Source organism: Aquarana catesbeiana, linkage group LG08 (assembly GCF_042186555.1).
Source record: "Aquarana catesbeiana isolate 2022-GZ linkage group LG08, ASM4218655v1, whole genome shotgun sequence".
NCBI lineage: Eukaryota > Metazoa > Chordata > Amphibia > Anura > Ranidae > Aquarana > Aquarana catesbeiana.
In genome coordinates this window covers 287,361,869-287,423,739 of record NC_133331.1, presented here as the reverse complement: position 1 = coordinate 287,423,739, position 61,871 = coordinate 287,361,869, and the positions used below count along the sequence as shown (strand labels likewise).

Here is a 61,871-nt window from a genome sequence, read left to right as displayed (position 1 = left end):
CTCGTGGAGTTTCAATGATCATGAGAACGATGAGGACTCAGTCCAGAACTACACGGGACAATCCTGTCAATGTTCTGAGACCATAGGCACTAAGAAAACAGTTGGTAACACACTACACCGTGAAGGACTGAAATCCTGCAGCGTCCGCAAGGCCCCCCTGCTCAAGAAAGATCATGTACAGGACCGTCTTAAGGTTGCTACATCTTAATGATTCAGAGGAGAACTGGATGAAAGTGTTGTGGTCTGATAAGACCAAAATCGAGCTCTTTGGCTTCAACTCCACTCGCCGTGTTTGGAGGAGGAGGAATGCTGCCTATGACCCCAAGAACACCATCCCTACCATCAAACATGGGAGGTGGAAATATTATGCTTTGGGGGTGTTTTTTTTGCTAAGGGGGCAGGACAACTTCACCGCATCAAAGGGACGATGAACGGCTCCATGCCCAGTCTCCAGAGCTTAATCTTATAGAAAATATGTGGAGGGAGCTGAAGGTTTGCGTTACCAAACATCAGCCTTGAAACCTTAAAGACTTGGACAGGATCTGCAAAGAGGAGTGGGACAAAATCCCTCCTGAGATGTGTGCAAACCTGGTGGCCAAATACAAGAAACGTCTGACCTCTGTGATCGCCAACAAGGGTTTGCCACCAAGTACTAAGTCATGTTTTGCGAAGGGGTCAAATACTTATTTCACTTATTAAAATGCAAATCAGTTTATAACTTTTATTTTTTCTGGATTTTTTTTTTTATTATTCTGTCTCTCACTGTTAAAATAACCCTACCATTAAAATTATAGACTGCTCATTTCTTTGTCAGTGGGCAAACTTACAAAATCAGCAGGGGATCAAATACTTTTTTCCCCTCACTCTATCTGGTCTCCCACAGTAAATGCAAATTGTAAATATAAACTGCTCAATACCTTTTCTCATCAGCAGTTAGAGCATTCTTGTGACTTCTATCAGTGTCCAGCCGAGCACTGGTTAAAAGCTTGTAGGAGGAGTTTTCATTCTCCTCTGACTGTCCTATGAGACTGCATGACCCCTGACCCTCTGGATACTGCTGATTGGCCCTGTGCTGATCACATGCACCGCCCCCCCCCCCCCCATAGAGAAAACTCTCTAGCCATACACACCACACTGAGCACATGCAGAGTGCCTCCTAGGGCTCTGTACTGTCAGGTGATGGATTGGGGACAGTAAAAGAAGGGGAGGATCAGACAGGATCAAACAGCCTTTTTACATGGGATTGTTCCACAGTGAGAATAACAAGCAATCATTACTGGATATACAGACTGATTTTACTGTTGTGAGCTTAGTAACACTTTATTTATATTTAAATGAATAAATAAAATGATGATAAATTAATACATTTAACTAACTGTAAATATGCTTAATATATTTAAATTAAACACATTTAAATATATTTAATGAATATATATTATTTAAAATTAATACATTTATAAGGATAATAATGAATTAATACATTTAAAGTTAAAGATTTTTTTTATATTCAAATTTAATTATTTTTAGATATGTTTAATTCATACATTTAAATTAATGAATGAATATATATATCTATATATATATAGATATAATTATTGGTTTTTTTTGTTTATTTAATTTTTTTGTGATTTTTTTTTTTTTTTAACCTAAACAGAAACGTTGAGTTCAGTTGGCAAAATGACCACAAGATGGTAGCAGTGAGCTCTATTTCACTGTCCATACTCTGTGGTTCCAAGCCATTCCTTCTAACATAGACGGCAGTCTGTGAAACGCAAACAGGAAGCGCTTTGCAACGCAGAAGACGTAACTCGCTGGGTAACACAGGAACTGGATGCTGCTGGGCATTGTGGGCCGTGTAGTTGGCGGATAATTCTCCTCTGGTCGTTTGAGAACCAAATAGACTCCACTTCCCAGAATCCCTTTTCAGCTTTAGGACCAGGGAGTAGTAGATGATCCCAGAGAGCTGCTGCAGATGGAGGCAGAAGAAGGGGGCTGAAGCTGGGAAGGAGAACGTAAACCTCGTGTGTTGATTTATTATCGCTCCGAGGAGGAGGGGGAGATGGCGGCGATGATCTGATTGGCGGAAACAGAAAGGTAATCTCCGTTATTTAACGTATGTGTGAGAAGACGGAATTCTGGCGAATTTGTTGTCATTCCTTGGTGCTGCATTCCGTATTCATCCAGTCACTTCCCCCTCAGATGTAACATATCCTAATTGTTAGGTGATGTTTTTTTTTCTTTTTTTATTTCTCCTCTATACAGTGCTGTGAGATCAGAGAATAATAAATATAAAAAAAAAAGAGATTTCTTTGTACAGCGTCCCAGTGATTGAACCAAGAATGAAGAAGGGCAGAAGTCACAAGAGGGACAGGATCTTACAACTTACCCTGGAGATCATCTACCTGCTGACTGGAGAGGTGAGGAGGATTCTGGGAGGTCACGTGACATCACTCTTATCTCTATTAACCACTTCAGCCACGGAAGATTTTACCCGCTTCCTGACCAGAGCACTTTTTACAAGTTGGCACTGCGGCGCTTTAACTGACAATTGCGCGGTCCTGCGACATTGCACCCAAACAAAATTTACGTCCTTTTTTTCCCACAAATAGAGCTTTCTTTTGGTGGTATTTGATCACCTCTGCAGTTTTTATTTTTTGCGCTATAAACAAAAAAAAGCGACAATTTTGAAGAAAAAACTATATTTTTTACTTTTTGCTATACTAAATATCCCCAAAAATGTTTCTAAAAAACAAATTTCTTCATCAGTTTAGGCCAATATGTATTCTACATGTTTTTGGTAAAAAAAATCACAATAAGCGTATATTGATTGCTTTGCGCAAAAGTTATAGCATCTACAAACTATGGCAAACTATGACGATTTATGGCATTTTTATAATTTTTTTTTTACTAGTAATGAAGGTGATCTACAATTTTTTTATTGGGACTGCGACATTATGGCGGACAGATCGAACACTTTTGACACTTTTTTTTGGGACCATTGACAATTATACAGCAATCAGTGCTATAAAAATGCATTGATTACTGTGTAAATGTCACTGGAAGTGAAGGGGTTAACACTAGGGGACGATCAAGGGGTTAACTGTGTGTTCTAACTGTGTGGGGATGGGAGTGACAAGGAGAGGAGACATATCGTTTTCATACTTAGTAGGAACAAACGATATGGCTCCTCTCCTCAGACAGCACAGGGATTTGTGTTTACACACACAAATCCCCGTGCTGGCGCTTGTGCATGCGATTGCGCATGGCCAGCAGCGATAGTCCCCGCCGGCCACGCGCATCAGGTCCTCTGCCCTGCAGCGGGCGCACACGCACTCTGGTGGCCGAAAAAGGGTTGGACGTACCCGTAAGGGGTTTCGCCAAGGAGAGCCATTCTGCCGCAGTATATCTGCGTGAGACGGTCGGGAACCGGTTAATAAAACACAGAGCTGACCGGAGAGGTGAGGAGGATTTTGGGTGGTCACATGACATCACTCTTATCTCTATTATTAAAACACAGACCTGGCAAAGGATTGTAAGAAAGAAACATTCTTACTGTAATTCTTTGTAAAGTGCACCATTTTTCTACTTAGGATTATGGGCCTATGAAGAAGCCCAATGACCATGTGGAATCCACCAACTGTTTGAGTATATCAGGAGGATGGAGCAGGACTCACAGCCCAATTACAGATCCCCTACCTCTCACCCTTACACCTGGGAGAAACCACAGCAAAAAGATTCTAGAAGTCACCCAGAAGATCATTGAGCTGCTGACAGGAGAGGTGAGCGGTGCCGGGAATTCTGGGACATTATCCAGTAACAGACAAGGTATGTGTCTGGATGGTGACTGTATCTTTGTGTGTGTCAGGTTCCTATAAGGTGTCAGGATGTCACTGTCTATTTCTCCATGGAGGAGTGGGAGTATTTAGAAGGACACAAGGATCTCTACAAGGACGTCATGATGGAGGAGCAACCACCCCTCACATCACCGAGTAAGGATAGTTTTCTTTTTTCGTTTTTCCTTATGGGGAGGGAGATGAGATTTGTTGACTTTTTAACGCGATCACTTTATTTTTAGGTGATCTTCACAATGAGGTCGCTGAAGAAGTTCATCTTACGATTGTTAAGGAAGAAAATCTCTCATCTATGGAACACCTGTCTAGCTCCTACATCTCCCCACCTATGGACTCTCCATCATATGTATTTACTGTTATTAAGAAGGAGCCCCCCTCAACTGAAGAAGATCTCCACCAACCTGATGTCTTCATACCCAGCCCTCATACCCAACATTCATCTACTCCTACTAAGGAGATCCCCCTCTCGGCTGACAAACATCCCCCATGCTTGGACAGCTGTCAGATCCAGAAGGTTTCTACTGGCATTGAAGAACCTTCCTCTGGATCTGGTCAATGCATAGCCGAGAATGCCCCTTCCACCAAAGCTCCCAATGACGATAAACCCTACGGTTGCTGTGGTTGTGGAAAGAGCTTTGAGACCAATGCCGAGCTCATCAAACACCGTAAAATCCACACTGGGCAGAAGCCGTATTCCTGCTCGGAGTGCGGCAAATGTTTTTTGTACAACTCGCAGCTCATCACCCACCAGCGCATTCACACAGGTGAGCGTCCGTTCCCCTGCTCCGTGTGTGGGAAGTCCTTCATCAAGAACGCCCACCTGGTCACCCACCAAAGATCTCACACGGGCGAGAGGCCTTTTAGCTGCCCCGAGTGCAGGAAATGCTTTGTCACCAACGCCGTCCTGCGGGCTCACCTGAGGGTCCACAGTGGAGACAAGCCCTTCTACTGCTCTGAGTGCGGGAAGTGTTTCGTCTCAAAGTCCCGCCTCACCAAACACCGGAAGTACCATAGCCGGGTGAAGCCGTTCTCCTGCTCCGAATGCGGGAAGGCCTTCTTGAAAAACTCTGACCTCACTCGGCACCTCAGGATCCACACGGGGGAAAGGCCTTACTGTTGCTCTGATTGCGGGAAACGTTTCATCCAGAGGTCGAACCTCCTCTTGCATCAGCGGACTCACACGGGGCAGAGGCCTTATTCCTGCGAACAGTGCGGGAGAGGTTTCCACTGTAAGACCTCCCTAGTCAAACACCAGAGCAATCACACTGAGAAACAACTCTCTTCACCCAACACGTCCCTTTCCTCCGGAGGGCCAGTGCCTGCAATGAGAAAAGAATAATGTTGTATGGGGGGTTTATTTGGGAAACTATTGGTCCTGATTTATCAGGTTGCACTTAAGGAATGCTCAAATGGCATACAGTAGGGTAACATAAGAGGCCTCATACCATAATAGGAAGCTGCACCCTGCTGTTCTATAAGGATAAACACAACTTTATTGTTCCACCACTGTTGAGGACACTCTATCCTGCTGATGCATCTGACGCATTTCGCTTAATCATATAGCATGAGAGGCCTCTTTAGAATACCCTAATTGTGTTTGAAGGTTCCTTAAACCGACCGCAATACATATATACAGTATCTCACAAAAGTGAGTACACCCCTCAAATTTTTGTAAATATTTTATTCTATCTTTTCATGTGACAACACTGAAGAAATTACACTTTGCTACAATGTAAAGTAGTGAGTGTACAGTTTGTATAACGGTGTAAATTTGCTGTCCCCTCAAAATAACTCAACACACAGCCATTAATGTCTAAACCACTGGCAACAAAAGTGAGTACACCCCTAAGTGAAAATGTCCAAATTGGGCCCAAAGTGTCAATATTTTGTGTGGCCATCATTATATTCCAGCACTGCCTTAACCCTCTTGGGCATGGAGTTCACCAGAGCTTCACAGGTTGCCACTGGAGTTCTCTTCCACTCCTCCATGATGACATCACGGAGCTGGTGGATGTTAGAGACCTTGTGCTCCTCCACCTTCCATTTGAGAATGCCCCACAGATGCTCAATAGGGTTTAGGTCTGGAGACATGCTTGGCCAGTCCATCACCTTTACCCTCAGCTTCTTTAGCAAGGCAGTGGTCATCTTGGAGGTGTGTTTAGGGTGATTATCATGTTGGAATACTGCCCTGCGGCCCAGCCTCTGAAGGGAGGGGATCATGCTCTGCTTCATTATGTCACAGTACATGTTGGTATTCATGGTTCCCTCATTGAACTGTAGCTCCCCAGTGCCGACAACACTAATGCAGCCCCAGACCATGACACTCCCACCACCATGCTTGACTGTAGGCAAGACACACTTGTCTTTGTACTCCTCACTTGGTTGCTACCACACACGCTTGACACCATCTGAACCAAATAAGTTTATCTTGGTCTCATCAGTCCACAGGACATGGTTCCAGTAATCCATGTCCTTAGTCTGCTTGTCTTCAGCAAACTATTTGTGGACTTTCTTGTGCATCATCTTTAGAAGAGGCTTCTATCTGGGACGACAGCCATGCAGACTGATGCAGTGTGCGGCGTATGGTCTGAGCACTGACAGGCTGACCCCCCACCCCTTTCGAATTCTGCAGCAATGCTGGCAGCACTCATACGTCTATTTCCCAAAGTCAACCTCTGGATATGACGCTGAGCACGTGCACTCAACTTCTTTGGTGGACCATGGCGAGGCCTGTTCTGAGTGGAACCTGTCCTGTTATACCGCTGTATGGTCTTGGCCACCGTGCTGCAGCTCAGTTTCAGGGTCTTGGCAATCTTCTTATAGCCTAGGCCATCTTTATGTAGAGCAACAATTCTTTTTTTCAGATCCTCAGAGAGTTCTTTGCCATGAGGTGCCATGTTGAACTTCCAGTGACCGGTATGAGAGAGCGATAACACCAAATTTAACACACCTGCTCACTATTCACACCTGAGATCTTGTAACACTAACGAGTCACATGACACCGGGGGAGGGAAAATGGCTAGTTGGGCCCAATTTGGACATTTTCACTTAGGGGTGTACTCACTTTTGTTGCCAGTGGTTTAGACATTAATGGCTGTGTGTTGAGTTATTTTGAGGGGACAGCAAATTTACACTGTTATACAAGCTGTACACTCACTACTTTACATTGTAGCAAAGTGTCATTTCTTCAGTGTTGTCACATGAAAAGATAGATTAAAATATTTACAAAAATGTGAGGGGTGTACTCACTTTTGTGAGATACTGTATGTTGAGGTTTGCAAGTGGCTTACCGGTATTATGGCTGAAGCTATCATCCATAACCCCGATATCGTTTTTTTTTTCAGCCAGCAGCTAACTTTTTCTTGAAAACGATCCAAATGGCTCATGAGCTGCTAGAACACTTTCAGAAGTAGCAGGAGGGGACCGTCCCCCCCTCCCGCTGCTCGCTGTTGTTTCTCGTGCTTAGCCATTCTGCCCGAGAAACGATCGAATGGTGCGGCCGTCTGGTCACAGAGGCGAACAGAGATCAGATCTTTGATTGCCTCTATGGCCTTGGAGGACCAGAGCAACGTCATGATGTCACTTCCGGTTCAGGGTGGAAGTAAACAATTTTTTGAAAATATAAATCAAAAGATCGGAATATTTTTTTTTTTTTGATCTTTTGCTTTTAAGGCTCCATTCACACTTGTGCGACTCTAAAGTCGGGCAACTTTTGGAGTGCAACTTGGATGTGATTTGCTGTCCCTCTGCAAACTTGGACCCACTGTTGCATAAAAAACATTTAGGTATGACTTTCATGCAACTTTTGAAGGTTTACATTGAAGTCTATGGCCCTCAAGTTGCATGAAAGTCGAACCAAAGTAGTGCGTGAAAATATGGGTTTGCGATGTCCAAAGTCGCATGACAAGTCGCACAAGGGTGTCAAGCAATTTGAGGGCCATAGGCTTCAATTTTAACCCTTAAAAGTTGCATGAAAGTCATACCTGAATGTTATACATGCAACAGTGGGTCCGACTTTGCAGAGGACAAGTCACATCCAAGACTCACCCATCCAAAGTCGCACTCCAAACTCACTCGACTTTGGAGTCGCACAAGTGTGAATGGAGCCTAAAGGTAAAAGGAGAGATTTGGGGTCTTTTTGACCTCAGATCTCTCCATAAACGACCTGTCATTCTTATTTCTACTACAAGGGATGTTTATATTCCTTGTCATAGGAATAAAAGTGAGCAAAACGCACGCCTGTCCCTCCTGCGCATGAGCAAATGCATATGTAAACGGTGATCGCACCACACATGTGAGGTATCGCTGCAATCGTTAGAGCGAGAATGATAATTCTAGCACCAGACCTTCTCTGTAACTCTAAACTGGTAACCTGTAAAGGCCTTTAAATCGTCCCCTATGGAGATTTCTAAGTAGCATAGCTTGTCGCAATTCCACGAGTGTGCGCAATTTTAAAGCATGACATGTTAGGTATCTATTTACTGGGCGTAACATCATCTTTTATATCTTACCAAAATATTGCAGTATATATTGTTTTTTTTTTTTTTAATTCATTAAAATATATTTTTTCCCAAAAAATTGTTTTTGAAAAATTGCTGCACAAAAAAAAAATTATATATATATAAAATGTTTGGGGGTTATAAGTTAAAAGCGATTGATAAATCAGGGCCAATAAATGGGATTTTATCAGCTTGATTGAACATGTTGCACTTAAGGAATGCTGAAATTACATATGGTAACAGGAGAGGCCTCGCACCATAATAGGAAGCCGCACCCTGTTGTTCCGTTAGGATAAATACAACATTATTGTTCCTGCACTGTTAAGGACACGTCACCCAGCTCCACTGACGCATTTCGCTTAATCATATAGCATGAGAGGCCACTTCAGCATACCCTAAGTGTGTTTGAAGGCTCCCTAAAAGCTATTGATGAATCAGGGTCAATAAATGGGATTTTTTTTTTAGCTTGATTAATCAAGCTGCACATATGGAATGCTCAAATTACATGTGGAAACATGAGAGACCTCATACCATAATAGGAAGCCGCACCCTGTTGTTCCATTAGGATAAACACAACTTTATTGTTCCACCACTGTTAAGGACACTCCACTCTGCTGATGTACTGACGCATTTCACATAATCATGTAGCATGAGAAGCCTCTTTAGAATACCCTAAGTGTGCTTGAAGGTTCCTTAAAAACTATTGATGAATCAGGGCCAATAAATAGGATTTTATCAGCTTACACTTGGCCTTATACCATTATAGGAAGCTGCACCCTGCTGTTCTGTAAGGATAAACACAACTTTATTGTTCCACCACTGTTAAGGACACTCCACTCTGCTGATGCCACTGACGCATTTTGCCTAATCATATAGCATGAGAGGCTTCTTTAGCATACCCTAAGTGTGTTTGAGGGTTCCTTTAAATGCTTTTGATGAACCATGGCCATTGAAAGGGATTTTATCAGCTTGTAGTAGATATGTTATATACTGTATATTAATGTGTTCAACTTTTATAAATCTTTTTTATTCTGTTACATTTTTTACTCAATATACACAATTATTAAGTGTCGCCCCCTACCACCCCCCCCCCCCCCCTGTACCATAAGGATTTACACAACATTATTGTTCCAGCACTGTTGAGGCCATTCCACACAGTTCTAACTAACGCATTTCGCTAAATCATATAGCATGAAAGGCCATATTTACCCATTACTTTTTCATACATATGCTGATCATTGTACAGTGAGCATGCCTAGACTGAACAGAGAGCAGAATTCCACTGAAAGCTTTGGAAGGTTCAAAACCGCCCCACTACGGACTTACATGGAGTCAGAGGTGCAGTACTTTCTCTAGCTGGTTTCACCCAAAACCACCCACAAAAAGAACCACGTTTCTGCTGTTTTTTTTTTAAATTGAACAAACTTTATTGTTTAATCACAAGGCCACACTGTAGCACATTGCCATCCACTAGACCTGATCCTTCTCTGCCGACGTGTTTCGCCCTGACAGGGGCTTAGTCGCCTTCATCTGGCTTTGTGATCTCGTATTACTAGCAATGATGTTTGTTCAAAAAAATGTAAAAAAAATAAACAGAAGTGTGGCCTTTTTTTCTTGTTAAATATTTTTCTTAGGATAAAGAAGCCATGTACAGTCACAATTACATACAGGTTAGCAAAATATCTGCACTTACACTCTTAGAACAAACATTTTTTCCATTTAAGATTAACATGTCTAAAAGCTTTGGTACGTGGGACAAATCTCCTTGTGGATTATTGAAAAAGAGCAACCCCTAAATCTCAAGGGTAGGGTGCGTCCAAAAGCTTCAAGGCGTAACAATTAGAGTGTAGCCTAATATGAAAGTTGAATATCTTTTGAATAGAGCAGTAGTCTTCAAACTGACCTGGGGCCAAATGCGGCCCTTTGATGGGCTTTATCTGGCCCTTGAGGCACTATTCCTCTCACTGACACCAATGATGAGGAACTATTCCACTGACACCAATGACAGCGCACTGTTCCTTCATTGACACCAATGATGGGGCACTATTCCTCCCACTGACACCAATGATGGGGCACTATTCCTTTATTAATACCTGTATCAAGGCACTATTCCTCCCACTGATACCAATGACAGTGCACTGTTCTTTCATGACACCAATGACGAGGCACTATTCCTTCATTGACACTAATGATGGGGCACTGTTCCTTCATTGATACCAATGATGGGGCACTATTCCTCCCACTGACACCAATGACAGCGCACTGTTCTTTCATGACACCAATGATGGGGCACTATTCCTCCTACTGACACCAATGACGGGGCACTGTTCCTTCATTGATACCAATGACGGGGCACTATTCCTTCATTGACACCAATAATAGGGCACTATTCCTCCCACTGACACCAATGACAGTGCACTGTTCTTTCATGACACCAATGACGAGGCACTATTCCTTCATTGACACTAATGATGGGGCACTGTTCCTTCATTGATACCAATGATGGGGCACTATTCCTCCCACTGACACCAATGACAGCGCACTGTTCTTTCATGACACCAATGATGGGGCACTATTCCTCCTACTGACACCAATGACGGGGCACTGTTCCTTCATTGATACCAATGACGGGGCACTATTCCTTCATTGACACCAATAATAGGGCACTATTCCTCCCACTGACACCAATGACAGCGCACTGTTCTTTCATGACACCAATGATGGGGCACTATTCCTCCTACTGACACCAATGACGGGGCACTGTTCCTTCATTGATACCAATGACAGGGCACTAGTCCTTCATTGACACCAATAATGGGGCACTATTCCTCCCACTGACACCAATGACAGCGCACTGTTCTTTCATGGAACCAATGACGGGGGGCCACATTCCTCCTACTGACACAAATGATGGGGCACTGTTCCTTCATTGACACCAATGATGAGGAACTGTTCTTCCCACAGACACCAATGACAGGGCACTGTTCCCTCACTGACACCAATGATGGGGCACTATTCCTCCTACTGACACCAATGATGGGGCACTATTCCTCCCACTGACACCAATGATGGGCACTGTTCCTTTATTGAAACCAATGATGGGGCACTGTTCCTTTCACTGACAACAATGATGGGGCACCATTCCTCCCTTTGACTCCAGTGATGGGGCACAATTCCTCCCACTGATACCAAAGATGGGTTACTATTCCTCTCTGTAATAACAATGATGGGGCATTGTTTAATCCCACTGATGCCGGTACATTTTCTACTCCCACTGGCCACAGTCGGGCCCCCCTAATCTCTGAAGGACAGTAAACTGGCCCTTTGCTTAGAAAGTTTGGAGACTATGGAATAGAGAATGGAATAGGAAGGAAGAAAAGGAGAGAGGAGGGTTGAGGTCTCCCAAAGTCTCATCAGCACACATCCAAATGATACTGGTGCTAGGCTAGTCCACCATAACAAGCCTTATTCACGGTCCTAGCAACATTTGGTCCAAGTTTCGAGGGAGAAAATTGTCAACCCCAGGCTGCCAAAATCTGTGGGCATTTGGGTATTCGGTCCAGTAGGGTGGCTTCTATGTAGATGTGGAGCATGGCTTGTGTTCCTCTCTGCTTCACCTCCCTAAGGCACAGAGTAGGGGTCCTCCAAGCTTTGGCAATGGTTTGTTTAGAGGGAGTTGTGATAGATAAAAGAAGTTTGAAGAAGCGTGACTTTTTTTTATTCTTTTGCTTGGATTTGAATAGCTCAAGAGAGGAACAGACCCAAAAGAAGTGTTTGTCCGCAGCTAGTGGAGGAGCCATAAGACCACCTTGAGAGGAAGACTTTTAGATGTGTTTATTGTGGCTTATTCCGTCATTGACTTTATCACGGCTGCTGGTCAACAAGAGTGCCTGATGTGTACCCGTAGCGGGGCCGGGACAAGGGTCGGGCAGAAGGGGCAGCTGCCCTGAGAGCAGCATGTTTTGTAGGGATGGACATCCTTTTTTTCAGCCTTATTAACCAGAAAAAAATATGGAGCAGCAAAGAGGTAAAACCTGTGAACCTGATGGAATTATGGCAGAGCTTTCCATCTAGCTTAACCTGCCTATTCTTTTTTACATCATTGGGTACAGCTATGGACAGTTTACATTTATGTGTATTAGATGAAGATGTCTCCAAAACATACAAACAAACTGGCTTTATTTTGAAAGTAATTTATATTAAAGCTGAAATGTAATGTACAAATATAATACCACCCCCCCCCCCCCCCCAATAACATTTTCAATCAAATCATTTTGTTTCCCAGAAATATCCCTTCACTGGGTCTGGTCTTTGTTCAGGGTTTGGTGGGAAGGACGGACAGGCTTCTGTAAAGGTCACAGCATTATATAATGGAACACATTCCTGACATCCCTTTAGATGTGCGTGCTCCTCCCTGCTGCCCATTGGGTGCTGCAGACTTTAGTCGTTGGTTGCTTGAGCATGAAGGTCTAAAGGGATGCCAGGGATGTGTTCTTTTCTATAAAGCTTGGGAGCAAAATGACTGATGGCAGAGATGCTTTGCCTGTTTTTATATTATATAAAAGAACACATTTCCAACATCCCTTTAGATGTGTATGCTCCTCCCTGCTGGCCACTGGGTGCTGCAGACCTTAAAGTGGTGTTCCACCCAAAAAAACTAAATAAATGCATGAATGTGCCTAAAAAAAAAAAAAAATTTGGAAATTTTTTTTTTACTCACCTCTAAATGGCTGTTGCTAGGGGGTCCCTTGTAGTCTGCCTCCTTCAGTGCCTGGGCTGGTGACATCACTTCCCCTTGGCGCAGGAAGGGCTCAGCTCTGCTCCCTCCCTCTTGTCAATCATCTGGGATACATTACAGGTCCCAGATGACTAAGCGGCCAATCACGGCGCGCGGCGCCGCTCGCGCATGAGCAGTGGGTGCCCAGGTGTGAAGCCACAGCCGGGTGCCCACAGTTGCAATCCCGGCGCCCCCGAACGGAGGGGGAGACGAGTGGGTCTTCTATCCCCCGCAGCACTGGACCCTGGGACAGGTAAGTATCAGATTATTAAAATTCAGCAGCTGCAGTATTTGTAGCTGCTGACTTTTAATTTGTTTTTTTAAATGGGAACTCTTCTTTAAAGTGATTGTAAAGGTTTGTTTTTTTGTTTTTTTTAAAATAACAAAGGTGTTATACTTACCTCCTCTGCACAAGGGTTTTGCACAGAGCAGCCCTGGCTCCTCCTCCTCCTCAAGTGCCCCCCCACAGAGAGCCGCATTCCATGGGGGCACTCGTGCGGGTATACTCCCGAGTCCTACTGCTGCGTCCATTGACACAGACAGCAGGACTTGGCCCCGCCCCCCCAGCTTCTGCATCACTGGATTTGATTGACAGCAATGGGAGCCAATGGCTCCCGCTGCTCTCAATCTGTCCAGTGAGGACCCGAGACAGCGGCTGGAGCTGCTGGGCTCATTCTCGTCACTGGGAAGGTTGGGTTCAGGTAAGTAAAAGGGGGGCTCTGGGGGGCAGCTGCAGCACAGAAGGTTTTTCACCCCTTTGACAATGTGCTTCTCAGTTTCTAGAGTTTCTAGAGAATGCGCTTCTAAAGGGATGCAGGGGATGTACTCCTTCCTAAAATGCTCAGGAAAAAAACAAATGATGACAGAGAAAACCAATAGCAGTAAGATTATTATTATTACTATTCATATTTATTTTTATTATTATGATTCTCATCATCATAGTTATTAGTAGTATTGTTAGTTTTATTATTATTATTAGTATTATTATTATTATTATTATTAATAATAATAAGTACAGTATAAGTAGTAGCAATAATATTTTTTTGTTTCATTAATATCAATAATATTTTTGTTATTAATAAAATTAACAACAATATTAATACTACTACAAATAATAATATATCATCTATATATTATGATATCATAGCTCCCAACTGTCCCAGATTTGGAACAAAGTCCCTCTGTCCTCCTTATTTGTCCCTCATTTTGGTCTGATCTATAGAGTTATATATATATAATGCACTTTTTATCTTTCAAAAAGTGTTTCCCAGCGCTAAACCTTTCATCCAATTTCTAAATGGCTGCATTTGTGAATTTTAAAAGCCAATATAAAGGAAAAGTAGTGGTAAAAAAAGTGGGTTTAACTAATTTAACTTTTTTTTTTTTGTTATGTAGCACCCTCTACCTAATGGTAGGTGCTAGTGTTATATTTGTCTATTACAGGGGGGCTTCAGAGCAGGTAAATTTGGCCAGGCCTGTGCTTTAGGTTGGGCCTGGTTGTTGTGATCTGGGGACTGGGAGTGATCAGTGTAGTGGGGGGTGTGGCCACCTACACCCTGGTTCAGAGATGCCTCCCCTGCTTTCAGAGGTATTGTTCTGGAAGGGAGGCTGGACTTGAGACCTGAGTGGCCAATCATTCATTTGGACTGGCAGGGGCAGGCCTCTCATATAAGCTGGGGTCACATGCTTCCAGGAGAGTTCTGGAATTGGGATTGCAGAAAGACAGCATGGAGTAACGGGTGCCGTTCTGGGCTTCCCCACTGCGGGGACACGCCGTGTGCGGAGGAGGGATGGAGGAGTCATCAATAGAAAAGACAAAGATGAGGATCTTCACCTATATGGAGACATCGGGTTGCTGTGACCGGGGAACACAGGACTTGGATGCAGAGAGGATCAAGCTGAGGAAGTGGCAGTAAAGTGGAGGAGTTACAGCAGAATTCTGCGACCGGGGACACAGAACTGTTCTCAAGGAGAAGGTTAGTGGAACACCAGAAGAGACTTGAATCAGTACAGTGTAGAATGCTGAAGCTGAAGAACACAGCATTAGTAATTCCTGACTGAAGGAAAGCAATAGTCCGTTCACGGTCATGTGTCAGGTCATCGTGTGGGGATCCCAAGTCATTTCCGGCCTGGTTAGCATGATGACTGTGCTTTCCAAGGACTATGTGGGTGTCTAATTCCCTGGAACTTTAGGAAGAAGCATGTATAGTTTCCGGCCTTTGGATTCTCAGGAATAATCCCTTTAAGTCTATCTTTGAAGAGTTATTCAGAGTGGCTCTTTACTGTCAAATGGAAGGGAGAAAGGGACATTAGTATATCATTGCACTAAGGATTTGCATGAGAAGCAAGAAAGGAGTGTAATTAGTGTTCTTACAAAGCCAGGGGTACTGAACAACTATTCACTATTGCAATTTGTCAAAGGGCATCTCATACAATCCTTTTCCCCATCCAAGTTCAATTATTGTTAATAAAGCTAGTAGAAAACTTCAACATTGACTGTTTAATGTCTTCTACATAGTGATGGGAGGTCGGAAGAAGGGCGATTGGTGGATTGCTATAACCAACTCAGCAGCCCTCATGAGGGTACCGCTACAATTAAATTCACCTTTAAGGGGATGTGGCAAGGTGTGTGTCCTATACATACTTTTACTAATAGGTTGTCCCTCGTTCCCATCTCAAAAAGTTGGGAGGTATGTGATATATATATATATATATATATATATATATATATATATATATATATATATATATATTGTTGTTGCTATCATTATTATTGCACCTGCATTTAGAAAAACTACCACTAGATGGCAGCACTCCTTTACAGCATGAATCATCGTAGAACTACAAACACTACAAAGTTGCATTTTTTAGACTGACCACACGAGGGCGGACATAGAGATCAAAGCTTGTCCGGAAGTGCGACTCTCCTTTTGGAACGCAAATACCGGAAGCCCTTTGGAACGCACAGAGCAGATGTCACCTATCAGAGCCCTCACAGGGGGGTGGGGGGGGGGGCTCAGCAATGCACTGTGGGTGTTGTAATCTTTTCAATACCCTTCCCTGGGCTAAACTTCCACTTCCCAGCATGCAGCTGGACCTGTGAGGGTAATAATGGCTAGGCAGTAGTAGATGATGCCAGAGAGGACTGATGTTAGGATGGAAGAAACAAATGTAGAGAAATGTCATCTGTAGTCTAGGGGTAGGAGGGGAGCTCATCTCACCAGCAGGGTATGTATTCCATCATATATCTATTATATTCTGTGTAGTATGTTTAGTATTTTATTACATTGCTATATATTTATTAAATAGATTGTCTATATAAGAGCGTCTTCCTGCGCGTCTGTAGATGTCAGCAATTTCCAGGGACAATCTGTTGCTGGCTGGGTCTGTCCTAGATCATACCAAATTATAATTTAGGCGATCAAAAGGTATATGGGTTTAATTATGAATTCGGGATAAAAATCCTCCCAGCATATAAACCCTTCTCCCTACCCCCCCTCCTTCATTTCTTTCCACCACCCTTGCCAAATTCCCAGACCAGGACCGCTAAGGACTATGCAATGCACGGACTGAAGTTTGTATCTTTTTTTTTTTTTTATATTCTTAGTAGAACCAAAATATTGGATGGCAATAAATGTATAGAAGAGTCTTCTATAGGTTAAGAGAATTTCTGGAACAGCAATGAAGAAGGAGGCGCGTCAGATGACTGAAAAGATACTGAACCTCACCCTGGAGATCATCTACCTGCTGACCGGAGAGGTGAGGAGGATTCTGGGAGGTCACATGACATCACTCTTATCTCTATTAATAAAACACAGACCTGACCGTCAAGATGAGGAGGATTCTGGGACGTCACATAACATCACTTCTTCTGTTCCAACAGATAATGAACAAGTCTGGAAATAATATAACAATCACAATGCCTCCAACTCACTTCCTAATACCCGAGAGAAGGAATAAGGAGAAAATTCTAGAAGTCACACAGAAGATCATTGAGCTGCTGACAGGAGAGGTGAGTGTGCCGGGAATTCTGGGACATTATCCAGTAACAGACAAGGGATTTGTCTGGATGGTGACTGTATCATTGTGTGTGTCAGGTTCCTATAAGGTGTCAGGATGTCACTGTCTATTTCTCCATGGAGGAGTGGGAGTATTTAGAAGGACACAAGGATCTCTACAAGGATGTCATGATTGAGGACCAGCCGCCTCTCACACTACCAGGTAAGAAGAGACTTTTTATCAAGGTAACAGTTGACTTTGTCCTGCCACCAATTTACGAACCCCCAATTATATAACATGCATGACCAAGGTATCCCTTGAACCCTTTAGTGCCTCTTCTTTGATGATTGGTTTTATCCCATTCCACCATCTCACCACCATGTATCTTTCTCTACAACAGATTTATTATTTCGAGAGTCTCACGTCCTAATTTTTCCATCAAAGGACTATTTAAGTGAAGATACGAGTATCAAAATCAATCACTCAACTGCAAAAGCCTCACCACAAGAACAAACAAAGTCCCACACTCCCACACTGGAGAACATCACTGAGACTCCAGCTTCATGTCAAGATGAAGAAGATCTCCCGCGCTTCGAGGATTCTGCACATGACATACAATATCCCTCTACTCAGATTAGAGAGGAAACCTTCTTGGCTGAACAAGACTTTATGGCCACCAGCCATTCAGTGACCCAATATAAAAACGATAACTTTGATCATGCAATGGCCTCTGATGCTTTCCAAAGCTTTGAGAGGTTTGAACATCAATTCTCTGATTCTGATCTTGAAGACCATTTTACAGTACAGAAACCAGTTTTTCGTAGTGCCTATGGTAGGCAACCAGTTGGTAGACACCAGAAAACCCCCCCTGGAAGAAAGACCTGTACCTGTTTGCAGTGTGGGAAATGCTTTCTCAATACCTCAGACTTGGCTGTCCATCATAGGGCTCACACTGTAGAGAAGCCATATGCCTGCACGCAGTGCAAGAAGACCTTCAGCAGGAAATCAAACCTCGCCATCCACATCAGGACGCACACAGGGGAAAAGCCCTTTTCCTGTGCTGTGTGTGGCAAATGCTTCAGCAGCAGCTCTGACTGCATCGTCCACCAGAGAATCCACACGGGGGAGAAGCCTTACCCTTGCTTCCAGTGCGGCCGATCCTTCGTCAGCAGCTCCCATCGCATTTCACATCAGCGCACCCACACTGGGGAGAAACCGCATTCGTGTTCCCTCTGCGGAAAGTGCTTCCGAAACCGTTCTGACCTCCATATCCACGAGAGGACCCACACTGGGGAAAGGCCATTTTCCTGCCCCGCGTGCGGGAAGGGCTTTGTGTGTAAGTCGTCTCTTGTGCGGCACCAGAACCAAAAGTTCCATCACGTTGAGTTTCAGGGCATTGACGGGACCTGATTTTGTTTCAGACAAGTTTGTAAGAAACGGTTTATCTAGTTGGGCTTTCCCAACATCGTCTGAATCTCTTCCATATTTACTGTCTTAGAAAGTCTTAAGGAGAACATCAGTGTTGGACCAACAAGGACATTTTGCATTGCAGTGGAATCCAAGTTTTCCTTCTTCCAGACAGTTTCACATCGCCATCATGTGAGAGGTGACTACAGACCCCTTTGAAAGCACTGGGATGACTCTAGTGCTGTTGCACTTTCCAGCTCATTAACCTGCATTCACTATTTGCTGGTCTCCATCGGTAATAAAAAAATATGTTCCCCTTGATGTTGTTAGTATTTGTCTGATACTGTTGAGAGGGGTAAATTTCCATCCATCTGGGCTATTTGTCAAAGGTCATTTTCAGCCCTGTTAACAAAAATACCTAAAGGTAACTTTGTAGAACCAAATCCATGGCTATCTGATGAGTTGTGGTCCAGTTGGCTAAGCCATAGCGGGTAGTGAAATGGCTTCTAATACTTTTCAATTCATCAATCTCCAGAAAATATTACAGCAACTACTCTTTACCAATGCATTCTCAATCCGTTTTTTGGTCACTTGCGTAGGTCTCCTGAAAAACGTCCATGTTGGGGCCCCATTTATGTTGGTTGACCTTTTTAGAATTACCATCTGCCCCCATGATGCCTCCAAGTACCCTGACCTACCCAAATAAAGATGGTATTCCATAGAGTAATTAGGAAGGGGAGGTGTCAGGGACTAACCATAAAACCCATGGTGTTGAGGGCTAATCCAAATTTGGAGCCCCCTGCAACTGCAGATCAACAACAAGGCATGACTCACATGTTGTCTACAGAAGGACCTGTGAGGTGGGATGTTCAGGTGGAAGCAACCAGTTAGTGACTCTGCCTGAACACTTATCTCTCTCCTTTTGCAAAGGTCACCTGACCAATGCCATGCCATTAGGGCAGTAATTGGAGGGAGCCCAGATTGAGGAAGATTTATACATTGAATGTATTTCTTCATATATCTAATTTAGTGCTACCCCCGCAGGAGCTGCTGGATATCTTGATTCCCCCTATTCCCACACAGCCAGGTAACACACATTTCCAACTGGCGTCCAGACACAAGATATCAGTTCATGGGCTTGATTTATTGGGAAAACAACTTGGATAGGGTATAGAGATTATAGGATGCCCAACATGACCTGAAGAAACATCAGATGAGGACAAACTTCCTTCTCTATGTACACAAAAATGAAGATCCTGGACCGTACGCCCTTCGGAATAATCACAGTTTCTATGGATCAGTGGCAAAGTTCTTTACGAACCAGGAGCTCTCGGTCCCTTTTAGGGAAATAGCACAAAGTTGAAACTGTATACAGGAATATATCTCTTCAGCAGAACCTCACTCTGTTCTGACACTTGCAGATACTACCAGCCCACCTGGCTGCCCTGAAGAACACCCCAGGACAATGGATCAGGATTTAGCACAACGCTGTCCCTGGAAAGTATGCAACATCTGGCATTCTTTCCCCTTCTATGCCCCTGGGTGTGCTGAGGTACTCACACTGTCCTTTGCTCCCCTGTGCACTGGACAAGACTCCTGTTCAGGCCTCAATCTGTTTAGCTCTTCCCATGCCAGCTTGGATGTTCAAAGGTAATGGAGATTCCTCTCTTAGGCTTCCTCTCCTTCCTTTTCTCAGCTCCCAGCTTGAAGGTAGAGCCCCCAGGGTCCCCTCCCAGGCCACACGACAGCAATCTTTAGCACTCCGACTGCCACCTGACTCCCCTACTGGCATTGCTCCACCACATTTAAGAGCTGACCCAGCCACCCTGCCAGGCCCTCTGCCTGGGGATTGGCCAAATTCCCTTAAGTATGCAGATCAGAACTTCCTGGCCTCCGTCCCACTAACTTCCAGAATTTTCTCCAAGCTTCTAAATCTAGGGGGAGGTAACAAAGACCTGCCCTGTAGAGCCATCCAGCCTGACCTGCAGTAACCCGACCTAATTACAGACTCACACAGTTACCATCATAGTCATACAAATAAATTTACCTACACGAAGTGCACACTAGAGGGTGCTACACTTATGTGGTATTTATTAGAAGAACATAGGGGAGACACAAACTACTGCAGGGAAATCTCCCCATGGTGGGAGGGACAGAGACACAAAATCCTGCAGGGAAATCTTATCATTGTGGGAGGGGCAGAGACACAAACTACTACAGGAAATGTCATCATTGTGGGAGGGGCAGAGACACAAACTACAAGAGGGAAATCTCACCATTGTGGGAGGGGCAGAGACACTAACTGCTGGGGGGAAATCTCACCATTGTGGGAGGGACAGAGACACAAACTACTGCAGGGAAATCTCACCATAGTCAGAGGGGCAGAGACACTAACTACTACAGGAAATGTCATCACAGTGGGTGGGGCAGAGACGCAAACTACTGCAGGAAAATCTCATCATTGTGGGAGGGGCAGAGACACTAACTACTGGGGGGAATCTCACCATTGTGGAAGGGGCAGAGACACAAACTACTGCAGGAAAATCTTACTATAGTGGGAGGGGCAGAGACACTAACTACTGGGGGAAGATCTCACCATTGTGGGAGGGGCAAAGGCACTAACTACTGTGGGGTGATCTCACCATTGTGGGAGGGGCAGAGACACTAACTTCTGGGGGAAAATCTCACCATTGTGGGAGGGGCAGAGACACAAACTACTGCAGGAAATCTCACTATTGTGGGAGGGGCAGAGACACAAACTACTGCAGGAAATCTTACCATTGTGGGAGGGGCAGAGACACAAACTACTACTGGGGACTTTTACCATTGTGGGGTGGACAGAGACACTAACTGCTGGGGGGAAAATCTCACCATTATCGGAGGGGCAGAGACACAAGGAAATCTCACCATTGTGGGAGGGGCAGAGACATTAACTACTGTGGAGAGAGCTCACCATTGTGGGAGGAGCAGAGACACAAACCACTGAAGGGAAAAGTCACCTTTGTGGGAGGAGGAGAGACACAAACTACTTTTTTTGTAATCCCAGATCAAGTCCTGAAAGCCTTAAGCTGGCCATACACTATACAATTTTCCTGTTCAACTTTCCTTTAGATTTACCAAAACCATATAATATGAGGTCAAACCTAAACCCTTTCAATTTGTATGCAATCAGACAGGCCCTTGCACTACATAGTTGAAGGTAAATCTAAAGGAAATTGAATCAGAAAATTGTATAGTGTATGGCCAGCCTTAGAGTGTCTTGGGTGGGATGAAGCCTTCCGTCTTGTGCCTGGGTCTTACTGGAGGCCTGCAGGCTGTGTGAGTGTGCTGGTGTGCACACTCGTTATAAGTGAGGCCTGGCTTAAGCTCTGAGCTCCAGTTTGGAGACAGGTGTGTGCTCCCGTCAGGACTCAGGAGACATGCATACTCTCATTAGGAGAGGTGCTCTACTCAGAAGACAGCACTCCATGTTTGAGGAGAGATGAACTAAACCCATACATGATTTTTTTTACCCCTTCTGTTCCTTTTGGAATTTCCAAATGCAGCAATTTAGAAATTGGATGAAAGGTTTAGCACTGGGAAACACTTTTTGATAGATAAAAAGTGCATTTTATATACAACTATATAGATCAGACCAAAATGGGGGACAAATGAGAAGGAAAGAGGGACAGAGGGACTTTGTTGCAAATCAGGGACAGTCCCTCGAAATCCGGGACAATTGGGAGCTCTGCAGTTTTGCTATGTGAAACTGAACCCCCTGCGTGGGAAATCCTGATTTAAAGGACTTTGTTTTGTTTAATAAAAATGGGCTGGCAAGCCCTGAACCACAGTTCAGACTGGTATGGACTCACTAAAAACGCATCTACCACTGAGCTGAACTCCCCAATATCACACTATATACAGCAACACTTCAGCTGCACTACAAATCCCAGCATGCTTTGATCACCACAAATACTCCATGCTGTCAATTTGCCTCCATCCCATATCCCCCCCTATAGAACCTCTGCCATCCCTTCCATTTCTCTCCTTCATGAATTGATTGTGTTATGTCAGCAATCCCTACTTAACAAATAAAGTTTATTGAAAAATAAAAGCAACCAAAGCCAAGTGGAACGCACAACCAGGAAGTCACAGATATCTTTATTGACAACTTCCTTTTCAGACACACAATGGAAAACCAATTAGGATGTAGAGGAGGGGGATATAGGAGCTGGTAAGAGGGATGGTTTGTTTATATCTGTTGTAGGTAGGTAATAATTGCATATCATAATATATAATATTTTATATATAGATATTATATATATATAAATAAATATATATCTTTTTATATATGAAATATACATTCACATTATGTTAATATATATATATATATATATATATATATATATACACGCATACAGTATATATATTTAATATAATAATATATATTTTCCACGTCAATGCATGTATGTAGTTACATAGTCTTGTCCATGCCATATGGTGACCCAGATGGGACATTTGGGGGAGCAGAATGTACAACAGCCCAAATGGTTTCTCTGCAGATCTTTATTGAGATTTTGTCCTAGCTAATAGGATGAACTTTAATGACAATTATGGGACTACTCATTGGCTGACTTTACACATTGTTGTCATGTCCTGTACTGTGGAACTGTGCAAGATCTGTCTTATTAGCATGTAATCAATCCCCACTTTCTTTTATTTGCAGGTTGGCTGTGAGGTCATGGGATAGGTGACCATCCTGAAACATATATGGGATGAGCTGGAACCAGAGTCACATGACCAGGGGGATAGTGGATCTCGCCCTGGAGATCATTTACCTGTTGACTGGAGAGGTGAGGAGGATTCTGAGAGGTGACATGACATCGCTCTTATCTCTATTAATAAACACAGACCTGACTGGAGAGGTGAGGAGGATTCTGGGAGGTCACATGACATCACTCTTATCTCTATTAAGAAAACACAGACCTGACCTGAGAGGTGAGGAGGATTCTGGGAGGTCACATGACATCACTCTTATCTCTATTAATAAAACACAGACCTGACCGGAGAGGTGAGGAGGATTCTGGGAGGTCACATGACATCACTCTTATCTCTATTAAGAAAACACAGACCTGACCTGAGAGGTGAGGAGGATTCTGGGAGGTCACATGACGTCACTCTTATCTCTATAAACCACTTCCCGCCCGCCCGGATTGACGTCCGGGAAGTGGTTCAGTTATCCTGACTGGGCGTCATATGACGTCCAGCAGGATAACATGCCGCCGCGCGCCCACGGGGGCGCGCATCGCGGCGATCGGTGTGTCAGTCTGACACACTGCTACACCGATCTTAGTAAAGAGCCTCCGGCAGAGGCTCTTTACCACGTGATCAGCCGTGTCCAATCACGGCTGATCACGCTGTCAATAGGAAGTCTGTGCTGATTGTTTATCAGCGCAGCCCCCCCTCAGATCACCACACTGGACCACCAGGGATCGCCACTAGGACCACCAGGGAAGGGGCAACATGTGGATGGCCAGGTATGTACCCCATGGCCATCCACATGTGCCCAGTGTGCCCAATCTGTGCCAATCAGTGCCCACAAATGGGCACTGATTGGCACCATTATGTTGCAGTGATGCCCAGCAATGCCACCCTTAGGGGCATCACTGCAAACAACCAGTGTCATCAGTGCCACCCATCAGTGTCCATCGGTGCCACCTGTCAGTGCCCATCCGTGCCCACCTATCAGTGCCCATCCATGCCCATCTGTGCCAACTATCAGTGCCACCCATAAGTAACCATCAATGCCACCTATGAGTGCCCATCAATGCCACCTGTGAGTGCCCATCAGTGCCGCCTATGAGTGCCCATCGGTGCCACCTATGAGTGCCCATCAGTGCCGCATACCAGTGCCGCCTATCAGTGCCCATCATCAGTGCCCGTCAGTGCCACCTCATCGGTGCCACCTCATTGGTGCCACCTCATCGGTGCCCATCAGTGCCGCCGTATCAGTGCCCGTCAGTGCTGCCATATCAGTGCCCGTCATTGAAGAAGAAAACGTACTTATTTACAAAAAGTTTTAACAGAAACAAAGAAAAACTTGTTTTTTTTCAAAATTTTCGGTCTTTTTTTATTTGTTGCGCAAAAAATAAAAACCACAGAGGTGATCAAATACCACCAAAAGAAAGCTCTATTTTTGGGAACAAAATGATAAAAAAATTGTTTGGGTACAGTGTAGCATGACCGCGCAATTGTCATTCAAATTGCGACAGCGCTGAAAGCTGAAAATTGGCCTGGGCAGGAAGGTGTCTAAGTGCCTGGTATTGAAGTGGTTATTAAAACACAGACCTGACCTGAGAGGTGAGGAGGATTCTGGGAGGTCACATCTGTAGGAAAGTTCCTGATGTTTGTCTTCATCTAGGTATATGTACGTGAATCAAAGCCTAGTGGCCATGTTACGCCCAGTAGCCTTGACCATGTATCTAGAGGATGGTGCAAGAGCCACAGCCCCATTATGGGTACGCCACCTCCCTTTCTGACATCTGAGGGAAACAATGAGAAGAAGATCCTAGAAGTCGCCCAGAAGATCACTGAGCTGCTGACAGGAGAGGTGAGCGGTGTTGGGAATTCTGGGACATTATCCAGTAACAGACAAGGGATGTGTCTGGATGGTGACGGTATCATTGTGTGTGTCAGGTTCCTATAAGGTGTCAGGATGTCACTGTCTATTTCTCCATGGAGGAGTGGGAGTATATAGAAGGACACAAGGATCTCTACAAGGACGTCATGATGGACAATCAGCCGCCCCTCACATCACCGGGTAAGAGGAGACTTTATTGTAAAGGAGAGAGCAGTACGGAGGGTCCACCTAGATCCCCCATCATCCGATAAACACATAGAAACAATGTATTCAGTCAGTGTGTGTGTTTCCCACAGATGGATCCAGTAATGGGAACCCACCAGAGAGATGTCCCCGTCCTCTGTATTCCCGGGACTCCACACAGGAAGATCACACCATTTCTCACCATCATCAGGTAGATGGGGCTAATTGTCCCATTATTGTATCTCATAAAAACCTCTATGGACATTACAGAAAGATTAATGCTTTGTGTTATCCAGAATGGAGCCTTGCTTGATATTAAAGTAGAAGTTAAAGAAGAGGAAGAGCCGTATGTGTGTAGTGATGAGCCATGGATGAAGGAGGAAATTCCTCCAGAGATCAACACAGGTGAGGAATAAACCCTATTCATACAATACATCTTAGACATACCATAATATATTGCCACACTTTCATGTCACAGGTATCGGTGCCATCAGGTGGGTTGCAGTGCACTGCTGAAAAATACAGACATGCTGCATTTTTGCAAAACAATCCGAAGCTATAGATGAAGGACGGCTACAGCACGGCTCTCCATTTCTGGGAGGATGTCCATGGACGTCCTCCCACGTGTGCGCCTCCTGCTTGCCCCCTGGGGAACGCTCTGTGACCGCTGTGTCCTTTGGACATAGCGATCACAGATCGTGGTAAAGGGCCAATCACAGCGGCCCTTTACTATGTGATCAGCTGTGTCCAGTTACAGTTGGCCACATGTAAACAGACTTGCCGGTTATCGGAATTCCTTTCCTCACATGCTGTCTCTGTGTGAGGAAAGGAGAGCCGATAAGTCTGACAGGGCAGAGTGGATACACTGTTTACACTAATAATCAAGGCAGCCCCCTCAGTGAAGCTTATCAGTGCCCATTAGTGCCACTTCATCAGTGCAGCCTCATCAGTATCGCCTCATCATAGCCCATCAGTGCAGCCTCATCAGTGCACATCAGTGCCGCCTATCAGTGCACATCAGTACCGCCTTATCAGTGTTGCCTCATCAGTGCCGCCTCATCAGGGCCACCTCATCAATGCACATCAGTGGACATCAGGGCCACCTCATCAATGCACATCAGTGGACATCAGGGCCACCTCATCAATGCACATCAGTGCCGCCTCATCAGTGCCACCTCATCAGTGCCCATCAGTGCAGCCTCATCAATATCGCCTCATCATAGCCCATCAGTGCAGCATCAGAAGTGAACATCAGTGCTGCCTCATCAGTGCACATCAGTACCGCCTCATCAGTGCACATCAGGGCCACCTCATCAGTGCCGCCTCATCAGGGCCACCTGATCAATGCACATCAGTGCAGCCTCATCAGTGGACATCAGGGCCACCTCATCAATGCACATCAGTGCCGCCTCATCAGTGCCAACTCATCAGTGCCCATCAGTGCAGCCTCATCAGTGCCGCCTATCAGTGCACATCAGTACCACCTCATCAGGGCCAACTCATCAGTACCGCCTATCAGTGCCGCCTCATCAGGGCCACCTGATCAATGCACATCAGTGCAGCCTCATCTGTGGACATCAGGGCCACATCATAAATGCACATTAGTGCAGCCTCATCAGTGCACATCAGGGCCACCTCATCAGTGCTGCCTATCAGTGCACATAAGTGCCACCTCATCTGTGCACATCAGTGCACATTAGGGAAGAATTAAATTTACTTATTTGCAAAATTTTATAACAGAAACTAAGGAAAACATTGTTTTTTTTCATATTTTTAGTATTTTTTGTTTATTTAGCAAAATATAAAAAACCCCAGTGGTGATTAAATACCACCAAAAGAAAGTTCTATCTCTCATATGGGTACAGTGCTGCATGACCGTGCAATTGTCATTAAAAAGTGCAACAGCACTGAAAGGTAAAACTTGGCCTGGGCAGGAAGGGGGTGAAAGTGCCCGGTATGAAGTGCTTGCGTGCTGCACAAGGTCCCTGACAGCCAAGCTTAGCAATAGAGCATTGTGTTTGATGACCTTTCTAGTATCCAAGAGTTCAGAAAAAAATAAAAATATGGAAGTGTACACATTAATGTAAAATGATTTCTTATCCAGCAGATGAACAGAGCAGCCGTTCACTTCCGCGGTGTAAAATAGAAGACATCATTGAGACATCTGTGGGAGAGGACACCACTGCTCCTTATCTTCATCTAGATCTTCACGTTGCTAATCTGCCAGCTGGTCCCTCCACACACAAAATTCATCTTCCTACCCAATCAGTAATTATTACCCATAATACACCTGACTCAGGGGGTGAAGTGTGCCTCAATTCAGTTGACTCTTGTTCCCAAAATCTGAGCCTTGGTTTAAATGAGACCTCCAGCCCGGATTTCAGGCCTCTTCACTGCTCCGAGTGCGGGAAAAGTTTCTCGAACCAAGCTTTCCTCCTGGCCCATCGCAGGTCTCACACTGGTGAGAAGCCGTATGTGTGTTCCTACTGTGGGAAGGGCTTTGCGCACAAGTCAGACTTTAACAAACACCAACGCATCCACACAGGGGAGAAGCCATACTCCTGCTCTCAGTGCGGGAAGAGCTTCACCCAGAAGTCCAACCACATGCGGCATCAAAAGGTCCACCTAGCGGAGAAGCCGTATTCCTGCGCGCACTGCGGCAAGGGCTTCTCGCAGAAGTCCAATTTCCAGAGGCACGTCCAGAGTCACTCGGAGGAGAAGAGCTATTCCTGCCGAGAGTGCGGAAAGCATTTCACCCTGAAGGCTTATCTCCTTCAGCACCAGACCGTCCACAGCGGACAGAAGCCGTATTGCTGTACGGAGTGCGGGAAGTACTTCGCTCACCAGTCCAGTTTTTACAGGCATCACAAGAACCACACGGGGGACAAACCTTACGCCTGCCGAGAGTGTGGAGACCGATTCACCCAGAGCTCCAGCTTGGCCAGACATCAGCAGCGCCACCTACAGTTACTCCACTGAAAGAGCAGAACCTCCATATCTGTGGATGAACGTGACTTTATCCAATGTGTAAATTATTATTACTATACAGGATTTATATTGCGCCAACGGTTTGCGCAGCACTTTACAACATGAATCCCAATAAATATACATTTTTTTACTGATCTCATCTCTTCACTCTCTTATTAGTTTATATCTTTTGTAATATTTTGATGCACTCATATAGCTGAACATTGAGCCACATCATTCTCTGCACAAGAACAGCTTACACTTTAATGTCCACCGCAGTCCTACACTATTATTATATATTATATTATATATTTATATGGGTCTGACATATTCTGCAGTCTTGTACAGAGAGCACTCCACCAGGTGATGAGGTACCCATTGTGAGGGTTTCCCATCATGCCTGTGTTGAGTTCCTGGGTCTGTACACCTGCTGTGCCCATTATGAGGGGTTCCCACCATCCCTGTGCTGAGTTCCCGGGTCTGTACACCTGCTGTGTCCATTATGAGGGGTTCCCACCATCCCTGTGCTGAGTTCCTGGGTCTGTACACCTGCTGTGCCCATTATGAGGGGTTCTCACCATCCCTGTGCTGAGTTCCTGGGTCTGTACACCTGCTGTGCCCATTATGAGGGGTTCCCACCATCCCTGTGCTGAGTTCCCGGGTCTGTACACCTGCTGTGTCCATTATGAGGGGTTCCCACCATCCCTGTGCTGAGTTCCTGGGTCTGTACACCTGCTGTGCCCATTATGAGGGGTTCTCACCATCCCTGTGCTGAGTTCCTGGGTCTGTACACCTGCTGTGCCCATCACGAGGGGTTCCCACCATCCCTCTGCTGAGTTCCCGGGTCTGTACACCTGCTGTGCAAATTATGAGAGGTTCCCACCATCCCTGTGCTGAGTTCCTGGGTCTGTACACCTGCTGTGCCCATTATGAGGGGTTCCCACCATCCCTGTGCCGAGTTCCCGGGTCTGTACACCTGTGTCCATTATGAGGGGTTCCCACCATCCCTGTGCTGAGTTCCTGGGTCTGTACACCTGCTGTGCCCATTATGAGTTTGATGTCCATGCTCTCCCATACTTGGAAGTACAGGAGGATTTCTATAAATTGGCAGTGGGAATTGACACAGCAGTAAAATGGTGCTAAAGGTAATCTCAGTCACCACAGCGGGCTCACAGTGCAAGGCAGGACAATTTGAAGCTTTTCTTAAAAAGACAGGTTTGCTGTAAGAATAAAAATAAATACAAATGAAGAAATAAGACACGATAATGAATATATCCCAGGCATTATGCATTCCCTGAGTGGAGTCAATGACCACACATAAAAATGGATCATATAATTATGTCTGGGAAACACAGGACTGCATTTTATTCAGGCGGAACCACGCAGCTGGGTCGCTGGGGTAGGACTTATCACACACACACCATCCGCTCGGTGGAACGCAAACCACAGAAGCGTGTTGGAACGCATAAACCGGAAGTGCTGCCTAACTTCCTCTCCCGGGCTAACTGGCGAGAAAGGAAACGAGCTGACTGTATAAACCAGAGAAGAGCGAGAGGATAACCGGGACCCGGGGACGTCTCCCCCAGGTACTTGGCTCAGGTAATCGCAGAATTGAGTGACTAAAGGCCGTCTGTAAAAGTCACCCGACCGGTTAATCCGGCTGTTGTACAAATTCCTCGCCACTAGGTGTCACTGTGCTGTGTATTCCTATAGAGTTACAAGTCCCTGGGCTGTGTGAAGTGGTTGTAATGTTATTTTATGACCACTAGATGTCACTGTGCGACACATTCCTATCGAAATAGATGTCTCCTTGCTTTTGTAATGTGAATGTAGTGTTATTTTATGACCACTAGATGTCACTTATATTCTCATTACCATAGGGGTGCAAGTCTCTGTAGTGACTGTAGTGTTATTTATGGCCAGTAGATGTCACTGTGCTTCATATTCCTATAGAATCACAGCTGGCTGTACTGTTATTTTACAGATGCAGCTCCAAAAAATTAGAATATCATCAAAAAGTTCATTTATTTCAGTAATTCAATTCAAAAAGTAAAACGCGTATATTATATTAGATATGCTACACACAGAGTGATATATTTCAAGCCTTAAACAGACCTACTTTCTCACTCTCATCATACCTCCCAACTTTTTGAGATGGGAATGAGGGACACCTATCAGCAAAAGTATGCAGGCATAGGACACACCCCTTGACACACCCCCTTAAAGGAGAATTGTACAAAAAAAAAAACAAGATTGGTTAAGCCCACAAGTGCTTTTTTACCACTACTATTCCTTTATATTGGCTTTTGGAATTTACAAATGCAGCAATTTAGAAATTAGATGAAAGGTTTAGCACTGGGAAACACTTTTTGATGGATAAATAGTGCATTTTATATACAACTCTATAGATCAGACCAAAATGAGGGACAAATGAGGAGGAATGAGGGACAGAGGGACATTGCTCCAAATCAGGGACAGTTGGGAGCTATGCTCTCATTAACACCCTCTCACATAGTCCCCGTCAACTCTTTTCTACCTTTACCCCTCTACTTGCCCTCTATTACCTCCACCTAGGGTTACCATCTGTCCGGGAGTCACCCGGACAGTCCAGGTTTTGAATCATGTCCACCTGAAACCCGGACACATGATTCAAAACCTGCACTGTCCTACATTATTCAGACAGGAATGTGGCCTCGGAACAGGGTCTGACAGGTGGTGAGGGGGCACTATGCGCGCCACATTACTATTCTCTTTGGAGTGCCCAAAGTGTGTCCCAGTTCTAATACAATCCTATAGGGCAGTGATGGGCGAACCTTGGCACCCCAGATGTTTTGGAACTACATTTCCCATGATGCTCATGCACTCTGCAGTGTAGTTGAGCTTCATGGGAAATGTAGTTCCAAAACATCTGGGGTGCCAAAGTTCGCATCACTGCTATAGTGTACTGTACAATCATGGGGAAGACGGTTGACTTGACAGTTGTCCTTAAGGCAATCATTGACTCCATCCACAAGGAGGGTAAGTCACAAAAAGTCATTACTAAAGAAGCTGGCTGCTCACAGAGTGCTGTATCCAGGCATAATAATGGAACATTGAGCGGAAGGAAAAAGTGTCGCAGGGTTTTTTGGCTGGGCGGTGGAGTGGTGTGGTTGTGTGGTGGGGGGTAAGCTCACTTGCTGGTTGCTGCCTGGCTTACTAGTGCCCATCAATGCTGACCACTAAACTCACCTGCCTGACACACTGACCATTACACTGACCTACCTGACATACATACACTGACCTACCTACGTGACATACATACACTGACCTACCTACGTGACATACATACACTGACCTACCGACATACATACACTGACCTACCTACGTGACATACATACACTGACCTACCTGACATACATACACTGACCTACCTACCTGACATACATACACTGATCTACCTACGTGACGTAACATACACTGACCTACCTGACATACATACACTGACCTACCCGACATACATACACTGACCTACCTACGTGACATACATACACTGACCTACCTGACATACATACACTGACCTACCTACCTGACATACATACACTGATCTACCTACGTGACGTAACATACACTGATCTACCTACGTGACGTAACATACACTGACCTACCTGACATACATACACTGACCTACCCGACATACATACACTGACCTACCTACCTGACATACATACACTGACCTACCTACGTGACATAACATAAACTGACCTACCTACCTGACATACATACACTGATCTACCTACGTGACATAACATACACTGACCTACCCGACATACATACACTGACCTACCTACGTGACATACATACACTGACCTACCATACATACACTGACCTACCTGACATACATAAACCGACCTACCTACGTGACATACATACACTGACCTACCTGACATACAAACACTGACGGTAGTGAGATACATACACTGACCTAGCTGACCAGGAGACAGACTTCATGTGTCCTGCAGCAGTGCAGCTCAGCTCAGCCATGGTGTGTGGTGTGCCCATCATCACAGCAGGCAGCCAGAGGTGATGAGGAGAGCTGCCCACCCGAGCGCCGAGCAGGGATTGGGGATCTCACAGTGACGCGGCGCAGCGGCCGCATTGTAATTTCTTCCTTCTGGAGCCTGCAGCGCCTATGATGGACGTCACACGTCCGGCGGTCCCGGCATTGGACCAGTGGGACGTCCATCATAGGCACTGCAGGCTCCAGAAGGCGGGACCTGCTATGTCACTTGGCGGCGCTCAGGATCAGATCGGTCCCCGCTCGGCGGTAGCGCTCGGGGCTGACAATAAAATGGTGCATACCTGAGACCCGGGGCTTTTCGGGGACCCATTCGGGGCTCCAGCCCCCTCCTCCCGACGCCACTGGTGTCATCTGCTGGGGTTGGTCCACTGCGTCTTATCAAGTCCAAAGTCAGCGCAGGCAGCTGGTATCTATGGTACCGGTGCAGCAGAGTGCTGGCGGCGCACAAACAACCATGCTGATTTTGATCATATATTTTGGCAATGCCAGCCAATACGGGAGTTCTGGACGGGGGTAGCAGGCACTATACAGAAACTGCTTTCGGTGCCCATTCCTGTAACGGTCTCAGTTTGTTTGCTGGGCCTGATGGAGGAGTTGGTGCCGCGAAGGGCGCAAAGGACCATGATTTCTCTCTCCCTTTTTTATGCACATAAAGTTATAAAGTTATCTTGTTGTGTTGGCAAAAACCCAAACCACCCACAGTGTCATACTGGAAAGACATAATCAATAAAGCGCTACCTTTATATAAAGCAACATACCTTAGTAGGGGTTGCCCCCAAAAATTTGAGAAGGTATGGCAATGCTGGCTTGATGCCAAGGACACATTGATATGACCTGCTATGATGGGGGGGGGCTAGTTTCAACAAAGCACTCTCCATACTTGGATGAAAGGACCATGTAAACTGACCTAGATAATTATTTGACTGCGGGATGTTTGGGTGCACCACAGACTCCTTGAGTACAAAATGTCCTTTTTTTGGAAAAGTTATGAGCATAGAATGTGATTCTGAACTGTTGAAAAGCTACACAAGGAACAGGGAGGGGAGGGAGGAGGGGGGAGGGAAGTGGTGGGGGGAATTTGGTACACCCCATAGAGAATCTGTGGGGTATTGTTAAGAGGAAGATGAGAGACACCAGACCCAACAATGCAGAGGAGCTGAAGAACGTTATCAAAGCAACCTGGGCTTCCATAACACCTCAGCAGTGCCCCAGGCTGATCACCTCCCTGCCACACCGCACTGATGCCGTAATTCATGCAAAAGGAGCCCCGACCAAGTATTGAGTGCATATTATACTGTACATGGACATACATTTCAGTAAGCCAACATTTCTGTATTAAAAATACTTCTTTTTTTTATTGGTCTTATGTAATATTCTAAATTTCTGAAATGCTTAAAATATATCACTCTGTGTGTAATGCATCTATATAAAATATATGAGTTTCACTTTTTGCATTGAATTACTGAAATAAATTTACTGTTTGATGATATTCAAATTTTTTTAGATGCACCTGTATGTCCATTAGATGCCTCTATAGTATTTACAGATGTTGCAAAGCTCCTGGCTCCTATAATGTCGCCTTATTACAAGTTTTTTTTTTTGTTTTTTTTTTACAATAGGTAAATTTGGGATGCGCAGTAATATTTTGTTAGCAGCAGGTGTCACTGTAAAGTTGCAAAGTCACCGAAATTTGCCATAATAAAAACATAAAATAAATGCTAAAAATAATATAATATAATGAAATAAAAAATAATAATGAATAAAAATAGTAAAAACATAAATAGTACAATTTCCTGCCCACTAGGTGGCACAGTTGTTCCAATCTCTGTTGTCCATAAGGCATCATTTTGAGGGCCAGCCAGGATGACGGATAATACTTATATCTGTGATTTTTGTTCACTAATAATTTTTCAGTCTGTGGAAACCCAGACACAACAAGGATCTGCAGAGTTCAGACCCTTTATAGTAGGGTGAGGAGGAGTCTGGAAAAATTGATTCCACCGGTGATGGAGAAGGAGCCGAGTCACATGACACAGAAGATACTGAACCTCACCCTGGAGATCATCTACCTGCTGACCAGAGAGGTGAGGAGGATTCTGGGAGATCACATGACATCACTCTTATCTCTATTAGTAAAACATATATTTTTTGTTCTCTTCTGCAGGATTTCATGGTAGTTAGGAAATCATCTGGGAGTGAGAGCCAGATGCCCATCATGCACCTTCCTCCTGGACAGAGCCACAAGAAGATCCTAGAAGTCACCCAGAAGATCATTGATCTGCTGACAGGAGAGGTGAGCGGTGCCGGGAATTCTGGGACATTATCCAGTAACAGACAAGGGATGTGTCTGGATGGTGACTGTATCATTGTGTGTGTCAGGTTCCTATAAGGTATCAGGATGTCACTGTCTATTTCTCCATGGAGGAGTGGGAGTATTTAGAAGGACACAAGGATCTCTACAAGGACGTCATGATGGAGAATCAGCCGCCCCTCACATCACCGGGTAAGAGGAGACTTTATTGTAAAGGAGAGAGCAGTACGGAGGGTCCACCTAGATCCCCCATCATCTGATAAACACATAGAAACGATGTATTCAGTCAGTGTGTGTGTTTCCTACAGATGGATCCAGTAATGGGAACCCACCAGAGAGATGTCCCCGTCCTCTGTATTACCGGGATTCCACACAGGAAGATCACACCATCCCTCACCATCATCAGGTAAATTTTAACATTTATTTATTATATATTGATCTGTATAGAGACATACTGGTTGACATAATGGGATATACTGGTTTGGTCAATATTTCTATATTGGTTATTTTTCAGGGTGACAATCAGATTACTGTCAAGACTGAAATGAAAGAAGAGGAGATGTGTATGAGGGGTGAACCACGTAAGGAGGAGGAAGCTCTTCTAGAGATAAGCATGGGTGAGGAAAAAAAGTAAAATCTGTCCTCCTATCCCTTATCTTCTCCCCCTCTCTCCTCTCCTCACTCCTGTCCACTCCTCTCTTATTTATCCTCTTCCATCACTCTACTTTTCTCCTCTTCACTCTCTCCTCACTCCTCTCCTGATTCTCTCATCCTTCCACCTCTGTCCTCTTCTCTCTCCTCTCTTCTCCACTTACTCTTCTCTCTCTCATGTGCTCCCACCACCACTCTCTCCTTTTCTCTCCACTCACTTCTCTTCTCATTCTGTCCCCGCTTCCTGCCACTTCTCCACCTCTCTTCTCCCATTTTGCTTCTCAACACTCCACTCTCCTCCTCTTCTGATTTCCTCCTCTCTCTTCCTTCTCTCTTCAACCCCTGCCACCACTTTCGGCTCTGCTTTCCACTCATGTCTCTCCTGATTCCCTCCTCTCCACCTGCCACCTATCCTCTATTTTCCCTCTTCTTCTCTCCTCCCACTCTCCTCTCTTCTTCACTCACTCCTCTCTCTCTTGCCTTGCTGCCACCCAGCACTTCTCTCAACCCTTCTGATTCTGTCCTCACCTCCTGCCGTCTTTCCAATTCTCTACTCCTCTCTTCTCCCCCATCTCTCCTTTCTTCTCCACTCACTCCTCTCTCTTCTCCCTCTGCCACCACTCTCTCCTCTTCTTTCCACTAATTCCTCCCCTAATTCAATACTCTCCTCTCTTCTCCTCCCTCTTTCCTTTCTTCTCCAGTCACTCCTCTATTGATTCTGTCTTCTCCTCCTGCCATCTATCCATTTCTCTCCTCTCCTCTTGTCTTCTTCTCCCTTTGTCCCTTCCTTTCCTCTCACTCCTTTCTCTCTTGTCTTCCTGCCACCCTTCTCTCCTCTTCTCATTCTGTCCTCTTCTCCTCACACACGCTCCACTTCTCTCCTCTCTCTTCTTCTCCTTCACTCCTCGACACTCCACTCTCCTCCTCTTCTGATTTTCCCCTCTCTCTCCCTTCTCTCCTCTCCTCCTGCCCCCACTCTCTTCTTCTTTCAACAAATTCCTCTCCTAATTCACTACTCTCCTCCTACCACCTCTCCTCTCTCTTCCCTCTTCTCTCCTCCTTCTGTCCCCCTCTTCTCCACTCACTCCTCTCTCTCTTGTCCTCCTGCCACCCCTCTCTTCTCTCCACTCACTCCTCTCCTGATTGTATCCTCACCCCCTGCCATGTCTCAACTTCTCTCCTCTCCTCCCCTCTTCTCCCCCCTCTCGCCTTTCTTCTCCACTCACTCCTCTCTCTCTTCTCCCCCTGCCACCACTCTCTTGCAGGAAGAGGAAAGAGAAAGGAGTGAGAGGAACAGAAGGGAGTTCTGTTCCTCTCACTCCTTTCTCTTTTGTCTTCCTGCCACTTCTCCGTTTCTCTCTTCCCTCACCCCTCACCTCTCCTCTCCACTCCACACATTTTATACTTTTTCTCCCTTCTCTCTTCTCCTCCCGCCACCCCTCTCTCCTCTTCTCCTTTCTGCCCTCTCTTCCTGCCACCTCTCCATTTCTCTGTTCTCCTCCCACCACCCCCTCTCTCCTCTCCTCTCCTCTCCTCTCCTGGACACATGTATTTTGTTGCAGAAAACATTAACTCGTAAGGTGATTACAGAAGGCTTTTACTTTTTCTTGTTTAAAAATGTCATTGTCCCTGTCCGGCTCTTTAAAAGCTGTAACTATGTTTCCACAAATACAATTTTGGAGAGGAGCTCAGACGCGGAGTGCCACTATCTGGTATCTACCTGAATGTGTCCTTTGTCCTTGGTAGGTGAGGCGAAGACTGGCGAGTCCTCAGCGAGGAGTCTGACTTCAGTTTTAGAGTCACAAACAGAAAGCTGTGAAATGAGGCAAGAAAATTACATTTCACAAAGTCCGCACCCAGGACCCCTCAATGTCATACCGGCTCCCTACTCACCTCTAAGGAAAGTTGCAGACCCCCCTGATACCACCACCCAGAATTCCTCTCACCGATGCGATGAGATGTTCCTGTGCACCAAATGTGGGGACTTCTTCGCTGACAAAGCCTCCTTCTTCAAACACAAGAGCACCCACAAATTTCCGTGCCCCGACTGCGGTAATTCATTCGCCTACAAGTCCGGCCTGGACGAGCACCACAAAATGCACAGCGGCGAGAAGCCATTCTCCTGCTCTGAATGCGGCAAATCATTCACTCACAAGTCTGACATTGTGCGCCATCGGCGCGTCCACTCCGGCGAGAAGCCGTTTCCATGCCCGGAGTGCGGGAGAAGCTTTGCGCAGAAGTCGTATCTGATTCGCCATCGGAATATCCACACGGGGGAGAAGCCCCTTTCCTGCGTGGAGTGTGGCAGATGTTTCTCGCACAGGCAGCACTTGGCGATTCATGGGAGGAGCCACTCGGAGGAAAGGCCGTTTTCCTGCGACGAGTGCGGGCGGAGCTTCAAGCAGAAGGCGTACTTGGCGGAGCACCAGAGGCTTCACACGGATGAGAAGCCATATTTCTGCTCGGAGTGCGGGAAGGGTTTTTCACGGAAGATCTCGCTGGTTAAACATCAGGTCATGCACGCGGGTCAGACGCCGTTCTCCTGCGTGGACTGCGGGAAGAGCTTTGCCCGCAAGTCAGACCTCTACAGGCATGAGAAGCGGCATCGGGGGGTAAAACCTTTCCCGTGCCCAGAGTGCGGACGCTTGTTTGCTCACAAATCTGATCTAAAGCGACATAAGGTTATTCATACAGGGGAGCGGCCTTATTCATGTTCAGAGTGCGGAAAAAGTTACACGCGAAAAGCCGACCTGGTCCACCACCAGAGAATTCATGGCTTGGAGAGGAATCCTCCACCTCCAGAGAAGGGAGAGATCCTTACACAGGAACACTAGGGACCTAAAGAGGACCAGTCACAACTACACCTGTGCTAGGATTCAATAATTCAGCCTTAAAGAAGAAATGTGGGAAAAGGGGGTGTCACGGAGCTCTGTCGCACTCCGCTTAAATGCTTCCGTCAGTACACTGCTTCCTCCAGTCTGGACCTTCAGATATGAGATATTACAGCCGAATATTGTAACCAAGAACCAGGTGAGACTAGCTCAGTTACAAACTGGAACATGGAATGTTTTATTGGACAAGGATACAGGCTTTCTACACACTTGAAAAGTAGGTTCCCCACTCCTGATCATATTACCCTAACAATACAAACTGTAACCATAAACATAAACTAACATGAGCTAATTAACTAGTCATTTAATCAGCTTAGATGACTCAGAGGTCGTCTCCTAGCTCACAAACTACTATACACATTATCATAAGTATAAACACAGAACACCTTCACACAATAGCAGGAGACCACCAGTAGCAGACTGTCCTTCTCCTACATTGTACAGAGGCCAATGTGATCAGCTCTTTCAATTAACAAGTATACTTTAGAATCAAATAAACCAGGAATTGTCTTTATATATTTCCTGGGAGATATTGTGGATAAATATTACTGTCCCATCTGAAGTAGTCTAAACCACATTCTCAACGTCCATTACTAGCTGTCCATCATTTTCTTGGTCACCCTGGGCCCCTAATAGACACAGGGTGACTTATACATAAGAGGGGCCTGGGGAGCTGAAACAAGGGTTCCCAACCTCTTCAAAGGATTCTGGGTTCCACAGGCACCCCCACCCAAAGCGACTCCCGTCACAGGGGGGCAGTAGGTATATGTCTCCTGCTGGAGCCCTTGCTATTATTTTTACAATTTACTGTTTTATTGAGCACCGGTAGTATAGCTATTACTATACTTCCAGTGCTCCAACACCCCCTCCAACACTATGGGTGTCCTATGCAGCAGCCGTAGCTTCCTTTGCAGCTGTGCTGCCCACTCTTCCTCTTCCTTGCCCAGTCCCAGAGTGCTTTGCAAAATCCAAAGCCTTCTGTGAATAGGCAGGGGAGAGGATGGGCAGGCAGAGCAGCTGCTGTGTAGCAGCGCCATATTTCTCCTCCTGGAGTGCCTGAGCATAACAAAAGCTATACCATCAGCGCTCAGTGAACCAGTAAATTGTAAACATAGAGAGATCCAGAAGGTGCCATACACCTCCTTACACGTAACTCTTGGTGTACCAGCATTTCTTGAAGGTCTGTTATAAAGCATTTGTTGTACGAATGTCATTAGCATTCCTGCAAGCTGAACGAAATATGACTGTCATTTTTCTAAGAGATACATTTTTGTATCATCAGCTCCATCTAGTGGCCAACATGCAGTATAGTTTTCCTATTGAGGTATTTAACCACTTAAGGACCGAGCCTCTTTTTGAAATTTGTTGTTAAAATCCGTTTTTTTTTTTTGCTAGAAAACTACTTAGAATCCCCAAACATTATATATATTTTTTCAGACACCCTAGAGAATAAAATTGCGGTCGTTGCAATACTTTATGTCACGCCGTATTTGCGCAACGGTCTTACAAGCGCCATTTTTTGGGGAAAAAATACACTTTTTTTAAATTAAAAAATAAGACAACAGTAAAGTTAGCCCAGTTTTTTTCTATATTGTGAAAGATAATGTTACGCCGAGTAAATTGATACCCAACATGCCCCGCTTCAAAATTGCGCCCGCTCATGGAATGGCGACAAACTTTGGCACTTAAAAATCTCCATTGACGAAGTTAAAAACTTTCTATAGGTTACCAGTTTTGAGTTACAGAGGAGCTCTAGTGCTAGAATTATTGCTCTCGGTCTAACGATCACAGCAATACCTCACATGTGTGGTTTGAACACCGTTTTCATATGCATTCGCTTCTTCGCACAAGCTCGGCTGGACAGGGCACTTTAAACATTTTTTCTTATTTATTTTACTTTTTTATTTGTTATTTTTACACTGTCCTTTTAAAAAATAAAATGGGTCACTTTTATTCCTATTACAAGGAATGTAAATATCCCTTGTAATAGAAAAAAAGCATGACAGGACCTCTTTAATGTGAGATCTGGGGTCAAAAAGACCTCACATCTCATATTTACACTAAAATGCAATAAATAAATAAATAAATAAATGTCTTTTTTTTAAAAAAAGAAAACATTTCCTCTTTAAGACCATTTGGCGGAAGTAACGTTTGACGTCGCTTCCATCATCCAATGTTTTGAAGCCGATTGGGGGCCATCTTTCCCTCACTCGGCCCCATGCTACTGGGGGGACAGCATCAGATCATCTCCACCGCTACTGGATCCAACCGCAGAGACATCTTTTATCCTAAAGAGGACTGCTCGCCATTGCAGAAAATACCGGGGGTAAAGCCAGCTGTCTGCTGCCATAACCCTGGTATTTTACGTCAAAGTACCGACGTACAGCTACGGTGGTTTGCAGTAAGTGGTTAAGAAAATTATACTGCATTTTTGCCACTAGATGGTGCTGACGATATCGGCATTAATGTTTTAAGGTGACATTTTTGTCTAGCTTGTCCTGACATTTGTGCAACAAATGTTTTATAATTAGAGCCCTTAGATTGCCAAGGCTTGTTGAATCTGGTTGTTTGAATGTGAGAGACATCAAAGCATGGACATTTTTTTTTTTTGAGTGTGAGAGGAAACATACGGACTGCCGTCACCCACACCAGCCTGTCAGAAGTTGTTGTAAACTATGCAGTGGAATTGGTCCCAGTGGATTGGGGCACTTGGCACAGCTTTACTATATAAACCACAGCTGATACAATGTGGAATTTTTTTTTAAATTTTATAATAAAGAGGAACTGGATGAATTGGAAGTGTTTCTATATTTCTTTCTGACTCTTACATATGTTTGTTCCATATATTAAGGATTAAAGCTGATCTCAGTAGTTACCCATATTTGGAAAATGACTTAAGCCACAGGGGAGGTGGACCTGATGGGTTGCTGGTCTCCATGGCCTCAGCGCCTGTGGGGTAGACAGGGCCTGATAGGGAACTAGTCATCGAGTCCACCTTACTTTTGACTGACAGCAGATGGCAGCGGGCGGATTCAGAAGCTGCTATTGGGCTGAATGTCGGTTATGGATTCTCCCACTCGTCAATCAACAGCAGGGTGGACCTGAAGAAGAACTAGCAGCCAGTTGATGGGGCTAAAAAAATCCATTTATTGTTCAAAAAACTTACCATATCCAATGGTCCCTTATCTGGGCATGTACAGAAGAAAATGTTGAGATAAGGTTGAGCAGTAAGGTGGGCCCACATTCCAAATAGAATAGAACAAGTGGAAAAAATTCCCCCTTAAGGAGACTTTAATGGCCCAACTAGTTAATAGTGCAATAACAGCATAGAAAAGCAAAAAAGAAAATAAAAAGGAAGAATCATATATATAAAATATGTATAAATTGTATTTGATAAAAGGATAAAAAGATATGTATATTCACAACACTAGTGGCCGATGAACACGTGGGTCAACATAATAACATAACAATAGAGGTATAGTACTCATAGGTCCAGGACTACCGTGATGTTACCACCATGGTGGATGTCCATGGACCACATCTGACGTGTTTCAGAGTCCCTGCTTTCTTCAGGGGTGTGTGCATTGATAGATCCATCCCCCCCCTTTAAGTCACGCCATATCTGGGCAAAAATTCTCTGAAGCATCCCAAGACGTGGCTAGACCCAAAAAGACTTCCTCCCAACCTGTGCACAGTTGGGATAATAGGAGAAAAGCTGAAAGAAGGAGAAACCAACAAGTGGAGACCAAGAAAGAAGAGTGAAAGAGAACAGAGTCCAGGGAATTAGAGCGGAAACTAAACCCTCCTATTGTTTTCAGCCAAGGAAGCTGCCATCTTGGCCTCTGTTTGATCTGCAGTTGCCATGATGCTGCACTTGTGATCAGTTATGACTCCAGCCATTGGATGGTTTGACAATTTGGTTGAGAGCAGGCAATCGCTGTAGTAGCAGGGACTACTACTGTTACTCTTATTCTCTGCATCCACAGCGGTCCCACAGATATGGAATATGTATACTTCCATTGCTCCAAGCTGGGCCAATGTTATAAAATCCATACCTGAAGATCAGCTTTTAACATTGGAGTGAGGATACTATGTCCGGTTCCCAAAACTAAAGGTTTGATTACTTCCAGGCTGCTTTTCAGTTGCAAACATAGGAAAGTGAAACATTCCAGGTGCCGCACATCCAACAAAATCCAGTGGTATCAGAAGTAAAAGCAGCCTCAGCCCAAACTCCATCCAGGCCACCTCACTGACGCATTTCGCCCCACCAACTGAGCTTAGTCATGGAGATGGGGCATAGGTGGGGCTAAACTCGTTGGGGGTGTGACCTGGATGGAGTCTGGGCTGAGGCTGCTTTTACTACTGATACCGCTGGGTTGTGTTGGATGTGCGGCTCCTGGAATGTTTCCTTTCCCTATGCTTGCACCTATTGGCCTGAGACCAGCTCTTTCCTAGCCTGCCCTCCTGGTGGGTGTTACCAGACTTGGACAGATAGGAGCCTGGAGCGGCACCCCATATCTTTGGTGTGCTTTTCCGTTGCGTCACACCATTAAGTAGAACTATGTGCCGTGACTGCTGTTGCTTCCTATGTTGTGATCTGCAGTGTACATTCCCGTCCTTTTTTTTTTTTTCCTATCCTCTTTCACCATGTTAAAGTAGAACGATGGGCAAAACTTTTTTTTTTTCACTTTGTATAGAGCAAGGGATGGTTATAACCCATCAGATTTCATTTTTTTTGCCATTGTGGAGATTTCACTTCACTTCCTAGCCCATAGCCAAACTGGAAGTGAAAGGAAATCCCTGCAAATTAAGGGAATCTCTTGCCCCCCCCCCCCCCCCCGGATCATCAGAACTAGTGTCCCCATTGGAAGATTTCCCCTCTATTACCTTTCAGGGGGGCACAGACAGCAATAAAAACTGATAGGTGTGCTAATGCCTCTCCACTCTGTCCAAAATGTAAAAAATAGTTTGCCTTTAGTTTTTTTTTTTTTTCCAAATATTTATTTTAACCAGAAAGTTTTACTTTAATGCTGAAAACTCGATAGAAAAAACTTTGCAAAAGAAAAAAATAACATGTAGAAAAGGTTATTCATAGTTTACTTATTCAATTCATGTATAGCTTGAATAATAATAATACTATTAACAACAATAATACAATTAATACGATCATTAATAATGATATAAAAGGATTACCAGTACTTCTTCCCACCGATATAATGCAGCACAGTTCTCAGTGTGACCACTAGAGGGAGTGCGAGTCCCCCCCCAGAGTGACCCCTGCTGTGTACAATGCATTTCTCCCTCTGGGTGAGCCGCAGTACCCAAATTTGGCCACAAGATGTCAGTACAAATGTATACTGTATAGAAATAGCTGTGAACTTTATTGACAACATCCGATGTGAACAACAGTGGAGAGATGGCAGCTTGTAGTGGATATGGGATTAGGGGAGGTAAGGATGAGATCATCTATTATTATATGGTTGTCTAGGAGAAATCCTGGGGACATCTGTAAAGGGCAGGAGGTGCCTTATGAGAAACATATATATATGGTATGGTATGGTTGCCACCTCATCCCTTTAAACCCAAACACATATTAATTACACAGGTTCTGTGGCTGATTAAGGTGCTAATTAAACTCACTTGGTGCCTTATCTGCATTTAATTAGCCTCAGAACCTGTGTATTTCAAAGGTGTTTGGGTTTAAAGGGATGAGATGGCACCACCAAGACATTACTGGTCTATGGTCCAATCATATGCACTCAAGTGCAAACTGGGAACCATTTGTAAGTGGTCACACAATATGATGTCTCCTTGTAGACCCAGATGAGTCCATCACCTCTAGTCCACCTCTAGACCTCTAGTCCACATCTATAACCTCACCAGCTCTGAGGACCACTGGACAACCTACCACCACTGAATGATACAGGGTACATTGGGTGTTTTTTGACCAAGCCTCCTTGTACATTGGTGAACAGTTGGGGCAATGGATGAAGTTACTGTTCTTCTGCATCATTAATGTCATGAACACTCAACCTTATGTCCCCATATACTTTGAGTTGATGAGGACATTGAAACCCTTTCTCTTTTAGATTCTGTTAGGTTGTGAAAAACAGCTGACTTTGTTCTGTGTCTAGACCACCAGAAGATTGAAGAGGAGCGAAATCACATGATGGAGATACTGGACCTCACCCTGGAGATCATCTACCTGCTTACCGGAGAGGTGAGAAGGGTTCTGGGAGGTCACATGACATCACGCTTATCTCTATTAATAAAACACAGACCTGACCAGAGAGGTGAGGAGGATTCTGGGAGGTCACATGACATCACTCTTATCTCTATTCATAAAACAAAGACCTGACCAGAGAGGTGAGGAGGATTCTGGGAGGTCACATGACATCACTCTTATCTCTATTAATAAAACAAAGACCTGACCAGAGAGGTGAGGAGGATTCTGGGAGGTCACATGACATCACTCTTACCTCTATCAATAAAACACAGACCTGACCGGAGAGGTGAGGAGGATTCTGGGAGGGTAATATGATGTATGTTTTTTTATTTAGTATTATGGACCGATAAGAAAGCCCGATGATCCACCATTTTCCTCACTGATACTGGAGAGAACCAATGACAAGAAGATTCTAGAAGTCATCCAGAAGATCATTGAGCTGCTGACAGGAGAGGTGAGCCGTGCCGGGAATTCTGGGACATTATCCAGTAACAGACAAGGGATGTGTCTGGATGGTGACTGTATCATTGTGTGTGTCAGGTTCCTATAAGGTGTCAGGATGTCGGTATTAAATTCTCGATGGAGGGGAGGGAGTACGTAGAAGAACACGATAATCTCTACAAGGACGTCACGATGGAGAATCAGCCACCCCTCACATCACCGGGTAAGAGGAGACTTTATTGTAATGGAGACAGCAGTACAGAGGGTCCACCTAGATCCCCCATCATCTGATAAACACATAGAAACAATTTATTCAGTCAGTGTGTGTGTTTCCTACAGATGGATCCAGTAATGGGAACCCACCAGAGAGAGGACCACGTCCTCTGTATTCCCGGGATTCCACACAGGAAGATCTCACCATCCCTCACCATCATCAGGTAGATAGAAGTGATCGGCCTTATTTTATATCAGGTTTCAGAGGTTCAGTCTAAAATCGTTCAGCCTATGATTCGTTCTATTTCTTTTTTTTTTTTTTTTTGTATAAAGAATAAAATGGCAACTAATTTTGAAGTAGAAGTGATGAATGAAGAGACATATGTGAGGGATGATGAGCCGTGTAAGAAGGAAGAAGTTTCTCCAGAGATCAGCACAGGTGAGGAATAAACACTAAATCCGGAGAAGAGTGTCGAATTCTCCTTGCTTGGTCTCTACTACAATCTCTTCCTCTCCTCCCTTCTCTGTCAATAGAAAGTAATGGGGAGACAACTGGTGCCCAGTTCAGTGGTTTACTATTTCAGTTCTTTGGAGAGATTAGATCCTAGATCTTAGAGATTGTAGGAAAATTACTTGGGGATAAAGCATTGTATCCTTGTCAAGTAAAGCCGACAACTCAGATTGCTCTTTCAAAATGAATCCTTTATTAGCTACATATATAAAGACAATGGTGTAGATACTAACGCGTTTCGGCTACACATTACTGTGAGGAAGGCTGTGTAGCCGAAACGCGTTAGGCCTACAGAATTGTGTTTTTATATATGACGCCAATAAAGGATTCATTTGATAGAGCACTCAAAGTTGCCGGCTTTACCTGACAAGAATACAATGCTTTATCCCCAAGAAATAATCTTTAGGATATCAGGGAGTGTGTTGGAAGGTGAGGGGGTAAGATAATCACTCACAGTGTCACTAGTACTAATCAAAGGACTGTCACTGTCATCACCTGAGTGGGTGCTCACCTCCCATACCAGTCCACATACCATCATAGGAAGCTGCTGGAACAATTTTATTTCTCCAGCACAATTGAGGACACTCCACCCACCTCGTAAACTGACGCGTTTTGCCCACTGCTTGGCCCTAAAGTGATTCTAATGGTTATATTTTTTTAAAATAAAAAACATGTTATACTCACCACTGCCCTGCAACGGTTTTGCACAGAGCCGCCCAGATCCTCCTCTTCTCAGGTCCCCCTCCAGTGCTCCTGGCTGCTCCCCCACCAAGTGCCCACATAGCAAGCCCCTTTATATGGGGGCACTCGCACATGCTTGCTCCTGCCCCCTGCTCCCGAGTCACTGGCTGTGATGGACAGCAGCGGGAGCCAATGGCTTCCATTGCTGTGTCTGAACCAATGAGGATGAGGAGGGCCTCTGCTCTCCTGCACATCTCTGGATCGAGATTGGGCACAGGTAAGTATAAGGGGGGTGAGCAGCACCCCGAGGGTTTTTTTTTACCATAATGCAGAGACTGCATTAAGTTAAAAAAAACCTTGTACCTTTACAACCACTTTAATTATAAAGCTTTAGGATTATTTCCCAGCAGGGAATTAGTAAATTAGTAAATGACGGACTGAAAAAATTATTTTTTTGATCAAATAGATTTTTATTGACATTTTGTTAAGTTTTACAAAAACAAACAACACACACACACACAAAGAAGGAAAAAGCAGTAAATGTACATGAAAAAACCTGTAGCGTACCTATCTCCACCATCCTTTCACGAGCAGCATGCACAAATTAAATAACAGTAGTTTATTAAGTACGTACATTCGCATCAAAGATAAGATTGCACAGATCTTTATTGGCTTGCAATCCCAGTAGTAAATAAATCGCCACTCACTCCCATCTATATCTGAAAAAGTGCCCCAGGGCGACGTCATCTGTGACAAAATGCATAGGGAGGATTTACGTGCTGACGTCACCGCGTTCTCGCAAGTCCAGATGTACGGGCTGCTACTATTAGCCGGCCGGCTTGAATTTTTATCTAAGATGACATTCCTTGATGTAAGTGCAACATATTTTTAAAGCAATAAACATTGAAGATTTTACACTATGGAGGCCTTATCTCTTTTTGGGGCTTAAGTGTGATCAAATCCATTTTGGGTGAGGAAAGCCTGACAGCGCGATCCCCCTGGACGGTCAAAGGCCCTGGCTGGGTATATAGCCACAAGCGCAAAAGACCTCCCGTAACAGGAGGTCACGAGGAGCTGGTAAGCAGCCATTTGGTGAGGTGGAGGCTTGTCTTGAAAATTCACAAATTTTCGGTGAAAGTCTAAAGCACATTGGATTTCACGTCACTTTATGGTCTTCTTTTCTGTCTTTTATTTTTATGTGCTTATGAACACAGATTAATTTTCTATTTTCAAAAATATTTAATTATTAATTAATTTATTTTTGATCTATATCTGAAAATTGTCTAGTACCATAATCTAGCAAAAAAAAGAGATAAATGGAGAACAAGCGTATAAGACCAGGGATTACAACCACGTATGATTGAATGTTTGACCAAACCAGTGATGAACACAACTGATAATACGATAGAACTGAAAATACAATGGAACTTTATAGCATTATTGAAATTGTTTGTAGTTATGAGTTGTAATTAAAAGACCAATCATTTGAAAATTAGAAGATGGTGGATCATGGCAGGTTTTTAAATTGTACCACGAATGAGTATACCTCAGTAGTAAGTATAAATTCTCCTTTATCTCCAGCAGTTGGATGGAAGACCAGCGAATCTTCAGACTCGTTTCTAAGATGTAAAGCAGAAGACAAAGACGTGTCCAAACCTTCAACAATAGAAATCGGCGTTGCCACAACTCTCCACCTTGAGACACATCTCAGTTCATCTCTGGATTGTAACTCAGAAGATGAGAACATTACATTCGGCTCTTCAGAAGACAAGCCTCCTAATCCCAATTTTCATCCAGGACACCCCAGTGCCCATCTGTCACCGATTCCTCTTACGTGTGGTGGGCGTCCTCTTAAGAACAGGGATATGTTCGGCTCTTTGGAAGACAGACCTTCTAATCCCAATCTTCATCAAGGTCTCCCCAGTGCACACCTGCCACCAACTGCTCCTACGTGTGGTGGAAGTCCTCTTAAGAACAGGGTTACATTCGGCTCTTCAGAAGACAGACCTCCTAATCCCAATCTTCATCAAGGATTCTCTAGTGCCCATCTGCCACCAACTGCTCCTATGTGTGGTGGAAGTCCTCTTGAGAACAGGGATACATTTGGCTCTCCAGAAGACAGACCTCCTAATCCCAATCTTCATCAAAGACTCCCTAGTGCCCATCTGCCTCCAACTGCTCCTATGTGTGGTGGGTGTCCTCTTAAAAACAGGGTTACATTTAGGTCTACAGAAGACAAACCTCCTAATTCCAATCTTCATCAAGGACTCCCTAGTGCCCATCTGTCACTGGAGCCCCCTATACGTGGCAGGCATCTTCTTAAGAACACGGATACATTTGGCTCTCCAGTAGACACATCTCCTAATCCCAATCTTCATCCAGGACTGCCCAGTGCCCAACTGTCACTGAGCCTCCCTATATGTGGCGAGGGCCCTCTTGAAAACATGGATACATTTAGCTCTTCAGAAGGCACACCTCCTAATCCAAATCTTCATCCAAGACTCCCCAGTGCCCATCTGTCACAGGATCCCCCTACATGTGGCGGGCGTCCTCTTGAGACAGTCACAGATGCTCGAGCCGTTGATGCTCTGTTTGTTTGTTCAGGATGTGTTAAATGGTTTCTGTTAAAGTTACCTCCCGAAGAGTATCAGACCATCAACTCCAACAAGATTCCATTCCTCTGTCCAGATTGCGGCAAGCGTGTCACACAAGACCGGGGTCTCCATAGGCCTCGGAAAGCAGACAAGGAGACCTACGAGTGTTCGGAGTGCGGAAAAAAATTTGGCTTCAACTCTGAACTCATCAGACATCGGCTCACCCACACGGGAGAGAAGCCATACCAGTGTGTCGAGTGCGGAAAAAGGTTTCGTCAGCGCGGCTCTCTCCGCGAACACCAAAAAATGCACTATGGGGACAAACCTTTCTCCTGTTCTGAGTGCGGCAGTTGTTTCACCCGCAAAGTATTTCTCCTCAACCATCAGCGCACTCACACGGGGGAGAAACCGTTTTCCTGTTCCGAGTGTGGGAGATGTTTTGCGCAGGAGGCGGTCCTTATCCGACATCAGGTGGTCCATACGGGGGTTAAGCCATTTACCTGTGTGGACTGCGGCAAGAGCTTCGCTCATAGGTCCAGTTTCATGACACACCGAAGGATTCACACCGGCTTTGAGCCCTACCCCTGTTCTGAGTGCGGAAAACGCTTCAAGCAGAAGTCCTACCTGGTTGACCATTTTAGGCTTCATACCGGAGAGAAGCCCTACGGCTGTGCAGAGTGCGGGGAGCGTTTTACTCGGAGACTATTCCTGCGGAAACACGAGCAGGTCCACACAGGGATGATGTGGTTTCCCTGTCTTGACTGTGGCAAAAGGTTCAAAGAGAAAAGGCTTCTCAATAGACACCAAAAGATTCACTCCGCCGACAAACCATGTTCTGCTCCACCGGAGTCCCAAAACTCAGGACTCACCAGACACTGGAGAACTCATGCTGTTCAGGAGCCATCTTCAGGTTCCGAGCGAGGGGACCCTTTTACAGTAAAATGAATTGCGACACGTGTGACCTTGGGTGAAGGGTTCTTAAGAGAGATGGACATTTTATTTATAAAGAGTTAAAGAAAAAGAATTGTATTGATGACCATTGTTCTAAATTTGCTGTAGGCCCTTGAAGAGTTCTGCATGGCATCCTGTGACTTTCACTTAACCCCTAGCTTTTTTCTTACTATTTAAATGACTTCTTTCTGAAGTAAATCTAAGCCCGCAATTCGGTGTAGTCTGTAAAATTCAAATCTTTATTGGCTACATGCTGAAACATACTGGTAACAAGCTAACGCGTTTCGACTGTGATAGCCTTCCTCATAGCAGTCTGTGCTATGAGAAAGCCCATCGCAGCCAAAACGAGTTAGCTTCTTACCAGTGTGTTTCAGTATAATAAGGACTCGGATTTTACAGCCTACACCGAGTTGCCAACTTGAATATACTATGGATCTGATCGTTGGAGAGCGGGAGCACTATAGCCAGAACACCAGTCTTCAGCCATCAGAAGCTGAACTTGCAGTTGAGCTTGGGGATTTGTTTACCTGCCCCTGACTTTCTTTCTATAAGGTGTGAGACGCCACTCAAGGCCGAACTGGTGCTCATAGAATCTATTCGATTTTGTAGCTTCATTCATTGCTGCTCTGGCCATGCCCCCTGACGTGTTTCGCCCCGTCCACCCAGCCTTGGTCTCAGAGGTTTTTTTCCAGTTTGACTGCTTTTCTCACTAGAAAGTAGTACTACTTTAAGAGGCGTCCAGCCTTTATAGGCACCTTTCTGTCAACCGAAGTGCCCCGGAGGGTCACTGGGGTGGTCCAAAAATTAATTGATAGGATGGGAGCGCCACAAGAACTTGAATGAGGCCTATAAGAAGTTCTCTTTAACCACAAAAACAGTACAATGCATTTCGGGGGGGGGGGGGGCTTTCTCAGGGTTTGGCTACTGACAATAGGTTTAAAGAGATACTGGACAATAATTGTAAATCAAATAGATACTAAGGATGTGTTTCGGGTTGTCAGGCTGGCTGCCAGAAAAATTCTGAGTATTGTCCAGAATCTCTTAATTTTTTGCCGGTATTCAAGGCCTGAGGAAAGGAGAGTTTTGAGCCCCTGAAAGGTGTTGATTGATTTAATAGAGTTTTACTGGACTCATTCAAGTTCTTGTGGCCCTCTCATCCTTTTAATGCTTTTTTCATTACTCCAGGGACCCTCTGATGGAGAGCTGCCTCTAAATGTTGTGATTTTTTTTTTCTCAAAGTAGTACTAAAGGCATTCTTTGATTGGACGAGGTGAGGCGGTGACATTACAGTCTTGACCTAGTCTATTCAGAAAATGCCTTGCATTCACTGAGAAAAATGCAAGGCAATCTCTGAATTGCACTTGTGAGCAACTCCCTGTGTTCATTATGCAGCAGTGCAGCCACCGGACCCCGAAGATAGCGGTGCCTACTACAGTGATTTACAGCTTCCACTTGGATCCCACAGGTATGCCACGTACATACCGACACTGGTCCTTGGTGAACCACTGTAATTACAATGGAATTCAGATTTAGGGTAAAACGTTCTCCAGTCCATTTTCTTACCCGTTGTCTTTGTCACCACTGCTCAGTCCTCACGATCTGCGGTTTTCCCCCTAAACTTTCTTGTTTTAAAGGAGGTGTGGGTGTAGGCTCCTACAGCTGACTTCCAGGCGCTGGGAGGAGGGAGCAGAGGCATGGCTTGGCAGGCACTGTGTGTTTCAATGGACACAAAGTCCTGGCCAGGGTGTCTTCTTTGCAGATGGGTAGGCAAGAGTCTCCTTTGCTGATGGCTAGGCAGAGGAGGCAACCACAAACAGTGAGGTGGGGCAGCCATTTAGGGACCATCCAGGCAACCAAAAAAGGTGGGTTTTCAAGGAAGCAAACTATGTAAGTATAGTATTCCGGACTTACTGAACTAAATTTTTTTTTTTTTTATAACTTTGCTTAAGTGGTTTTAAACCCTTACACACCACTTTTCCCTACAAGTAAGCCTATAATAAGGCTTACCTGTAGGTACTGGAAAGATCTCCTAAACCTGCACGGTTTAGGAGATAGTTACCATATACGCTTACGCCGACATCATCGGCGAATGCGCACTAAAAAAGGGCTCATCGGCACATGCGCGGGAGTGACGTCACGCGACTCCGGCCAGTCACAAAGCCGGAGTCCAAGGCCCCTGAAGGAAGAGGGGTGAAGATGGACACGGCCACCAGTGGGGACATCGCGGGTTTCGTTTGCAGGCAAGTGGCACATAATGGGCTAGTATGCAATGCATACTAGCTATTATGCTTTTACTTTGCAGAGAACAAAAGAGGAAGTAAAACCCATCAGGGTTTACTTCCTCTTTAACCTCTTCACATATATGCGGACTGGACTTTTTTCCGTGGGGCCCCATATATGCATATCTGTCTTTGTGCTGGGAGCGCGCCGCATAGCGCACTCCCAGCACAGAGGCCAAGATCTCAGCGGCAGCCCCGGGTCCCGTACTAATGATTGGGACCAAGATCCTTCCACTGGACCACTGTAATTACAATGGAGTTTAGATTTAGGGTAAAACATTCTATCTCACCTGATCGCTGAGATAGCTCATGATTGGCTATCACACTTATCAGTCACTGTGAAGCCCACCCCTGTGTTTCTCTCTCTATGAATGAAGGGGAGAGATACATTGTATCTCTCTTTCCTTGCAGAGAGAAAAAAAAAAAGGTGTAAAAAAATTAAATAAATAATAATAATAAAAAATTAAATAAAAAATACTTAGATCAAGGTTTGATCTAGGTCAGTGCCAGGGTTAGTGTTTGGGTCAAGTAAGGGTCAACGGTCAGGGTCAGTATGTTTTAGGTAGGATAAAAAAAATGCAAAATGTGCACTATTGTTTTGAAGCTGTACTACGGGTACAAAACATCAACTAACATACACATATGTGGTATCATTGGGATCGTCCAGAGCAGGAAAAAAAAAATTTGGGTTTTTCTTTGGTGGTAGGTTATGGTAGTAACAAGAAATATACAGCTACATTTAAAAAAAAAAAGGTTTTTTATCCATTTTGGGCCAGTTTTCCTTTGATAATTAAAAAAACAAAACGGAATATCTATTGCTATTTACCACTAAATGTAATTGCCCAATTTGTCCTGAAAAAAACAAGGTATAATCTACCTGGATGCACAAAGAAGTTGTGATGATATGTACGGTTTTACTAACGCATGTCACAGTTGCAAAATTGTGCTTAGGCATTTACATTTGTTTTACCCTTAGGTGTAAAGGGGTTAATCTGGAGTCTAGTGCTCCACCAGCACAGGATAAGGACACTGGTAAGGGTAGAAAAGAATAGGGGCACTAGAAGTCCAGGTATCTCCATTGGTTGGTGGTTCGTGGGTGATATAGTTTATGAGCAGTGAGCTGGCAAAGGCTGCACTGCTTCGAAGAGCCCGCAGATTTCCTAAAACACATAAGGATTCTGCTCCCTTCTGCTTTGTATTGTTCCCCCCTGAATAAGCAGTGTAGGTTGCCACTTCTTGCAGTGCTTGGCCTACATGGAAAGCTTGTATGTTTTGTGCTTTAGCGCAGAACATCAGAATCGGGACTTACTCTGCAATTAAGCTCCGAAAAAGGACGAAACGCGTCTGAGGAGTTCTTTACAGGTGAACAGGAGCTGAAGCCATCTTTTACCTATCTCATTCACATTTATGCAACGTGGAGTTGGTGTCTGTGTGCAGAAGGCCACCATTTTTTTTGAAGAGGACTTGCTCGTAGTTTTGTGTTCGGAATTTCCAGTGTCCAGTGATAAGGAGTGCGGTGGAAGTCTTGTCGGACCTTAACCTTCGCTGTATTGTGATCTGGTGGTACATTGTGCCTTCATTTTTTTGTGTATTCGATCTATCAGGCTCCCTGTTTGACGTGAAGATCACCCAGGCAGATACCCAACCTGTTAAAAGAGTTTGTATCATCTGCCGAATGTGACAATGATAGCTAATATCTTATTTGACATTAATCCACCTTTCACCTTTCCCACTATAAACAGAACCTTCAACTACAATTAGTAGAGAGAACTGGTCATTTTTCTGGCTGACAACAACCAGTCAAGGACCAGGTATTTTTTAACCTGTAGGATTAGCCAAATCCATATTTGATATTTAAATGTGGACCTGTGTTGTGTTTGGTGATGTAGACAGAATAAAATGAAGTAGATGTACTTATCAAAGCTCTAGGATTAGTTCCCAGCAGGATGCAGAGCGTGTCAGTTGGTGGAAAATTAGTAAATACAATGAAGTATATGTGCTTACTAAGTATTTAGTAAATACTAAGTATTTTCCTTCATAATGGGTGGAGTAAGACACAGTTCATTCCCTCGTAGAACTCTCTAACCGATCATTGGCTTGAAAAAGACACTCCAGTCCAGAGTCTTCTCTCTCCTGTGTTTCACATGAGGTGGGGTACTTCTTCGGGTGTCCATGTCACATCCTATTGGTGGCAGGGTCACATCTATGTCACATACTTTTGGTGGCAGGGTCTTAAGGATCCAAAAGAAGATGATGTCAGCACATACAGTAGGGACATGGGTGCTCTGCAGAGTTCAATTAGCAGTCCTCTTGCACCCAGAGATGGTGCCAGGGAAGGACCAAGACAGCCAACCAGGTTTGTCTAATTGGCCACCCTATCTGTTATTGATACATTTTTTCCCCTACCATCCTCTTTACCAACAGGAACCCAGAGAAGAAGCCATGTGCAAGCTCCAGGTCAGTCTGGTTAGAGCTTACACAAGGCAAAGCCCCCCCCCCTCTTTATCTCCATGTGACAGCAGTCAGGCCTGGCAATCTGATCAGGGTAAAACCATATAAACTCATACCCAATTAGGTGAACAGGGCACAGAGAAGGTGGGCAGACTATTAAGCGAAACGGGAAAAGTATAAGTTGGCTTTAAAGCTGAACTCAAGTTGGTGATACCATTTTAGTAGTATGTGGTTATCCCCCCCCCCCATATTCCCAGGATAGCAAGGTTCGGGTGCTCGTTTTGTGTACGGTAGGTTAGGTTTACTGTAGAAGAACATTTACCTTATCCCTCTCCCAGCATCCCATGCTCTCCTTTGCTTCTGGTATGTGGGCAAGACTTTGACGCCCTCACCTACAAGGCTGGTCCTGATGACGTCAGAGAGGAGGTGGCTACATGACCAGTGAAGAGAAACAGCTTGATGGGACTGGTCATACAACAGAAACCTGGGGGGGAGGGTGCGAAGAATTAGACAGCTCAGCATCCATCACACACATGGAGACACCCCATATTTAATGTTGTTAAATACAAAATGGATTTTGTTTAAGTTATTGTGAATAGGTCTTATCTGGTCATGTCCCCTGAAAATGTCACAATATTTGAATGTCATAATGAGGGGTTTGGTCCCTTTAAGATGTGTAATAATAGGAGGGTCTGGTCCCTTTAAGCTATAAGTAATATGTATGTTATTCGATCAAGTAATAAATATTAAAAAAAAGTGTACCCATGTTGGTTAATAGCTTAGTAGAAGTAGTAAAGAGACGATATAAAATAGATATTATGAGTGTAACAGTTTAAAGTGATTGGTAGAGATTAGACTGATCCCCTTGACAGATCCACGGTTATTAGCGACACATCTAGAGAGGGGTGGGATGTCGTGAGACTTGTGTGATTGGTAGAGATTAAACCGATTTCCTTGACAGACCCATGATTATCAGTCGACACATTCAGAGATGGGTGAAATGTTGTGAGACCCGTGTGATTGGTAGAAATTAAATCAATCCCCTTGACAGATCCAAGGTTATCATCAAAACATCCAGAGAGGTATGGGATGTTGTGAGACTCCTGATTGGTAGTGATTAAACCAATCCCCTTGACAGACCCTTGGTTATCAGTTTGAGATAAAAGTAGAGTCAACGCGTTTCGGTGAAATTGCCTCCCTCTTCTTCAGGGCTGTATTTCTTGAAGATTGGTTACATTTTGAGAGGGCTAAATTCGATCAGCAGCTCTGCAGTAGCCAGCCTTGTGGAGCAGAGACAAGCTGTCTCCAATTGTCTACTTTTATCTCCAATAAATAACTACAAAATTAATCAAGTGAGACCTTTCTTTTTGGACATGGGGCGCTCCTCCCCAATCACCCAAAGTGTTCACTGTGGTAATGCCTCGACTGTTGTTATCATCACTTACCACCTAAAATTGGGATACTACCCTTTGGAAGCAATTCCCTCTACACCTGCCACACAGCAACTTGCCTCTAGGCAGCTTTGAGCAGCACCAGTCCAGCGCTGTCTTCCACTCAAACTTGATATCCATGGTTATCAATGATACATCTGGAGAGCGGTGGAAAATCATGAGATCCATGTGATTGGTAGTGATTAGACCGATTCCCTTGACAGATCCAGGGTAAACCGCAAGACATCCAAAGAGGGGTGGGATGTCATGAGACTTGTGTGATTGGTAGAGAATAAACCAATCCCCTTTGACAGACCCATGGTTATCAGTGACACATTTGGAGTGGTGGGAGATCATGAAACCCATGTGATTGGTAGAGATCAGACCGATTCCCTTGACAGATCCAGGGTTATCAGTGACACATCCAGAGAGGGCTGGGCTGTCGGGAGAGCCATGTGATTGGTAGCGATTAGGCAAATTCCTTTGACAGATCCAGGGTTATCATCGAAATGTCCAGAGAGGTATGGGATGTTGTGAGACCCATGTGATTGGTAGAGAAATAAACCAATCCCCTTGACAGACCTATGGTTATCAGTGACACATTTGGAGTGGTGGGATATCATGAAACCCATGTGATTGGTAGCAATCAGACCGATTCTCATGACAGATCCAGGGTTATCAGTGACACATCCAGAGAGGGGTGGTATGTCATGAGAGCCATGTGATTGGTAGAGATTAAACCGATCCCCTTGTCAGATCCAGTGTTATCATCGAAACATCCAGAGAGGTATGGGATGTTGTGAGACCCACATGATTGGTAGAGGTTAAACCGATCCCCTTGACAGATCCAGGGTTATCATCGAAACGTCCAGAGAGGTATGGGATGTTATGAGATCCATGTGATTGGTAGAGGTTAAACCGATCCCCTTGACAGATCCAGGGTTATCATCGAAACGTCCAGAGAGGTATGGGATGTTATGAGATCCATGTGATTGGTAGAGATTAAACTGATCCCTTGACAAACCTAGGGTTATTAAAACATCCAGAGAGGTATGGTAGGTTGTGAGACTCATGTGATTGGTAGAGATTAAATCGATCCCCTTGACAGATCTAGGGTTATCATCAAAACGTCCAGAGAGGTATGCGATGTTGTGAGACCCATGTGATTGGTAGAGATTAAACCGATCCTCTTGACAGACCCATGGTTATCAGTGACACATCTGGAAAGTGGTTGAAAATCATGAGACCCATGTGATTGGTAGAGATTAGACCGATCCTCTTGACAGACCCATGGTTATGAGTGACACATCTGGAAAGTGGTTGACAATCATGAGACCCATGTGATTGGTAGAGATTAGACCGATTCCATTGACAGGTCCAGGGTAAACGGCAAAGCATCCAAAGAGGGTTGGGATGTCATAGGACCCATGTGATTGGCCTTGAACCACAAGGGTACATTTGTTACTCATAGATGCCCCTTGAGAGATTTGAACTCCCTAATTTGCTACAGTAACCTGCTGGGAACCGGTGAGAGAACAAAACTTTGTGTGCAGGACCTGGACAAGGAGGTACCTCTACGGAGAGATAGATGCCACACTTTGCATGTACAGACCCAGGAGCAGGACAACCAGAATGCGGCACACTACAACCACCAGATCAGAGGTCTCATGTATGGACCGAGGTCAGGTAAGGACATAAGAACATACCTTTTAAAGGTCCAACAGCACAAAATGATTAAAATGGATCAACCACAGATAAGGGACTCTTTTACCATATACAGCAGGAAATGTGGTTTGCTAACATAATTATTGATCATGCTAGTGTTTTATTGCCTATTAGTCAGATGGTGATATAATAATTAGATCAGCAAAACCCGGTCGGCACTTGCGGCGCATCCTATGAATATTGCTCGTGATTGGTTCCTGAGGTGGAGAGGAAACATACCAATTGTTAAATGTTTATATGCAATATAGAAACCTAATAAAATAATAATATAACTTTTTGGTTCATAAAAAAAAAAAAAACAGATTACACTTTAACCCTTTTGCTGCTCTTGCAGCGGCTGTAAGGCCAACCCTCTTTGCTATAAAGTTACCCAAACCCTTCTATACTCTGGTAACAATGCCACCCGTCTGGCTCCTCCACCCGCCATAAAACTGTTGCCAGGTAAGTAGCATTTTTTGGAGGTGCTCTGCGATGGCCGCCTGTATATTTTCCTTAGGACAGGTGCCCTTTACATGTTTGTGCTATAGAACACCTTCCACATCAGGGACAGTCTGCGGGCGGCTGGCTTTATCCCCCCTATGAACTCTCTGCTGGTATATGTCAGAGCTATATAATGTATAATAGTGTGTGACTGTGGGGGGGACAGAGACCGATGTGACTGGCTCAGTGATCTCTGTACAGCGCTGCGGTATATGTCAGAACTACTGTATATAAATGTACACTAATACTTTGTTCAGGTGGTGGGACATAGAGTGTAAGCTCCTGTGGTTCAGAGATTGGCTCCGTGTTCTCTGTACTGCAGTAATAGTGTGAGACTAGTGGGGTCTGAGGTCAGTCTCTGTGGTAACTCTGATCCCGCCCTGTGATTGGTTCCTGTAGTGTAGAGGGAGTGCAACCAATCGCAGTGGTGGGGTCTGAGGTGATTCTCTGTGGAGAGCAGAATCTGCCCGGTGAGTGTGTTCCTAACCCTGTGATTGGTTGGTGTGGAGGGAGTGCAGCCAATGGCAGTGGAGGAGATGTGAGGCGGGAAGTGTGAAGTGATGGGTCTCCTCAGCTCTTCTCTGACTGAATTCTCCAGACAGATAAGACATCACAGGGACTATGGAGGACACAACCCGGACTCACTCAGGGTAATTATAGAATATTATCTGCTTATATCTCCTCTGCTACCAGCTCCCCTCTACTATCTCCCCACCTCTTGTCTGTGTGACCCCCACCTCCTGTCTGTGTGACCCCACTTCCTGTCTGTGTGACCCCCACCTCCTGTCTGTGTGACCCCCACTTCCTGTCTGTGTGACCCCCACTTCCTGTCTGTGTGACCCCCACCTCTTGTCTGTTTAACCCCACTTCCTGTCTGTGTGACCCCACCTCTTGTCTGTGTGACCCCCACTTCCTGTCTGTGTAACCCCACTTCCTGTCTGTGTAACCCCACTTCCTGTCTGTGTGACCCCACCTCTTGTCTGTGTGACCCCCACTTCCTGTCTGTGACCCCACTTCCTGTCTGTGTGACCCCACTTCCTGTCTGTGTGACCCCACTTCCTGTCTGTGTGACCCCCACCTCTTGTCTGTGTAACCCCACTTCCTGTCTGTGTGACCCCACCTCCTGTCTGTGTGACCCCACCTCTTGTCTGTGTGACCCCCACTTCCTGTCTGTGACCCCACCTCCTGTCTGTGTGACCCCACCTCCTGTCTGTGTGACCCCACCTCCTGCCTGTGCGACCCCACCTTCTGCCTGTGTGACCCCACTTCCTGTCTGTGTGACCCCACTTCCTGTCTGTGTGACCCCCACCTCCTGTCTGTGTGACCCCACTTCCTGTCTGTGACCCCACTTCCTGTCTGTGCGACCCCCACCTCCTGTCTGTGTGACCCCACTTCCTGTCTGTGACCCCACTTCCTGTCTGTGCGACCCCCATCTCCTGTCTGTGTGACCCCACTTCCTGTCTGTGACCCCATGTCCTGTCTGTGTGACCCCACTTCCTGTCTGTGTGACCACATTTCCTGTCTGTGCGACACCACTTCCTGTCTGTGCGACCCCATTTCCTGTATGTGTGACCCCATTTCCTGTATGTGTGACCCCACTTCCTGTCTGTGTGACACCACTTCCTGCACAGTGTGATTATCTGCAATGCTGCTGAGGGAAAATCGATCCCCTCCTTGTATTCTATACATTGTAATGAGGAGGGGACTCTGTATATGGGGGGGGGGACTATAAATATGTGAAGTGGGGGGGCTCTATATATGTGAGGGGGGGTGGTAGAGCCTCTGTATATGGGGGGGGGCTATAAATATGTGAAGTGGGGGGGCTCTATATATGTGGGGGGGGTGGGGGTGGTAGAGCCTCTCTATATGTGTCTGATATGAAGTCGGGAAAGGGGTGGCAAATATTGGACATATGTGGGGGTCGGAGATTCAGTAGATGTTATTCAGAGACATTCGTTTCCATCCAAATTAATACTCAGACATATTTTTCATTATTCGGAGATTCGGAAATGTCTGAATACCCAAATCACAATATAAACGCATTTTACCGAATGTTCCGAATAACGTAACAAAATTCATCCAAATTTCAGAAATTCGAATAGAATTTTACATGGAACTCGAGTCCAATTCTAAGTGGACAGATTTCTGAGATCAAACACACTGAGTGTTATTAGAGGAACATTTCCATATAATGATGTTCTCATTAAGCCAAAGGTGATTTAACCCCTTCCTGCCCGGCCTATAGAAGAACGACTGCCAGGCGCTGGTTTCCATCATCCCGATCCAAATGACGTCTTTTTAGGACAACGGCGTGGCGATCGGTGGTGTGGCGATCGGTGGTCCAGCATGTCAGTCTGACACACCGATCTCAGTAAAGAGCCTCTGAGGGAGACTCTTCATCAAGTGATCAGCAGGAGCCGTGTATCGGTTCTCCTCACTCGGGTCTGACAGACGTAAGTAGAGGAGAGTCGATCGGCTGCTCTCCTGTCAGAGGGGGGTCTACGCTGATTGATTATTAGCGCAGCCCCCCCCCATCCCCCCAAGGATACCCACTTCAGACCACCAGGGATGCCCCCAGGAATTGCCACCACTGATGACCACCAGGTATGCCATCCATGGCCACCAGGGATGCCAAACTATGCCCAAGATCAATGCCAATCAGTGCCCACAAATGGTGCCAGTCAGTGCCCATCACTAATGCCTGCCAGTGCCTCTTTATCAGTGATGCCCATCAGTGCCATCTATCAGTGTCCATCAGTGCCCACTTATCAGTGCCACCCATAAGTACCCATCACTGCAGCTTTTCAGTGCCCATCGGTGCTGCATACCAGTGCCACCTATCAATGCCCATCAGTGCTGCCTATCAATGCCCATCAGTTCTGCCTATCAGTGCCACCTCATCAGTGCCACCCATAAGTACCCATTAGTGCAGCCTTTCAGTGCCGCCTATCAGTGTCCATCAGTAACGCCTATCAATGCTGCATACCAGTGCCACCTACCAGTGCCCATCAGTGCTGCATATTAGTGCCCTTCATCAGTGCCCATCAGTGAAGGAGAAAACAAACTTATTTACAAAATTTTATAACAGAAACAAAGAAAACTTTTTTTTTTTTTTTTTTTAATTCCTTTTTTTATTTTTTTTCGCAAAAAAAAAAAACCTCAGCAGTGATCAAATACCACCAAAAGAAAGCTCCATTTGTGAGAACACAATGATAAAAAATGTAGTACAGTGTAGGACGACCGCGCAATTGTCATTCAAAGTGCGACGGCGCTGAAAGCTGAAAATTGTCCTGGGCAGGACGAGGGGGGTGGAGGGAGGGGGAGTGCCCGGCATTAAAGTGGTTAAAGATCCCTCGTAATCATTTGATGAAGGTTTTTCTTTTGTTTGTTCACTTTGCTGCATTCAGATTGAAAAGAATATAACATTTTCGTTTCGACCGATTCAAAATTTATCGATCTGAACATTTCGAATCGAAAAAAAAAAAAAAAAAAATCGGTAAATTCAAGAATTCCGAATACAAATTTGACCGGATCAACCGAATTGAACTAAACAAAATAACTTTTTTTTTTTTCGTCATGCACACGTCTAATGTTATTACTATAGGGTGGGAGAAGTGACTGTATATGGGGGCGGGATGAGGAGAATTCTACGTACGACTCCATTAGATAGGAAGAAG

General features: G+C 44.9%; 3 protein-coding genes across 4 annotated transcripts; all 3 read left to right on the top strand.

Moving 5' to 3' along the window:
- The first annotated feature begins 1,804 nt into the window (after window positions 1-1,804).
- On the top strand, window positions 1,805-41,005 carry LOC141106773 (uncharacterized). The gene is made up of 17 exons (XM_073597700.1): window positions 1,805-2,094; window positions 2,263-2,417; window positions 3,591-3,779; window positions 3,866-3,989; window positions 4,076-5,184; window positions 24,934-25,122; window positions 25,209-25,332; window positions 25,449-25,546; window positions 25,632-25,740; window positions 27,440-28,301; window positions 29,658-29,833; window positions 34,274-34,443; window positions 34,524-34,652; window positions 34,739-34,862; window positions 34,979-35,076; window positions 35,185-35,287; window positions 37,068-41,005. The coding sequence occupies exons 2-17, from the start codon at window positions 2,340-2,342 to the stop codon at window positions 38,153-38,155; spliced, it is 4,770 nt and encodes a 1,589-aa protein (XP_073453801.1). The 5' UTR covers window positions 1,805-2,094; window positions 2,263-2,339; the 3' UTR covers window positions 38,156-41,005.
- LOC141106610 (gastrula zinc finger protein XlCGF66.1-like) lies at window positions 16,108-18,854 on the top strand. The gene is made up of 5 exons (XM_073597524.1): window positions 16,108-16,355; window positions 16,735-16,886; window positions 17,011-17,139; window positions 17,225-17,348; window positions 17,527-18,854. The coding sequence occupies exons 2-5, from the start codon at window positions 16,809-16,811 to the stop codon at window positions 18,534-18,536; spliced, it is 1,341 nt and encodes a 446-aa protein (XP_073453625.1). The 5' UTR covers window positions 16,108-16,355; window positions 16,735-16,808; the 3' UTR covers window positions 18,537-18,854.
- Window positions 41,006-43,386: 2,381 nt separating the features above from the next.
- On the top strand, window positions 43,387-55,753 carry LOC141106571 (uncharacterized). Of its 2 annotated transcripts, none has more exons than XM_073597450.1 (7): window positions 43,387-43,662; window positions 44,302-44,432; window positions 44,773-44,892; window positions 44,979-45,102; window positions 45,219-45,316; window positions 45,426-45,531; window positions 47,866-55,753. In XM_073597450.1, exons 2-7 carry the CDS (start codon window positions 44,379-44,381, stop codon window positions 49,821-49,823), a joined length of 2,460 nt encoding a protein of 819 aa, XP_073453551.1. In that variant the 5' UTR covers window positions 43,387-43,662; window positions 44,302-44,378; the 3' UTR covers window positions 49,824-55,753. The 2 variants fall into 2 exon arrangements, with proteins under 2 accessions (XP_073453551.1, XP_073453550.1); XM_073597449.1 differs by having other exon boundaries at window positions 43,388-43,662; window positions 44,347-44,432; window positions 47,866-55,752.
- The last annotated feature ends 6,118 nt before the right edge of the window (window positions 55,754-61,871 follow it).

What these genes read in the sequence shown, in the direction of transcription:
- LOC141106773 (XM_073597700.1), top strand. Translation starts at nt 2,340, where the DNA reads ATGAAGAAGGGCAGAAGTCACAAGAGGGACAGGATCTTACAACTTACC. An exon ending in TCTACCTGCTGACTGGAGAG is followed by an intron (nt 2,418 to 3,590) that starts GTGAGGAGGATT and finishes TTTTCTACTTAG; the next exon opens with GATTATGGGCCTATGAAGAA. An exon ending in CAGTGCCTGCAATGAGAAAA is followed by an intron (nt 5,185 to 24,933) that starts GAATAATGTTGT and finishes GTCTTCATCTAG; the next exon opens with GTATATGTACGTGAATCAAA.
- LOC141106610 (XM_073597524.1), top strand. Translation starts at nt 16,809, where the DNA reads ATGAAGAAGGAGGCGCGTCAGATGACTGAAAAGATACTGAACCTCACC. An exon ending in TCTACCTGCTGACCGGAGAG is followed by an intron (nt 16,887 to 17,010) that starts GTGAGGAGGATT and finishes CTGTTCCAACAG; the next exon opens with ATAATGAACAAGTCTGGAAA. An exon ending in GCCGCCTCTCACACTACCAG is followed by an intron (nt 17,349 to 17,526) that starts GTAAGAAGAGAC and finishes TCTCTACAACAG; the next exon opens with ATTTATTATTTCGAGAGTCT.
- LOC141106571 (XM_073597449.1), top strand. Translation starts at nt 43,629, where the DNA reads ATGGCAGCTTGTAGTGGATATGGGATTAGGGGAG. An exon ending in TGGATATGGGATTAGGGGAG is followed by an intron (nt 43,663 to 44,346) that starts GTAAGGATGAGA and finishes TTCTGTGTCTAG; the next exon opens with ACCACCAGAAGATTGAAGAG. An exon ending in TCTACCTGCTTACCGGAGAG is followed by an intron (nt 44,433 to 44,772) that starts GTGAGAAGGGTT and finishes TTTTTTATTTAG; the next exon opens with TATTATGGACCGATAAGAAA.